Source organism: Crinia signifera, chromosome 4, assembly GCF_055691185.1.
Source record: "Crinia signifera chromosome 4, ASM5569118v1, whole genome shotgun sequence".
NCBI classification, from domain to species: Eukaryota; Metazoa; Chordata; class Amphibia; order Anura; family Myobatrachidae; genus Crinia; species Crinia signifera.
Window position 1 is genome coordinate 206,764,022 of NC_139220.1, and position 51,200 is coordinate 206,815,221.

At 45.9% G+C, this 51,200-nt stretch overlaps 1 protein-coding gene across 1 annotated transcript; it reads left to right on the forward strand.

The window, feature by feature from the left end:
- Window positions 1-10,630: 10,630 nt before the first annotated feature.
- LOXL1 (lysyl oxidase like 1) lies at window positions 10,631-22,298 on the forward strand. The gene is made up of 7 exons (XM_083183582.1): window positions 10,631-12,387; window positions 12,855-12,963; window positions 15,923-16,060; window positions 16,807-16,963; window positions 17,120-17,215; window positions 20,124-20,239; window positions 22,109-22,298. The coding sequence occupies exons 1-7, from the start codon at window positions 11,430-11,432 to the stop codon at window positions 22,113-22,115; spliced, it is 1,581 nt and encodes a 526-aa protein (XP_083039708.1). The 5' UTR covers window positions 10,631-11,429; the 3' UTR covers window positions 22,116-22,298.
- Window positions 22,299-51,200: the final 28,902 nt, after the last annotated feature.

A 51,200-nucleotide genomic window follows, 5' to 3' on the forward strand; every position in this document is an offset into this window, starting at 1 on the left:
CGGGCAGCAGCAGCTCTACAAGGGAACTAACAAGAGGATTCCTTCTCTTATCCCCCAAATCTCTGATAACGTGTGATTTCCCACAATTCCTCAGAAGCACACTCATCAACAGTGGAAGCTGGCAAGTTTTTGGGTGGCTTTCACAAATAAACAGGCAAGGGGTCTTCCCTGTGATACATCAAACAACCCACTCTTGACATAGGTATATAAAGTTGGACAGAAACCACTTATCTAGGACCAACCGGGAGACTTGAACCTATATCTTTATCTCTCTCCCAAACACTTTTGGGCGGGGGGGTTGCTGAGACACTAAAAAATAATGCTGATTCCATTTTGTCAGGATAATTTTGTCTGAATACGCCTGTACCCGTACCAAAAACGTACATAAATTTTATGTAAAAAACTTCTTTGAACATAATCTGCTGCAGATTAACAATGGCAAATTTAAAAAGCCATATATACTTATTCATAATTTAAGTGAAAAATGATACGTAATCTTTATACCTGCCTCATTAATCTCAAATAACTGGCCTGAATGTTATTACATATCAGACACATTGGGCAAAAAGTAATAGGGTGCGGGTTTTTTTTTGCGATTTTTTTTGTTGTTGTTGCAAAAACGTCAGTTTCCGCGCATTTTCCAAAAATCGCATATTTTATAGGGTGTGATTCGCGGCAAAAAAAATCGCACTTTTTGCCCCGAAATCGTGGCGATTTTTAGTCACACTTCAATTCGCATCCAGATGTTTTCCCATTGGAAACTCACATGTGTAATAGGGTACGACTTTTGGTAAAGGTTACCAAAAATCGCCAAAAAATTAGACCAGGTTCTGGCTGGCGAATTTGACAGTACCATGCACAGATCATTGTGCATGTGTCTGTAAAAAAAAAAAGGGTTAAAAAAAAACGGAAAAAAAACGGCATGAGGTCCCCCCTCCTGAGTTTAATCAGCCCCGGGCTCAAAGAGCCAGTCCTGGTTTCATAAAATCACAGGAACAAACAAGTTGGGGTTCCCTGGATTTTATAAAACCAGCACCAGGCTCAAGGGCCGGGGCTGGTTCCCAAAATACGGGGGACAAAATGACTAGGAGTCACCCGTATTTCAAGAACCAGCACCGGGCCCAACCAGCCAGCAGGGTAATGCCACAGCCAGGGGGGAGACTTTTTATACAAGTCCCCCTGGCCAAAGCATTCACCCCCTGACCAGTCAGCATGGGCAGGGGTCCTGGGGGAGTGGGGACCCCCCCAAAGAAGGCCCCCCCGTTCAGAACTTACCTGCCCTTGCTGAAGCCCAGGGCTGTCCTCGATGCTCCTGGGCGGTGGGCATCGAGCTGATACTTGTGTAAAAAATAGAAAAACTATTGTGTATTGCTGTGGCACTACAAGGCCCAGCAAGCCAGCACTGCATGCAGGGACTTGGAGAACCACAATCCCAGCATGCGGGGCAATAAAGGGCCCGCTGGGACTAGTAGTGACCCTATTACATTTCACCCATTGTTTCTTGCTTATAAACTTTGTGGAAGATGGTGTTTGAAACATTTGCCATATATATTCTGTGGAACCTGATTTATTGATACATTTGTTAAATATCTTATAGGCTTAACTATATACCTGACAAAAAAGTGGGTATTGACTGTCTGCGCAGATGGAGCAGCCTGTATTCAAATTGAGATTAGGGTACCACCTTGTATCCCTATATGAACGTAACCAAGAAAAGAAGATATCTCAATTCTAAGAATATGGGCGCTTAGGTAAAAGGAAAATAAGTACTCCCCCGTATAAGTCACTGTCCCTTGATGTCCTCCGTCTTCTCTCTCGAGGATAATTTATGAAAAGACAAGAGGGGAGATAGAGAGCATGTCTCCTCGTGTAATACAGTAACAATAAATGTGTTTTTTTTCCAAAATAAATTATTTTGTTTGCACAATTTGAGTGGTATTTTTTATGTATATCGGGGTATGTCCCCCTTTTTCATACACTCACAATGGTTATCAATCAAACAGGCATGTCACCCTTCTCTGGGGTAGTATGAAATCCTTGAATAACTGAAGTATGATGGGGTGGACCACCCCTAAACCAATTACTCACGTGGAGCTATACGGTCAAATCGTTATATAGCATATAAGACAAATCCTTTATCCTCCCGTCTTGTGCCAGGTTCCAAACGCTTATAAGTGTGGATGGGCAGAGGAAGGCAGGCGGATACTGTGTTTGATAAAAACAGATATCCTTTATTGAAACAAAAAATGAAGTCTAAAAGAAACAATTTGCTGGGACCTCATTCATGGAGTATGTCAGTTTTGAGGCTGAGATGGTTTCCTGAGACTCTATTTGGGGCCCCTTCTAGAGTCAAAGTTATGATGCAGCCTTTGCTGGCATTCCAGTCCTGTGGTCTCCCAGTCAAATTTGTAGAGAGAGCTCCCACCAACGCGTTTCGATCTCCTTTGGATCTTTTTCAAGGTGAACCTTGAAAAAGATCCAAAGGAGATCGAAACGCGTTGGTGCGATGGTGCTTTATCTCCTTTTACCTTTTCTCTGCTTTATCTCCAGTTTATCTCTTCTCCAAGCTTAATAAATCTGCCCCTATGTTACATAATATTCACAAAAGAGTGCCCCAACAAAAAAGAGAGTCTTTCCTTCTTTTGCTTCTAATACTTTAATCACTCTCAAGGGTTCACCTCCACCTTTCTAATTATCTGAGAAACTAAGCCTTCTCTCCAATAGAATATAATTGTGGAAACAAATATTTTGCTCAAACCATATCAAAACTCCAAACCTGTGCACTGGTCTACTTCCCCATTCCCCTTTCCCCACAAATCAAATCTATTTTCCCTACCACATGTACACACACACACATTCACTCTAGGGTTAAATTTGTTGGGAGCCAATTAACCTACCAGTATACTTTTGGATTGTGGGAGGAAACCGGAGTACCCAGAGAAACCCACACAAGTACTGGGAGAATATACAAACTCTGCACAGTTAGGACCATGGTGGGAATCAAAACCATGACCTCAGTGCTGTGAGGCAGTAATGCTAACCATTACACCGTTTGAGCTGCTCTTTGATGGAGTACAGTTGGAGGAAGAACATGCATTATCGGTGCACATTGCTCAGCAGCCATCACCAGCACTGCTGCCTTCTGCTTCCTCCACCCGCACTCCATCACATGGAAACTGCCTCCCCCCAATCTGGCACCCAGGAGTAGTTATATGGCGAAACACAGGACAAAACACATTGGCCTGAACAAGAAAAAACAAACCTGTTGGCCCCCATATAAAAAACAATCACACTGGTCCCCACAGGTAACAAAAATAAGATACATTGGCCCTTTACATGAAAAGAAGAGACCAGTAAATAACAGCTGAACTGGTGGTGGCTGTAAACTGGTTTGGGTATCTCTAGATCTGGGGGCACACTTGAGAACAGCTCAAAGCAGGGACAGATTGGGGACTAAAAGTGGCCCTGGAATATTTCTGTAAGTGGCCTCATGTGGGCAGCAACAAATCAATAATGGGCGGAGCCAGCATAAAAGTAGGCGGGATTACTACATTACTATACTTGACAGGCAAGACTAAAGCATCAATAGCGTCTGGAACTATACGTGACACATAACAGCAACCCTGAAATTATACAGTGCACATTGCAGCATCCCTGGACTGATTTGGCACACTTAAGGGCACACTTAACAGCACCCTTGCATTAAAATAAAAAATGGCCAGCTCCCCTGGACTGATGCGGTACACATGGGGCACCTCTGGAACTATATGGCACACATGGCAGCACCCCTGGACTGATACAGCACACATGGGACACCCCTGGAATTATACAGCACAAATGGGGCACTGCTGGAATTATACAGCACTCATGGCCAGCGCTGCAAGTATGGCGGTACGGGGTGGTACGGCGTACCATTAAAAGAAATACTGCCGGTACCCCGTACCGCCATAACAAATCTGCCCCAAAGTGTGTAATGCGCATGCGCGCATTTGTAAGTGGCGGGGGGCGTGGTTTTCGCCGCCCCGCCACAGCTGATCGGAGCGGAGGGGAGGGGAGCGCATTGCGCTTCTCTCCCTCCCCTCCCTGTGTCACTCAGACTAGGCTGTCAGGCGACAGCCAATCAGCGCTCGCGGGCTGGCAGCCAATCAGGAGCCAGCCCGCGAGATAGACAGAGCCAGGCAGAAGAAACGGGAGATGCGCTCCCTCCCCCTCCCCTCCCCAGGGAAGCAGAACAGCGGGGGACTATAGGGGGGAGAGGACCTGACTGCCCCGGACACAGCCAGCACTGGTGAGTTGTGCTGCTGTGGGGGCATTTATGTGTGGCACTGTGGGGGCATATTATATCTGGCACTGGGGGCATATCTGGCACTGGGGGCATATGTGTGGCACTGTGGGGGCATATATCTGGCACTGTGGGGGCATATATCTGGCACTGGGGGCATATGTGTCGTACTGTGGGGGCATATGTGTGGCACTGGAGGCATATGTGTGGCACTGTGGGGGCATATGTGGCACTGGGGGCATATGTGTGGCACTGTGGGGGCATATGTGGCACTGGAGGCATATGTGTGGCACAGTGGGGGCATATGTGGCACTGGGGGCATATGTGTGGCACTTTGGGGGCATATGTGGCACTGGGGGCATATGTGTGGCACTGGGGGCATATGTGTGGCACTGTGGGGGCATATCTGGCACTGGAGGCATATGGGTGGCACTGTGGGGGAATATCTGGCACTGGGGGCATATGTGTAGCACTGTGGGGGCATATCTGGCACTGGGGGCATATGTGTGGCATTGTGGGGGCATATATCTGGCACTGGGGCACTGTGTGGGCCTATTAGTAATGGGCATCAGTTGTGCGGTGTAATGAGCATTATGGTGTGGGGAATAATGTGTAACGGGCATTATGGTATGGGCCATATGTATTGGGTGTGTGACGCGTAACAGGCATTACTGTGTAAACTTTGGCCGTGTGCCTTTGGCGTGCAATATTCCAGCCACTCCCCCTAGTGTCATATGACCACGCCCCTGGTCACACCCCCTGACCACGCCCATTTTTCGGCGCGCGGCACAGTACCACTAAGACCTTTTTCCTACTTGCACCACTGCTCATGGCAGCTCCCTCATCCCCTACTACCCCTGGATTGAAACTGGCAGCCTGTCAGGGATTTGGAAAAGTAGGCAGTGGAGACAGGAGAGGGCACAAACTAATCTACAATACTTCTGCTTAGTCAGGGCTTATTACTTTATTTATTATTATTTATTAACAGTTTCTTATATAGCGCATACATATTCCGCAGCGCTGTACAGAGAATATTTTAACATTCACATCAGTCCCTGCCCCAGTGGAGCTTACAATCTATATTCCCTACCACATGTATATGCACACACAGACATTCTAGGGTTAATTTTGTTGGAAGCCAACTAACCTACCTGTATATTTTTGGATTGTGGGAGGAAACCAGAGTACCCGGAGGAAACCCATGCAAGCACAGGGAGAATATACAAACTCCACACAGTTAGAGACATGGTGGGGATCGAACCCATGACCTCAGTGCTGTGAGGCAGTAATGCTAACCATTACACCATCCGTGCTGCCCCTACTTACCACTGGTAGTGTTCTGCACAAGCACTGTACATAGTGTGCACAACTCTTTATATTTAGTTGCAGCTCGGGGGGAGCAGAAAGAGCAGTGACTCCAGCCGTAAGGCTCTAAGATATTTAGACAGCACAGTTTGCGCATGTGGTAATGTGTGCGGTGACGTCATGACGCCCCGTCACACATTACACATGCAGGAGAAGGAGGGGCAGCAGTCAGCTGCAGGGCACTTTGCGGCATTGATAGATGGGGAAGGGGAGGAGGTAGGCCACAAACGGGACCCTCTGTTTATGCAGGTCACACCCGCTATACAGTTGGAGAAGGCGACTGGGGACATGGGCTAGCAACTACCACTGAACAGCGGCTGAGCTATATAATGTGTAATGCGATGTCCGACCGAATTATGTGGGCGCCGTCAGTGCGCTACACCCGCCGCGCATTTTTCGGCCTCACTATCGTCGGCCTCCCAGGAAATGTCCCAGTGAATTTAATGGCCAATCTGCCCATAGCTCAAGGCACTCTACCACAGCACAGTGGTTGAAAAACACTGATCGTGGACAGCAGCTCCCAGGACCTCACTGACATTCTACCTGCCCCAACCAGTGCCTGATTCTAACTGCCCCCAGTGCCTGATTCTACCTGCCCCCACCAGTGCCTGATTCAGTCTGCCCCCACCAGAGCATTACTATATTAACATACCCATAAGCAGTGGTTAAGTGCTCATAATATTACTGCCCTACTGTGACAGCTCAAGAGCATGGGACTGGGTGACAGGATAGTGCAGCGCTGGTTTGCAAAAAGCAGGAAGAGCTACCTGGAGTTGTGGTATGCGAGCAGCTGAAAGGTTAGTAAAGGGGTGACAGTAGGAGGGAGCTGCCAGCAGAGCACATTCAGTTCAGCCCCACTGAGCTTGCTCTAGACCAGGGGTGGGCAACTATTTTGGCTGGGGGGCCGCTTAACACTTCACTAAATATTCGAGGGCCACACAAAATAAAATCACGAAAAATGCTCCCAAACGAGGGATAAGTAGTGAATAAAGGATTTTTCAACAGGTTATATGGGCACCGGGGTTGGAGACAAGACAGGGAGAGTGCCAGGCCGCAAGAATATATATATATATATATATATATACATACACACACGCACACACACACAGTATATGTGTGTGTGTGTGTGTGTGTATGTATATATATATATATATATATATAATTTTTTTATATATATTCTTGCGGCCTGGCACTCTCCCTGTCTTGTCTCCAACCCCGGTGCCCATATATAACCTGTTGAAAAATCCTTTATTCATTACCTGTGTGTGTATATATATATATATATATATATATATATATATATATATATATATATATATATACACACACGTGTAACACTGTGTGTGTGTGTGTGTATATATATATATATATATATATACACACACACATGTGTAACACTGTGTGTGTCTATATATATATATATATATATATATAAATAATGAATCGTGCATTCACAACGGCGGGTGAACAGGTCTGTTTATCCCTGCAAAGAAAAATTTGCTGGTTAAATGACAAGCGGCCGCTAAAGGTCTGTGCAGCGGGCCAGACATAAGTGTCTCGAGGGCCGCATCCGGCCCGCGGGCCGCTTGTTGCCCACCACTGCTCTAGACAGACATATTTTAAAGTTGTTATTAATCTACTATTACAGAACATTCAGATGTGTTTTCATACACTTACTGTAGAAGGAAATTTAGTAACATTTACGAATATGGCTGATGTCGGATACAAATGGATACGAACGGCATACAACTTGTAAATAGGGAAAAATACAACTTGGAAAGTTGGAAAATGTACTAATCTGCTATATTTACAGGTTTCATATTTTCGATGGCATAGACGGTGGTATTCATTTGTATTCGGGAGCCATATACGAATACGAATGGGCAGCTTGCATTGATCAGTCAGATCCGTGCAGGCTTTACTGTGTAAAACTAGAAAAAAAAAATAATTAAACCCTCCCCCGCCTGGCAATTACCAGGGTCCCTGCCTTGCTGAACAGTCAGGGGCTATAATGCTTTGGCCGGGGGGAACTAGTGCAAATAGTTTCCCTCGGCTGTTTCATACCAATGTTGGTGCTGGTTACCAACATACCAAAATACGGGGACTCCTCATTTTGTCCCGTGTATTTTGGGATACAGCGCAAAGGGCCAGGCGCGACTCAGCTACTCAGAGAGGGGGGTAGTACTACCTTTTTATTATTCATCTTATCTGTCTTGCACTACACAGGCTGTGGCTTTAACTACACAGGATTAGTTTTAAACACATATGTAGTTGCAGATTGAGCACAACAGAACTTGGCATGAGAGAATCCGTGGCCACTACATTGCAGCACTTTGTTTACAGATTCATTTGCATTTACACACAGATATATCCAAGTCTTGCACATTAAACTGATCAGCACAAGCTAGCAATGTACTTTTGTAAATTATTTTGTTTATGCGAATAAGATGCATATTTTGAGCGAAAAAGTCTCCTGGGACCTGGCACGCAAAGGTGGCCTGCTTATTATAATATTATTATTATTAATAATAATAATAATAATATTTGTATAGAACTTTTCTCCTAATAGGAATCAAAGGGTTGTGTTACTATTACTACAGCTAATGGATCCTCCAGGAACTATTCAATTAATCCTGTTATGCCGTGTTCACACTGCCAGTGTGAACAACACGGCTTTTATCATTTTAATGCCGGGGACTGCAGCGCCGGATCCCGTTCTCACTGCTAAGGCAAATTCCCAGGTGAAGCAGTTCTACCCGGAAATTTGCCTTTTAACAAGGGTTTCTTTTGCAGGGTGAACGGGTCAACCCACGCCTGCATATGCCCGGGAAAAAACAGGGTTGAAGACCCGGGAATTTAGGCACAGGTTGAACCGTTCACACTGAAAAAACCTGCATTAAAAGTAAAACTACTAGGTCCACATGCTAGACCTGGTAATTTGCCTAGCAGTGAGAACGGGGTATCAGGCAGCATTTATTGGGTATTCTGCTTTGTGTGTCTGAAACACGAGCAGAATCCCTGAAAAGCAGCCCCAGGAATCCCGCTTTTCATCCAATAATATGTGGGTCCGGGAACTTACCCCATGTATTATCCGTGGATAACAGGTTATTTACTGCATGGGGCTAAAAGCATGATTTTATCATGCAGTAAATTACCCCATGTAACAAAATACCCTTTCATGTGTTTTACATTTTACTTTAGAGCACAAAATACAAAACTAGCTTAGCACTGGATATTAGTGAAACGCTGAGTAGATAGGTAAGTCTATTTTTGAAGGATTCTGGAGTGGAGACTTGACGAACTGTGTAGGGAAGAGAGTGCCATAGCTAAATCCACAAAGCATAAAGCTTGACCCCTACATGAATTAAGGGAGATTCTAAGTACTGTTAATAGTCCTCCATCTACACATCACAGTAATCATGTGTTTAGTGGGACTAAAGCAATAGTGTATCTGTAGCTGTGTTTACAGTCAACCAGCACAAGTGATAAAATGTATTCTGAGCACAGAACAACCAATGGGAAACCCAGTACCATCCAAGGAGTTAATTAAGAACATGTTATTTCAAAATAAAAAGACCAATTTAATAATAAGGGGTGTATTCAATCTTGGATTCCAATTGGCGGGACATCCCAACAGTCGGAATCCGGGCCGTTTTTTCGTCCCTTCTGACAGGAACTCAACCGTCGGTATTCAATATACCGACTGTTGAGTGTCGGAAAGTCCGCAAATTGGCCACGGATTGGCAAAAAACAGACGTGAATTCGACAATCCGCGGCCGTTTCCAACAAAAAAGATCCAACACAGATCGTATCTGTTTTAAAATTGGGCCTGTCGGTAATGGCCGCATTGAATGGGGATGGACTCTATTTACCAAGGCGGAAATAGCGGCCGGGATTGAATACCACCCTAAATGTTAATACCAGCGACATATTTTATTTAATATCAGTGATACAAATAAATATGCTGTTGGTATTCAACATTACTTACCTCACTGCCAGTGTTCCCTGCTCTGCAGCTGGCAGACCAATGCTAGGTACACATTGAAGCAGTTCCCACGGCCGCACTATATCGGCGGTGCTACACGAGAATGCTATATAGTGCATACAGACTGACTGATATATTTCACGACATTGGTCAGTGACATCACCCACCCCGTGCTCCGTACATGCAGTCACTGACTGATAACATCAGATTGAGCTGCATGTACAGACAACAGGAGTGGTTGTTAATGACCCGCTGCCACTCACATCATTAACAATATTGACCATACACACTGGACCATATTCAGGCGATATCATTAATGATAATGATATCATCCACACCATTAATGATATATCGTCCAGTGTGTACCCAGCTTAACACTGTCTGCAATTGGCTGCTGCCATATGTGGTGGCCGGTCTGCGCAAGGGAGGGACAGTTTCACATGGCCGTGACCTTGCAGTGCCTAGAAAACTTTGCTGACGCTAGAAAGGCTGCAATGGGTCCCCATTGGCAACAATGGGGACAATATCGCTCTCACCATCTATACATGGCGAGAACGCTACAGAGGGATAAACAGTTGTAAACTTAGTTAACCGCTGTTTGTTGAATACTTAAAGGGGGGCATGACCTTTAGTGGGTGATAAAGGGATTATGGCCCCAAATTGTAATTCATCATTGTGATTCCATGCCTACACTTTAATGCTAAAATTATTATTTGCGAGAGTTACGTATGTAATAAGTGTAAAAAAACAGAGAACATTAAATCTAATAAACTACGAAAGATTATGAAACGTAAATGATCATATAGTTGCTGGAAGTCACATGCATGAACTTGGCTAAAAGACTGCATTCCATTATTACACGATTGCTGCCTGTAAATTATATAATGTGGAAAACATTAGAATCAGGGTTGGGTTACACAATATAATTTTGTCCTACATTAAAAAAAAAAAAAGTCATGCGTCAGTAAAGTCCCTCTACAGGGGGGGATCCATTACTGGCAGCACGTGAGGGAGAGCGGGGCTGGCTCTAGGACCAGATGCCTCAAGTCACACGGAACCACTGGCGAGTTCCACAGTAACTACACACGTCCTGTCATAGGCAGAGCGTGAGAATAGGGCACGGCAGCAGCCGGGTGATACCAGTGTCAGGGACCCGGATCGCTGTGTAGTGAAGATACAGCAAGTTTCTGGAGGGGCCAGGAAAGGAGGGCTCAGAAAAGGGGAAAGAGGGAGAGAGGCATAAACAGGAAGTGAGAGGGAGAATGGATAGAGAGAAAAAGGGATGGAGTGATAGAAGAAGCAGATAAGGACAACGAATAACGGGACTGGACGTGAGTGGACGGACTGCGAGCCTCAGAACGTTACAAAGATGCCCAGAATCACAGGACGGAGAGAACAAAGGATGTGACGTTAACCCCTCCTCTGCTGGAGTGCCTCATGAACAGCATCACTTTGTGCCTGAGATCTACACAGCCATCCTGCAGATCATTACTGACCCATTAGTCCTCTCCATGACAGAAAGCTGCAGCTGCTCTTCACTATTCTTTCATTTCCTTGACAACTCCATTGAGTTGCATCATTAACCCCCAGAGTTGTGCAGAGCATTTATTACTTCACCCCTCACCAACAGCGCTCTGCTGTGTTACACCAGCATTGGCCACTTTCCTTACTAAGCACCATGTGTGTAATGATTTGCAGAAAGAGTTAGTCAGTCCCCAATTACTATTCTGATTTCCCCACTGGTTGGGCACCTAACTGCCATAGTCCCTGAAGTGTCAGTGAAAAGGGTACACCAACATGGGTCTATTAGCACAGCTATTTATATGTTTGTCAGGGTTGTACCTGACTCTGGGGCAAGATGGGGCTGGCTGGGGACAAATGATCCAATGGGAAGAGAATGGCAGACGCTACCGACTGCTAAATTCAGGTTCTGAGTACCAGGCCGCAGGGGAGGGCACAGGAGGAAGTCGAGTTTTGTTGGATGGGAGCCGTGGAGGTGGTGCGGAACGTGGTGTGGATCTTCGGCGTCAGGCCCCCACTTTGCCCCGCACTGGATCACAGACAGTGAGAGGCAATACACGTCATCCCTTTGGTTTTGGACAAGTGCCTGACAGCTGGCGAGGTGGAGGCGAATCAGCTAGCACAGGTCGATTTGTTCCTTCCGCAGGGGCAGGTGGTGGTGGGAGAACACGCCAGTCTTCTTCCCAGAATTCAGTAGGACAGACTTTTTTCCCAAGACCACAACCTCCCTATGTACAACAACCTGAATTTTACCCTCAACCATATGATGAAAGTTATGGGTATGCTAGAGGAGGGGGTGGCTATGCTGCACAACCTCCTTATGGTGGAGGATATGAGGATTTTTATGAAGAGCCATCTCCTCCATTTGCACAGCCACCGTATTTTGCTGCTCCGCCTAATTTGCCCCCACAGCAGCCAGCTCCAGCCAACCCTGTTGTGCCACAAGATGGACTTGACAGACGTTTCGCCCACAGTCTCTTCCGGGGAGCTGACATTCCTGTAGAAAGTGATTCGGTGCGCCCAGGTTTAGGAGCTGGGGGTAGCGAAACAGGGTTCCCCCCATATGGAGGAGTGAGTCAGGGAGAAGGAGGGTATTATGGAGCACAAAGGCCAGATTTGGTTCAACCACAAAGCCGGGTGGCAAATCCCTCATCCAATGCAGATGAATCACAGGGTGCACAACAAGCAAGAGTCGCCGTTGGAAGTGTTTTCAGAAGTGGTCAGAATGGGAGAGGTGAGTTTGGGAATGGATGGGGGTCACTGTTAAATAGGCCAATTACACAAGGGATATAGGTACCACTTTAATGCTACGGGTAGGTACGTAGTCCTTGTTCAAAGGCTTGGCCAGATGATTTACCGGGGTGGATACTATTATGTACATTTAAAGAGTCCTTCAATTCCAATAATTATAGGCAAGTTGGCTACATGATAATATATCCAGTAGGTGCATAGTTTTGTGATGATCCTCTAATAGAATACTGTTTACAAAGAATTACATTATATCATGAAATTATGAAATGTTACTATTTTGTAAATGACTATGTATTTTTGGTACAAAGTATGTGTGCTACAGAAAATAAGTGTAATTGTTTATTGTAACTGGATTTACTAGTATAGTCCAACACTGGTAGCACAGAAGGAATACGTAAATTTTATGTTTCCTAGTTAGTGTTGCTAGAGTTAAACTTTCTTCTGTTCCAGGACTTCCTGATTTGGTACCTGATCCAAGCTATGTCCAAGCTGCAACTTATGTCCAGCGAGCTCATCTTTATTCCCTGCGCTGTGCCGCAGAGGAGAATTGTCTTTCTAGGTCTGCACATTTGCCTTAAAGCAGTAATTACTTTCTTACATATTTGTATATTCTCACATCTGCACAACTTATAATTACCTTAGTAGAGAAGAATTTGTCTGACAGCCTCACACACTTATAAATGGATGTGTTCATTACATTCTGTGCCCCAAAAGCTAATACTAACAGTCATAAATGAACACTAATACTGTCTTGAGAGTAAAATATAATATATATGAATATATTTGGCGGGATGTTTTTCATCCAATTTTGTGAATTGTCTGATTTTTCCGCAAAAATGCTGATATTTTACAAAATTGGCTAATGGAAACGTCGGAATCTTCCGGCTCCAAATATGATCTGCCGCTAAAAAGTCAGATCCAGATGTTTCACCATGTTGAACATACAACTCGGCCGATGTAATTGGACCCGAGTTTGAAAGTTGAACACAAAATAGCTCTATAAAGTTGGACATAATTAGAGCTGGTTTGTTTGGGTTAATTCTATTCAGCAATGTTTAAATTCAATTCAAGTACAAAACTAGAGCACATTTTTAACAAAAATATTAAAAACTATTACTAACCTTAAAAATGCAAAATGTACTAACTTCTGTGAGAATAGCTCATGCACTGTACATGTCATATTTTCATACCCCCAGAATGAAAATGCATCTTATCGCTATGCTAATCAGATGCATAAGCAGCTTCTGCTGATTCAAATGATATGCCTATATTCTGTATATAATTGTGACTGTATCTGCATAAAAAAAAAATATTTTCTTTCAGAGTCAGTGTAACATACTGTAATTTGGCATGCAACCTTACATATGCGTGCACATTTCACATCATAGGTTGGTCGCCGACCATCGAATGATGTGGGTGTTCCCCCGCAGCATGCAAATGGATGTTTATGTTAAACATCCATTCGCAGCCTGTGCCTGGGAACACACGCTGTGAGGGGGGGCAGGCAGCCCGGGCGGGGTTTGGTGGACTCGCAAGGCTGCGTATTCGCATCCTTGCGAATCAACCAGAATAACCCCCTTAGTTTGTAACAATTCTAGAATGACACCCTTACTCATTACATATAATGAACTGCTGACTTTTGGGGGTATTTAATTCCATGCCAGATTGCATCCCTTACTGCATGTCATTGCATATTTTTGGGAAGAGGGAGATTTGTATACAAGCCCTCAGCCAAGAGGCTTTTTTTTGTATGGCATAGAACTCACTAACTAATAATATCCATATAATCTACAGCATGAGTCACATTATATAATACACGTTATTTGTTTCAATAACAGTAAAGTGCAAGTTTGGCGATATCTAAGCAATGATATCAGACATAATCACGCAGACATTTTGAATAAATGTAATACATATATTGACATCCCTTGGGTATTATATATAATGGTTTATGGTAATTGCCTAGCCCTATACAGTTTTGCATATGCGAAATACTTGGGACAAGATTTTTCCATAATTTGGAATATTTGCATACTCTGATGAGATATCTTGGGGATGGGACCCAAGTCTAAATACAATATGCAGTTATCTTTTCATATACACCTTAAATACAAAGGCCGGTATCCAATTATCAGTGAAAAAACATCTAGATGTTTCACTGGTATTCTTTTATGGGCAATCCCATTCTCTTGCGAAAATCAAACCCTGTGTGTTTTCGCGTTTGTGTCCCTGAAAATCTGGCACTTATCGGGAAGGCAGGTGAAACAAAATCCCAGATAAGCCCTGTATAGACAATAGAGGCCTGGGGCAAATACATTAGCTGCTGCTAATTGGGCACCCCCCCCCCCCCCCCCAAAAAAAAAATCTCAAAGTAATTTTCTACAATATTCTGAATAAAGGTGTCACTATTTCAGTCTCGCTCTCAAACCTTTGGATTTTGGAATATTGTGGAGTAATTTTTTGATCGGGTCGGAAAAATCGGGTCGATCGCATCGTATGCAACCAAATCGCATGTGATCGACGCAATTTTTTCATAGGATTCAATGTTAAATGGTCCTGTTCATACCCCCACTATCCAAGTGGACATGGAGTTGATTTTATATAGTGTGGCGAGTGCAGTGAGCCACCAAGCCCGAAGCGTGGCGAGCGCAGCGAGCCCCGAGAGGGGATGTGGAATACATTTTAAGTAATCCGCGTCCCCTCGCGGGGCTCACTGCGCTTGCCACGCTGCGCTCGCCACGCTATATAAAACCAACTCCATGCCCACTTGGATAGTGGGGGTATGAACAGGACCATTTAACATTGAATCCTATGGAAAAATCGCGTCCATCGCATGCGATTTGGTTGCATGCGATGTGATCGACGCTTTTTTTCCGAAAAATCGCGTCCATCACATCTGATAAGTTGAGGCATACAATCAAACACATCGGGCGCCCAGATATTACACAAGTACTGAAAAAACAAATAATGACTGAAAGTCTGCACAGCTGCAGATCACTCACAATTCTAATGGACGTTTGTGCTGAACTGAATGGGCCTCATTGTATGTTACCTTATTCAAAGAGGCACCATAAAATTTGGATCTTCATAAACTCTAGGTTTTAATGTCTTCAAGTGGTATAAACAACGATGGACATCTATGAAAAACATAGGAAATGGTTAATGTTAGAACATATGATAGCACTATAGTGTTGAAATAACGTTCTCATGAGTAACCATGTTTAGTATGGATATGTTTTAAGTTGATTTACTAGACCCAGATATAGCCAATTTCCACATCTAATAATAAAGCAGTACAGAGTAGTGCTGGGAACTTTCTTCGAAAATTAAAGCACTATCGAAGTTTTCATAAATGTCCCTTAGTGTGTATTGTAGTTTCCAGATGTTACTCTGTGTATCTTGGCTTCTGGATGACATTCTTATTTTGCATTGGAAAGCTAACGGATGCCACATTTTTCATTATACTGTATAAGAGAATGACTGTTACCACCCTTGCTGTACTTCGTCTCTTTCCTCAGCTCTGCATATGGACCGGACTCTTCAGATTATGATGTTAGAGTTCTGCTCCGCTTCCCACAGAGAGTGAAAAACCAGGGTACTGCAGACTTCTTGCCCACTCGTCCACGGCAAGCATGGGAATGGCACAGCTGCCATCAGTGAGTACATGAGTATTAGGGATAGATTACCACTGTGTTTTAAGGTAGACATAAACCTCTGCGGGATCTCCACCATTGCCCTCTACTTACATGTTAATTTGGTACTTGTTTCCTAGAACGGCCACAATCGCGGGCATCGTGTACCTTAAAGTTAAGGTACACGATGCCCGCGATGGACCCGATTTCCTTTGAAATCAGGTCCATTTTGCAGGCAAAGGCAAAATCGGGGGCATTGCGTCGGTCGCAGCCATTAACATGTGGCGAGCGCAGCGAGCCACCGAGCCCGAAGCGCGGCGAGCTCAGCGAGCCCCGCGAGGGGACGCGTATACCTGTGAAGTTATACGTGTCCCCTCGCGGGGCTCGCCACACTTTATATTCTCAACTCCACGCCGACGTGGATAGTAGGGGTATGAAAAGGTCGGAGGACGCGCACCATCTCGCCACGCTTCGGGTTGGCGTCAATCGTGGGGTGGCGTTAAGGGGGTAAAATTGGGGGTCTGGGGAATATTTTACATTGAATCCAATGTAAAATCGGGTCGGTCGCGTCGGTCGCATCGCATGCGATTTGGTCGAATGCAATGCGACCGACGCGATTTTTCCGACACGACCACCCTGATACAAATCGGTGTGGCCGTGCTAGGAAACAAGTACCGTTGCTTTTTATTATAATTTATATGAATTCTGATAACTAAAAAAACAGACCGCATGTATGAGGACAGTGTTCACATTTGATCTATGAACTACAGGCACTATCACAGCATGGATGAGTTCAGTCACTATGATCTGCTGGATGCCACAACTGGAAGGAAAGTGGCAGAAGGACATAAGGCCAGCTTTTGTCTAGAGGATACCACCTGTGACTTTGGAAACCTCAAGAGATATGCATGTACCTCGCACACCCAGGTTAGTGAATATTCTTTTTTTTCTGTGCTTGGATGCTTCATTTTCTGCCTGTAGCTCCCTTTTGCTATTTCCTTTTCAAAAAGCCGTTTCCTCTTCCTCTCCGCACTCTCTCTCTCTCTACTTTGAACACAGTGACAATATGTGCCCCTTATTCAGGGTCTAAGTCCTGGCTGTTATGACACATACAATGCGGATATAGACTGTCAATGGATTGATATAACAGAAGTAAAGCCAGGAAATTACATACTGAAGGTAAGTTTATTTATTAATGTTTATATGTGCACTGCCTTTATGCAGTGTGCTTCCAGAGAATATTCAGTAATTCACATCAGACAGTATACATTCCTTACCATGAAAACATACACTAGGGTCCATTTCCATCAGAAGCCAAGTAACCTCCATGAGGAGGACTCTAGAACACCTCGAGAAAACCCAGAACATTCAAAATATATACTATGTCATAGTAATAATCCAGTACTTGTGTAGTTTCACGGCGGCAGTTTACGCTACGTTTAAAGCTACGCTAATAGCGTAGCCCAATGGCTGCCTTACTTGTGTACTTTCACGGCGGCAGCCTAAGCTATGTTATCAGCATAGCCCAATGGCTGCATTACTTGTGTAGTTTCAAGGTGGCAGCCTAAGCTACATTATCAGCGTAGGCTGCCGCCGTGAAACTACACAAGTAACTACCGTACTGTTGCCGGGAACTGCATCTCTGTCCCCGGTGTCCCTGGCAAACCTAGTCAGTGCCTCTCTTTGGCAATGAGGGGATCATGCTGGCACCGGCAGAGAGGCGCTCCATCTGTTTGAGACGCAGGAGCATCTCAGACGCTCCAGCAATGAGACGCTCCTGCCTCTGAGTAGCTATTTCGGCAGGGTACAGAGTGTATAGTGCTATGCGATGCGATGTCCATATAGGAATGCTTATACAATGAAATATCGCATGGAATCGCAGGGCACCAGGTGTGATGCGATATTTCACAGTAGAAGCACCCATGCGGTGAGATGTGATGGGGTGAGATGATGTGTGCTTAGTATGACAATTGATGGGTGCTTACAATTGAAAGCACCTATGCCATTGTTTAGCGTCACCTCCAGTATCAGCGCCACCCCGAAGCGTGGTGAGCCCCCACTATCCATGTCGGTGTGGAGTTGATTTTATAAAGTGTGGCGAGCGCAGCGAGCCACCGAGCCTGAAGCGTGGCGAGCCCCGCGAGGGGACGTGGAATACATGTAACGTAATCAGCGTCCCCTCGAGGGGCTCGCTGCGTTTGCCACGCTCCGGGCTCGGTGGCGAGCTGTGCTCGCCACACTTTATAAAATCAACTCCACGCCAACGTAGATAGTGGGGGTATGAAAAGCGCTCGCCACGCTTCGGGGTGGCATGGATAGTGGTGGTGTTTTAGGAACACATTCACACTTGCAAAATCATACAGCTGAAACAGTAATGACGACATGTGTTAACTAAGAACTGAAATTTACTTAAATAATTCAAAAAGCATAATGATAATAATAACAACTATTATTCAATTAAAAACAGTAAAACATTAATTAATAACAATGAATCACAGTAAAACATTCATTATTAACAAATCACTTAATCATCCTAAAGGTGCCCATACACGTCCCAATGTGGGCTGTGCGATCTGTGCTTTGAGGTGCGCACTCCTGCGGCACCTCATCGCACAGTACAAAAAGTATGTGCTGCACTTTTTGTACTTGCTTTTCATCGCATTGCATGAACAACGCATTCACAAGGCATGCAATGCGATGCGTGCTATTTATGCTCAAAACGCCCGCCTGCATCGGGACGTGTATGGGCACCTTTAGGAAGGAGGGTAAGTGCTCCCAGGATTCGCTCAAATGGGTTATCCCAAACCAATAGCTTTCTCCACATAAACTCCTGGAATGGAGCATGTGGTGTGCTTACCTCTTTGGCGCTTATTGCACCATTTGCACGTGCCCAACATTCTTTCCACATTCTGGGTATGCACCCCTGTATATGGGTCTATAAAATTGAACCTGTGATTGACTTGGGCGTGCTGATACCCTGCAAGTTCCAGCTGTTCAGTGCTGTACGCCCTCCAGCAGTCACTGTAAATTGTGGTGCCTGGCTCTACATTCTCCAGAATAACCGCCATCAAAGTGCTTGCATCGAGTCTTGGCACCTTGGTGAGAAAACACTGTCCCGTTTCTCTACAAATTCTCTTAAATAACCACTGCTGTAGGAACATACAGCCGACATTACTATTCCCTGGAAACCAGTGGGCCGCTCTGAGGCTCACCTTCAGCCAGCACACTTTAACATTGCAGCGCCACATGCATTCCTTCACAGAAAGGCGCATTACGTGGCCATTTGCGCAATTCTACGCCACTGGAAGCTCGTGTCCTTCAAAAAAGGTGATAACCTCCTCCTCCGTCTGAGGCAGCGTAAACATAGTCATAGATGCAGCCATCTCATTAACTTTCGATAAATCACCAGCAGCTCTGAGGGATGCTTCTACTCCTGTCAGAATATCACCTCAGAATGATTTCTGAGAGGATCTGACAGGGGGTAGGAATGACAGGGAAAATCGCATTGCATCGCATGCTACTATAACGTAATGCGATGCGATTTCACTACGTTCGCGTACGTAAGAAAACTGGGCGCCCTGCTAGGAAACAAGTACCGAAACACCCACTACCCACAGCAGCCCAAAGCATGGGAGGCATTTGCCAGTGTTCCATGTTACATACCGGCAAATTCCTCCTTTTCAAACCCCCACTATCCACGGCAGCCCGAAGGGTGGCGAGCGTACATCAAAGACAGTATTGACTGACTAAGCTAACTATGCTAATTGCCTACGCTGGATCTGACAGGTGCGCTTAAGCGGCTGCGGGAACACTACGCTACTTCTGACTGACTACGCTAACTACGCTGCCGCGGGAACACTACGCTGATTCTGACAGGGACGCTACCCTGACGGCGTAACTGCTGCCGTGAAAGTACACAAGTAACAATAATCCTATTGCAAATAGAACCGCTGACTGTGAGATAACAGTGCCATTCATTGTGACTTTATATGCTTGTGTAGTTGATCTCATTGATATGTATTTCTATGTTGCTTCTAGTCTTATCCAATAATGTACATGTCATTAATATACAGCATTTGTCTCTTAGGTTGTGGTGAATCCCAAATACACAGTTTTGGAGTCTGATTTCACCAATAATGTGGTGCGATGCAATATCCACTATACAGGACGATATGTGTCAGCCACAAACTGCCGTATCACACAGTGAGACTCTATTATATGATCCTTGTACTTGTCTTTCTCATTTCTTCTGTATGTGGCAGAATGATTGGCTCCTTATGTTATGCTTGTATGTTGCACTTCTTAGAGCTCAATTCAATAAAGTGCGATTTTAGAAAAGCAAAAGTAATGTGGCTCCAATCACAATTGGTCGTCACACGTCTCATGTAATTTAAAACATTTTTACGCTTTTTAGTGAAAATCACCTGAAAAATGACAGGACTGTATTGGCAAAATTATATTGTTGAAACCATGCAAGTGCATTATATTAATTTGGAGGGGTATCCTGACAATTTTTACCTTGAAATAAAGATTATGCCGACCTGTTTTTACCAACTCGTGATGATAAACTGACCCCCATCACTCTGAATTGAATTGGACCCTATGTGAAAATACTTATGCCGCTGCCTTCTTTATCAAGCTAATCTTTATATGTGCATTTTCTACCCATAACTGTTGTATGTTTCTTGTTCTATGTTAATTTGTTAAGCACTAGATAGGGCTTTTAATAGGTTGTCACTGCAATCCATAGCAGACAATGAAAAGCCTCTTTTCCGGTTACACTTTGGCAGCTGAGTTATTTTCCTGCAGCAGGGCTACAGCAATACCCACTGTACATTAAAGGAAAGAGAAAGGGAGTGTCTGGTTCTTTTACAGTGACATGCATTCAGGGAATGCAGGGGAGGCAAAGCCTCACCTGTCATACTTCAGTATACTCCAGAGTTTTTACAATTGATTAGAATAATACAAATAATATATTTATAGCTTAAAAATATAATCTGTATATATTTGTAATAATTTTTAGGGGTACATTTACTAAAGCTTCTAAATATTAAAAGAGGTGATGTTGCCCGCAGCAACCAATCAGATTCTGTCTCAGCGGCGTAACTACATTTTGGGCGCCCCCCCGCCGTTAAAGGGAGGGCGCCCAGCCACTCACCCACCCCGCCGCCCGCTGCCTGCCGCCCGCCGCACCAACCCCCGCAGTCTTACCTAGGTTCAGTATGCGCTGGTCCCGGCTCCCTTCTTATGCTATGAGGACCACCACAAAATGTCCGCCCCCATACAGCAGACAGTTTCAGAGAACTGTGTGCTATATGGGGGCGGCCATTTTGTGGTGGTCCTCAGCAGAAGAAGGGAGCCGGGACCAGCGCGTACTGAACACAGGTAAAGACTGGGGATGGGGGGGTTTGCGGGGTTGGTGCGGCGGGCGGCGGGGTTTAACTATAGCACTGCAGCCCCCGGCGCCCGCACATGAATAGCGCCCCCCCACGCGGTCACGGGGGCTGCGGTGCTATAGTTACGCCACTGTTCTGTCTATCATTTTGTAGGATGCAACAGAGAATTGATTCATAGATGATTCATATATGTGTGGGTAATTCTGTCTCTGACACTAGCATGTGCTTCCCCATCTATTGACCTTACCGCACGGTACTGTGCTATCGATACATTTTAGACCTTATTCTGGTCCACAGGCAATGCTGCTTTGTGTGTGGATTAAATGCCGCCCGCACAACCGTCTGCCTCTCCTCCCTCCTCACCAAGTTCTCCCGCACACATGCCAATGGATGTTTAGCGTAAACATCCATTTGCAGCCTTGGGTGCGGGGGTGAAATCATTCGATGGTCGGTGATCATCAGATGATTTCTACAGCGCTCGCAGATGTAAGATACCTCTCTGCTGTCTTTCATCTACGACCGCCCTGTGCAGGAAGCTGACATCTGCCGTTTTATAAAATATGCAGCATAGGCAATAGCCTTTCTCTGTGGCTAAACCATAATTTCCCCAGTTGTGTTTTAGTCTCTTGTGTGTTCATTTCTGTCTCATCCCCTCTCTTTTTTTTCCTTTTTAAAGGTTTTGAGCAATTTTCCCAAGGAGATCAGTACCCATGGGGCTTTCATTGAATCCTGCACCATATGAACAAAATCTGCATCCCCCTCACCAATTCCCTATCCTGATAAGCACACTAGCATTCCTATTAATACTTTGTAAAAAGCCTCACTTTTTTTGTACCAATAAAATAAATTCTATAATTTCGCTCAGATTCATGCATCAAGTAGAAATTTGTGATTTAATTTAATTGTTCCTCTCACATACTATTCCTGTGATGACTTTGTACTGACTATGGGGGGTATGCAATGTGCCGCCGCTATTTCCGACGTGGGAAATAGCGGCGGCTCCCTATTCAATGCTGTCATTAACAACAGCATTGATGCGGGATCACGGCAGAACGGGCCCGACTTCAGAAGCTGTCGGGCCCGTTCTGCCGATAACAGGCGTAGATTGTCGTTATCCAGGCTGCAGATCGACAATCCACGGCCGTTTTCACGGCCACACCCCCTTTGCATCCATCGGCAGGCGGGACATTGAATCCCGTCTGTTGTTATGCGGTCGATCTGACCGCAAACGGGCCAGGATTGCGGCTGTCGGCGGGGATCGACAGCCATTATCCCAGATTGCATATGTGGTCAGCTGGTGTCAATACAGTATAACCCAGAGGTGGTTGATACACTATTTTACAAAATGCTGTAATGGAATCTGTTACTGTGATATCACTTGAAATTATACATTAATGTTAAACATGCCAAATAGTAACAGTCATATATTATAACAAAATGGGTACTTGTGTATTATCACGGCGCCCCCAATTTCCATTGCAGGGCATTGAACAATGAAAAATCGCGTCGCATCGCATGCGATATGATGAGGCGCCGTGATAATACACAAGTACCACAAAATGTTATGACATCTTGCTATATATATATATATATATATATATATATATATATATATATATATATATATCTATCAATGTCAGTTTCCATTTTGTCATGTGGCCAAACTGGACAGATCCAGTGGTTCAGATTGTGAAATAATCATATGTGTCCTGTTGGCACAAATCCTTCACCAGTCATTTGCTAACTGGGAACACTGGCCACAAACAAAAATAATTGATGTCACTTAAGATTAAATCATTTTAGGGTGCCGATCAGGGGAGGCTGTAGCACAGTTCAAAATTCAAAAGGAAAGACAGCAACTGCCATTACAAACTGACTCACTGGCAGTGGGTGTGGCTCCTCTATTTGAATTTTAAACTGTGCTGCAGCCCCTCTGGAGTCCCCGTTGGTGCCGATCATGTTTTTAAAACACGTGCAGGGCTGTAGACTAATTTAGTCAATGCTATTTAATTGGTGGTTAAAGCTGCGTACAAACAATAGTGATATGTACCCAGCCAATATATCGGCCTAGCATATTGGCTGGGAACACATGTCTTTCCGATTAATCCATAAACAAAATATTGGGCCAATATTACTCAATATTACTTAACAATAGACTAAAGGGGATGCAGTTACAATCTAAAGGCTTATGAGAGTTACTGTGTAGATCAGGTGGATTGTTAGAACTGGAAGAGGTATTTTATTCCACACTGAGTGTTCCTTTTGCTCGGACCATATACAATTCCCTGCTGTTTCTTCTGTATTCTTCTGTATACAAACCCACGAGTGCACCCAAAACATCTCTAGCTTTCTCTTCTTTCGCCACGGATTGTTAGAACTGATCCGGATTAAAGGGTCGACAATCTCTATATAGATAGTCAATAGGTCTAAAAATGGTTGGTCTGCACAAGGTTGATAGTTACAAAACGCTGTTAAAACAAGATGATGAAAGCTGGAGTGTGAGCTGCTGATAGGCAGAGAAAAGAAGAGACACTACCAATAAGTAGGAGCCTGACCATGCAATGGGGGAACCCTTTACTGCATAACAGGAGTTTACATTATACCAGGGAAATGGAGATTTTTAAATGAGACATTTTATCAGAATACTATTCCTGAAATATACAATTAAATACATTTTAAAACATTTTTATTATGTTTATAATTTGATCTACTTCTACAGTATATGCTATAATTCAGCATAATCCACATACTGTATATCTTGTCAACTTTTTTATTTGCCTTCTAGCTCACAAGCTTTGGCTGCCGTCATCTTGTAAATGATATTGCTTCTATACACAGAATAATATATGCACATGCAATATCTTTGCTGCTGACTGTGATAGATAAAATAATGACGACATCAGTCATTAAAAAGGGATTGATACGAAATCCCAGCGGTCGTAATCCCGGCGTTCAAAATCCCGATGCCGGAATCCCGACCGACGAAATCCTGTGGATCGCCTCCCCTTGCGGGCTCGCCACGCAGCGGGCCCGGTGCCTCGCTACACTTGGCACACTAATTTATTCTCCCTCTATGGGTGACGTGTACACCCACAGAGGGAGAGTGTCGGGATTTTGGCGGTCGGGATTCTGGCGTTGAGATTTTGAACGCCAGGATTCCGACCGCTGGGATTATAACGGCATCCCATTAAAGGCACATGGAGTCCTTCCATCTGTCTCATACAAAGCAGAAGAAGTTATTTTTTTTTATTTAAAACATAAATACAATTTAGAGAGAAATCAGGTGAGACAATAAAGATTCAGATGACAACTTAATGGACAAATGGTGAATAATACATATAAAAAGCATAAAAGTATATGGAATAAATACATAATTTTTGGAGCTTGACATGTGAAGAGGGTGCTGATACCTGGACCCTGCTGCTTTCCTATGGGAAGCTATCCTGGGTAGCGAAGTGATATCTTTATTCATCCCACCACTACTGTTTGTCTTCCATAGTGCATTTGTGAATCCAATGATAGGGATCGCGGGGACCGCTAATCTTATAATAGGTGGTTTCTGTAAGTAAGTCATTCTTAATTACTTTTGTGATTTTTTTTTATTGACTACTGCTACTCGCATCCAGATGGATCCTTAATTATCAGAGGCCATTTTACTCCCTAGACTATGTAGTTATTAGGAAGCTAAATAAGTTACTTTCTTTATTAAAGACTCCTTGTGGAAACTCCAACATGCTAAAATTACACCAACCAGAGATGAAGTCGTCTGAAAGCTGGATGGTGGATTTTTCCCAAAAAGTATGCCAAGCACCTCCTTTGTGCTCTCTGTAAGATTGTAAAGTTCATTCTAATTATTCGGATTAGCAGTACTTGGAACTATGGAGAGCTCATCTGCATTTTCTTTCTTTATCTGAGGAGCTAGAAATCTCAGCATATTAGCACCTCTTAAAATGAGCAGTCCAGCCACACACACACACACACACACACACACACACACACACACCCTCCTCCATATACTATATATTTTGCTGAATAGGGTCCCTCGTCACATTAGGAAATTAATACATGACACCTACCTGGACACACCTGGCATCTCTGACTGGGCTGAAGACCCTGGGCAGACAGAGGTTAGACCCCACTGACAGTGCACCTTTGATGCTTGGAGATGACATTATATCTAAGTGCCATTGATCTGGCTCTCCCTATGCTTTGAGTCACCATTTTTTTTTTAACATTAATGGTGAGCCAGTGAGTGCAGGTGAGCGCAAATAGCACTTGATCATAGTGGGGCCAACACTCACCATCAGGAATCAGCCGTAAATGGTGAAACCACTCACTGTTGTCATCAGGCAGTTGATACCTACAGCCTAACCCCAACAATAAAATGAAGTTATGGCTTTTAACCAGTCAACCTGCAGGAAGAGGAGATGGTGACTCTCACCATAGCATTCTCTATAGAGGAGATACACAAAATGGTTTTCAATATCAAAACAAATCACCGGATCCAGATGGGATTTATCCTAGGGTTTTAATGGTACTAAGGTAGGAGATATTAAAGCCAATACCTTACATTTTTTCTAAATCAATTTCATCTGGCATGGTGCCAAGGGACGGGAGATTAGCAGAAGTAATACCAATATTCAAAAAGGGGAAAAGAGATGACCCAGCAAACTTTAGACCAGTGAGCTTAACATCAATCATGCTTTCATCAATAATTTGAAGGGGTTTTAAGAAATAAGATCCAGGACTTTTTGGAGAGGCATAGTATAATAAGTGGAAACCAGCATGGTTTTGTTAAAAATCGTTTGTGCCAAACCAACCTAATAACCTTTTATGAGGAAGTCAGCAAAAATGTAGATATTGGGAATGCATTAGACATACCTGGATTTTGCAAAAGCCTTCGATACTGTACCACACAAAAGCTTAATTAATAAAATGGTGGAGGTGGGACTAGGGGTAAAAATCTGTAGCTGGGTGAGGAGTTGGCTGCAGGATAGAGAACAGAGGGCCTTATTCTAGTTCACTCTTTCTGACAAAATCCTTCTTAGATGGACAAAACCATGTGCACTGCAGATGTTACTTGTGCAGAGAGAATTAGATTTGGGTGGGGGTTTTCTTCAAAGTGAGAGCTATATTGCAGTGTAAAAATAAAGCAGTCAGTATTTTAACTGCACAGAAACAAAATAACTCACCAAATATAATTCTATCTGCACATGTTATATCTGCCCCCCCTGCAGTGCACATGGTTTTGTCCAGCTAAGAAGGAATTTGCCTCTAAGAATGAACTAGAATAAGGCCCAGAGTGTGGTGGTTAACAGAGAATTTTCCAGGTGGATACCAGTACTAAGTGGCGTACCATAGGGATTCATTAATGATATAGAGGAGCAATACTCAGCAACTTATCCATCTTTGCCGATGACACAAAACTGTGTCGGGTGATTAGAATGGATAAGGGTGTCTTCAGGTTAAAAAGGGATCTAAATAAACTAGATGAGTGGGCACAAAATTGGAAAATGCGGTTCAATGGGGACAAATGTAAGGTTATGCATCTCGGGAGACATAACCAATGTGCTACGTATAACTTAAATGGTGTAGAATTGGGTAAATCAGATTCGGAAAAGGACCAAGGAGCCCAAATTGACAACTGCTCAGTGTCAGGTAGCAGCAAATAAGATACTAGCCTGTATAAAAAAGGGCATGGAATCTAGGGACTCCAGTGTAATCTTACCATTTTACAAGGCACTTGTTAGACCGCATCTAGAATTTGGAGTGCAATTCTTGGCTCCACACTACATCGTAGAACTTAAAAAAAAAATCCAGAGAAGGGAAGGGTAAACTGATAAAAGGGATGGAGACCTTAGGCTATGAGGAAAGACTAGCGCTATAAAGAAGAGACACCTAAGGGGTGAAACACTTAACATGTACAAATATATTAAGGGCATTTACAATGATCTGTCAGGCAGCATATTTACTTTGAAATCAATTACTAGGACACGAGGGCATGCACTTAGACTGGAGGAGAGAAGGTTTAGAACACTTAGAGGGAAGGGCTTTTTTACGGTCAGGGCAGTAAAATTATGTGAGGTGGTGTTGGAAGATACAATAACTTCATTTAAATTAAGGCTAGACAAACATTTATTAGATAAAAACATCCAGGGTTATAACTGGTAATCAAAGGTTGAACTTGATGGATGTAAGTCTTTTTTCAACCTAAACTACTATGTAACTATGGTGACTATGTAACTATGAGTGTAATGGATGCTGTTAATTGCGGTAAGCTCCTGCCACTCTAATGTCCAAAATATGAAGAAACGTTTTAGCAACGTCAAGCTGGGGCTGAAAGAGAAACTGCTGCAGGGGCTGTGTGATTCCTGCAGGACAGGGGTTGGATGAGCTATTACAGTCCGGTACTCCAGGTTCGAGAAGGAGCCACGCCCAGAAATTTTGCCCACATCAAGGACACTTATCTTCCACCAGCGCCAAGGTGGTGAGTAAACAAATGTCCCCCTTTTCACTGAACCAACCTAAACCTAAACAGTTTTTCAACCTCTTCGGGGACAAAATATGTTAATGATATGAGGCGAGCTGTAATAGGGTGCGATTTTGTAGACAGCTAAAAAATCGCATCATATTGCACATGTCAAATGTGCAATTTTTTCCCAAAATTCGCACATGTAATAGGGTGCAAATTTTTAGACAAATGTGAACGTGCGATTTTTCAGTAATGGGAGTGTGCAGATTTTTGTGTTTCTAAAAAAATAGCGTGTCCCCCCCCCCCCACAAGCATAACCAGCCCCCGACTTATTGTGCCAGTCCTGGTTCCCCAAATATGGGGGGAAAGATAGTGGGGGATCCCCGTATTAAGAAACTGGCACCGTGCTCTTGGACGGGTCCTGGTTCCAAAAAGACTGGGGGCTCCCAGCACCGGGCTCCAACAGCCACAGTGTCATGCCACAGCTGGGGGACACTTTTCATACAAAGTCACCAGGCCAAACCATGACTACTGTGGCTGGTCAGCCCTTGACTGGATACCTAGGGGAGTGGGAACCCCCCAATAAAGGGGTCCCCCCACAAGGCTTCACTTATCCAGGGCTGAAGCCCAGAGTTGTCCCTGCCACCCATGGGCTGTGGATGACAGACTGATTTGGTGTGAAAAAAAAAGAATAAAAAATACATTGGTTTTCACAGTAAAACTACAAGTCCCATAAGACCTCCCCCCAGTCCTGGTTCCCCAAATATGGGGGGAAAGATCGTGGGAGATCCCTGTATTAAGAAACTGGCACCGTGCTCTTGGACGGGTCCTAGTTCCAAAAAGACTGGGGGCTCCAACAGCCACAGTGTCATGCCACAGCTGGGGGACACTTTTCATACAAAGTCACCAGGCCAAACCATGACTACTGTGGCTGGTCAGCCCTTGACTGGATACCTAGGGGAGTGGGAACTCCCCAATAAAGGGGTCCCCCCACAAGGCTTCACCCATCCAGGGCTAAAGCCCAGAGTTGTCCCCGCCACCCATGGGCTGTGGATGACAGACTGTTTTGGTGTGAAAAAAAAAGAATAAAAAATACATTGGTAATACATATTCACATAAATAAGATACTGTTAATGTAACGATATAATTGATTATCATGTGATAGTCTTTTATATTATAATGTAATTAATTTTTTTTTTTTATGTTTTTTTTATTTATTTACTTATTTATCTATATTTTTCTAATTCAAGTTGTAGTTTATGTTTGATTTGTGAAAAAATAATAAAAAATGACTCAATTAAAAAAAAAAAAAAATACATTGGTTTTCACAGTAAAACTACAAGTCCCATAAGACCTCCCCCCATTCTGGGAGTTAGAGAACCACAAGTCCCAGCATGCGGTGCATTAATAGGCCAGCTTAGACTAGTAGTTGTTCTGTTAAAAAACATTGTAAAAAAAAAAAGACACAGGCGCAGAAAAGTACAAATTTAATACACACCCATACAGTACACACATACTTACCCTATCCACATCCTGTGATGTTAGTCACAGGTATTCTCACTGAACTCCATCATGGGGACTCCGCTCAGCCCTGATTAGCACTAAGGGTTTCCATGGAGATGCCTAAAATTAATCAGGGATGGCCTGAGCTGGATTATTAGCAGTGAAGCTCCCAAACCATAGATTTATTAAGCCTTAAAAAGAGATAAATGTGAGGATGATAAATGTCCAGCCAATCAGCCCCAACTGACATTATTCAAACAGCCTGTAACAGGGCCATTAGGAGCTGATTGGCTGGATGTTTATCACTCTTTATCATCACCCTCATGTTTATCTATTTTTAAGGCTTAATATATCTGCCCCAGTAAGTCAAACTTCTCTAGCCAACAGGATCAGACTATCCAGGGAACTGGAGCCTGTCATACAGCCCCCGGGATAGAAATGGAATTTACATTTAACTATTCTAAACCATAAAATGTATACACACGTTACCTATAATTGTATGTAGATGTAAAAGAGAGCGCCACACATCTGGAGAATTTATGAATACAAATACATGGATATATTTATTAGTTAGCTACAATTCATTTAAAAAAAAAAACTGAATAGTAAGATAAAATTAGTAGTGCAACATATCAGTTCCTTAATAAATTGATAGCAATTGATATTCTTATGCTGTATTAGCTCCGAAGTGGCGCCACCTTTTTAATTAATGAGTAAATGGAGTATCTGAATACTCAAAGGGCATAGTATTAGATGGCCAGTTCTTTAGGGATCCGTAAATTGAAAAAGCAGGTGAAATGGTGGTTTAGCCCGCCTGACGTGAGGTAGTAAGCAATCCTCAGCTTTTTAGGGAGATAAATGAATAGCGGTAATACCTCTTACTGAATGAATCCAATCCTCACGGCAGCCAAGAGATGCTAAACACGAGTGTCAGGTGCTTCTCAAGCTACACCCGCACAGCGGTTGGCATAGAGCCGGCTAGCCGCTGTAGATGTTTGAGCAGGGAGCGAGCGGCACGAACCTGTGATGGAATGCAGGTATACTGTGAACGGCTCCGGAGGTTGTTAGTGTTAGGCGCCGTGGGAGCGCTTCTGGAAGGACAGAGCGGCATGTTCGCTCAGCCGCCTGTCCTTCCGGCTCCGACGTCCGGTTGCTAAGCAACCAGGGACGCCGGAGGACGCAGCGTCAGAGCGTGACGCCCGTCCTCCATCCCTGCGTCTCCCAGCAACTAGGGACGCCGGAGGACGTGGCGTCAATACGTAACGCCCGTCCTCCGTCCCCGCGTCTCCCAGCACCAGGGACGCGGCAGACCAGGGGGGAGACTTCCTGCCTACGGCAGCGCCGTTGCTTAGCAACGGCAGACGCTGCCAGGCAGAAAAATAGGAGAGCCTCCAATAGGCTAAATAATAAACAGACCACAGGTGTCTGAGGGGGCTCATCAGGACAGGCGGGGCTCAGGCCTCTTTCTCATTGGCTCCCAGCCTCCTTATCTAGGGAGCCAGCCCAGCAGTCCTCGCCAGTGATAGCTCCTGTTTGGACCTATCTGTCTCCTGCTCTCCGGTCTGCTTCCCAGCCATTCCCAGTGACACCCTCGTGGACTCCGCTTCTTCAGGGTGCCCCCAGTGTCGTGAGTTGCCCCACTTGGGGTAGTTTCTTTTTGTCCTTGTTATCATTGTTACAGGACTTGTGCATATTTTTCCTGTCTGCCGGTTTGGCAGGTCCTTTACGTTGGGGCATCCTGTTTTGCTCCTACCCTTTTCCTCCTCTTGCTTCCCAGTTTATCTGGGGTTCCCTGTCCTTTCGGTTCCATTTATGCTTTTGTATTTTGCCTTGTATTCTGTTTGGTTCCCTGGGCAACGGTTGTCGCGTGTTGTGGCGACCAGGTCGCGGGCGCTTAGTCAGGGTTCGGCAAGTCACCGTTTGTTAAATTTTTAGTTAGGCCCCTCAGTCAGCTTTCCTCTTGGCCGTACCCTAGGGGGGTCCCCGGCTCCTTGTCCTTCCATAACTCCTGGCTGCACCGGAGCTTGGGCGGGCATAACTCGCCCATTCAAACGTGGCGGCTACAGGCGAAGCCTAGCAACATCTGCAGGAGTCGGTCACCCAGCCTGGGGGGTACAACAGAGGCAGTGTAGGGTTTTGCTGTGGCTGTCCTAAACAGCAGTCCCGGCTGTGGGGTACACCCGAAACCTAACATTATCACCGGCCAGAAAGTTTTCCTGGACAGATAGCATTCAGGGTGTGAATATTTTTTGTCTTTGGTGTGGATCCATTTTTAGGATGAACCCAACTCCTGAAGGTCAGGCTCAGGCATTTGCCAGTCAATTACAAGGTTTGATGCAGATGGTTCAAAATTTATCACTAAGGGTGAAAACCCAGGAGGATGGTGCACGAGGAAATCCTCAGGCCCCCGTAGAACCTAAGGTTAACCTTCCAGACCGGTTTTCAGGAAACCGGAAAGATTTCTTTAATTTTAGAGAGAGTTGTAAACTCTACTTCAAACTTCGACCCCGGTCGTCCGGCTCAGAACTGCAGCAAGTTGGTTTAATTATGTCTTTGCTTCAGGGGGATCCCCAGACTTGGGCTTTCGGGTTAAAGTCTGATGATCCCGCTTTAGCTTCGGTGGATGCTTTCTTTAAATCATTAGGACTTCTGTACGATGACCCCGATAGGGAGGCGTCTGCCGAGAGTCATCTGCGCTCTCTCAGACAGGGCCGGAACCCTGCAGAGGCGTATTGTACGGAATTCCGACGATGGTCGAATGACTGTGGCTGGAATGATCCAGCATTACGTAGCCAATTCAGGCTGGGACTTTCGGAAGCCATTAAGGATAGCCTTATCCAGTATCCTGCCCCGGGATCGCTTGACAAGCTCATGGAGTTATCTATTAAAATTGATCGGCGTCTCAGGGAACAGAGGTCCGAGAGAGGATCCAGTTTGAGGCCTACTTCCCTCGGCTTTGTACCCTCGGAGGACGAGGAGGAACCGATGCAAATCGGTGCTTAACGCATCACTCCAGATGAGAGAGCTCGCCGGATGAATGCTGGGCTATGCATTTATTGCTGGAGCAAAGGGCATTTCCTCCGTGCTTGTCCTAACAAGTCGGGAAATGCCAAAACCAAGTGAATACAGAGGGGATTCACTTTGGTTCTCTTCTTATTTCCCCTCACAATGCGTTACTAGTCCCTGCGGAGATTCGGGGTGAAGGGGTGAAGATGTCAGTTACTGCATTTATCGATAGCGGGGCAGCTGGTAATTTTTTAGATATTCAGCTTGCTGAAAGACTGGCCATCCCTCTGCTACCCCTGGAAAAATCTTTAATAATGCGAGGCCTGGACAGCAGTCCGTTGGCCAATGGAGTGGTCCTCCATCAGACCCCGCCAGTATCCCTGCGTGTGGGCATTTTTCACACAGAAAACATTTCTTTCTTTCTTATCTCATGTGCCACTGTGCCGATTGTTCTGGGTCACCCCTGGCTCCGGGTTCATAACCCACAGATTGATTGGCAGGCTGGGGAAATAACTCGCTGGAGTGATCATTGCTCCAGTCATTGTCTAGAGCAGCCAGTACTGGGGGCAGTGGTTTCCGTGGAGGGGATTCCAGCTGCCTACGCTGACTTCCGGGACGTCTTTTCCAAGGGCGAGGCTGATGTTTTACCACCTCATCGCCCATACGATTGTGCTATTGAGTTAATTCCCGAGGCACAATATCCCAAGGCCAGACTTTATTCTTTGTCTGGACCCGAGACGCAGGCCATGAATATCTATATTCAGGAAAATTTGGCTAAGGGGTTTATTCGACCCTCAAAGTCTCCCCTAAGTGCGGGGTTCTTTTTCGTTTCCAAAAAGGACGGTTCCTTAAGACCCTGTATAGATTACAGGGCACTCAACAAGATAACGGTAAAAAACACGTATCCGTTACCGTTAATATCCGTATTATTTGACCAGCTTCGCACCGCTAGGATCTTTTCCAAGATCGATCTGCGCGGTGCCTACAACCTTGTCCGCATAAAAGCGGGAGACGAATGGAAGACCGCCTTTAGTACCCAAACAGGGCACTACGAGTATCTCGTAATGCCATTCGGCTTGTCCAACGCGCCAGCGGTCTTCCAAGATTTCATCAATGACATTCTTAGAGACTTCTTGGGAGTCTTTGCTGTGGTCTATTTAGACAACATTTTGATCTACTCCAGCTCTTTGGAGGAACATCGCTATCAGGTCAGATTAATTCTTCAGAGGCTTAGAGAACATCGCCTCTTTGCTAAGCCCGAGAAGTGCGAATTTGAAGTTACTAAGGTATCCTTTTTAGGATACGTAATCTCCTCTGAAGGCTTTTATATGGAACCCAAGAAACTGCAAGCAGTTTTAGATTGGGCCAAGCCCACAACCCTTAAAGCCGTCCAAAGATTCTTAGGGTTTGCAAACTACTACAGGCGGTTTATCCGCTCTTTTTCTGACGTGGTAGCACCCATAGTGGCTCTCACTAAGAAAGAAGCAGATCCATACCAGTGGCCAGGGCCGGTGCAAGGCACCGGAGCGCCCCAGGCGAGTCGGGGTGGGGGCGCCCCGGTGCCGGGGTGGGGTGGGGGGTGGGGTGGTACCTGTGTAAAAAACTTGCGTCCCCGGCGTCCCTGCTGAGTGGAACCTGCGGCGCTGTTATTTTGTACAAGCTGGCCGCGGCCGGCGGGGTCCCTACAGTGAATAGAAAATAACTAGTGCTTCCCGCGCCGCCGCGCGCATAGGACACCCCTGCACGCACCAGCACTGCAGGGACGCCGGGGACGCAAGTTTTTTACACAGGTACCACAGTTCGCTAACCCTCCATGCTGGGGGTGAGGGGCGAACTGCCGCCCTCCAGGTGCCGGCGCCCTAGGCAAATGCCTAGAGCTGCCTAGTGGTGGCGCCGGCCCTGCCAGTGGCCTCCCCAGGCAGAGGAGGCATTTCTTGCCTTAAAACAAGCTTTCGTGTCCGCTCCCATTTTAAGACATCCCGATCCCCAACTACCGTTCATGGTTGAAGTCGACGCTTCAGAAGTAGGAGCAGGGGCAGTCCTGTCTCAACAGGATCCTGAGTCCTCATTTTTTTTTTCCTGCGCCTATATGTCTCGAAAATTCTCTACTGCTGAAATTAATTATGACGTTGGGAACCGGGAGTTGTTGGCCATAAAATGGGCGTTCGAGGAATGGAGGCATTGGTTGGAAGGGGCCAACCACCAGGTTCTGGTTATCACAGACCACAAAAATCTACAATACCTGGAATCAGCCAAGCGTCTGAATGCCCGACAAGCCCGGTGGGCATTATTCTTTACACGTTTTAACTTTATTATCTCTTACCGCCCCGGGTCCAAAAATGTAAGGGCAGACGCATTGTCCCGGAGCTTTTTACCCAAACAGGGTATGCGGGAACCTCCTCGGCCCATTCTTCCGGCATCCATTATTCATTTTGGCCTTACTCAGACCCTCAAAGACCTACTTCTGCAGGTCCAGGATCAGGCACCCAGGCAGATGCCTCTCGGTCGTTTATTCGTTCCACAGCCTTTGAGAAAGCGGGTCTTGGAGGAGTTCCATGACAGTCAAATTGCAGGTCATCCTGGCATCAAGAAAACACTTGATCTTCTCTCTCGATGCGTCTGGTGGCCGAGCATGGTTCCAGATACCAAGGAGTACATCCAGTCTTGTCCTGACTGTGCTAGACACAAAATTCCCAGAGTATCGCCCACAGGACAACTTATTCCCTTGGCCATTCCCTCCAGACCATGGTCACATATTGCCATGGACTTTGTGGTCGACCTGCCCCAATCATCAGGTTTCCGAGTAGTATGGGTGATTATCGACAGGTTCAGTAAGATGGCCCACTTTGTTCCTTTGCCCCAGTTGCCGTCAGCCAATAAGTTGGCCAAGTTGTTCCTAGTTCATGTTTTCAAACTTCATGGTCTACCGACCGATATAGTTTCTAATCGAGGTCCGCAGTTTATTGCCCGGTTTTGGAAACTTTTTTGCAAAGCACTAAAGATCAAGCTGAGTTTGACTTCCGCTTATCATCCCCAATCCAATGGGCAGACGGAACGCCTTAATCAATCCTTGAAGCAATATCTGCGCCTTTTTGTGTCCAAAACTCAAAATGACTGGTCGGAGTTCCTCCCCGTTGCCGAGTTCGCATATAACAACTCCCATCACTCGGCTACCCGAACTTCACCTTTTGTAGCCAATTATGGCTTTCACCCTAAAGCCACTGCCCTGGCTCCAGAGGGATCAGTAGTACTTTCTTCCACTACTGCCCGTTTAAGGTTTATTTGGAAGGAGGTACACCACGCTCTAAAAAAGGCTGCTCTTCAGGAGAAGGTTTTTTCTGACCGGTCAAGACGGCCATGCAACTTTAGAGTAGGCGATAAAGTCTGGTTATCGACTCGGAACATTAGATTGCGACAAGGAACTTCTAAATTTGGTCCAAAATTTATTGGTCCATTTGCCATTGTTAAGAGAGTCAATCCTGTAGCCTTTCGGTTACAAATCCCTAGGGCTTTAAAGATAGCCAATACATTCCATGCCTCTCTGCTCAAACCTGTTTTCACGTCTAAAAAATTTCCTTGAAAAGCAGACCTGGGTAAACCTCCTATTAATGTCCATGGACAGTCAGAATTTCTTGTAGAAAAAATCCTGGATTGCAGGGTATCTCGAGGTTCCTTATATTTCCTTGTCCATTGGAAGGGATATGGCCCGGAAGAGAGGTCATGGGTTTCCGACAGTGATCTGCACGCCCCTCGACTCAAAGCAAGCTTCTTTCGGGACTTCCCTCAGAAAGCAGGGCTTAGGGGTTCAATAACCCCTCCTCAAGGGGGGGGGGTACTGTTAGGCGCCGTGGGAGCGCTTCTGGAAGGACAGAGCGGCATGTTCGCTCAGCCGCCTGTCCTTTCGGCTCCGACGTCCGGTTGCTAAGCAACCAGGGACGCCGGAGGACGCAGCATCAGAGCGTGACGCCCGTCCTCCATCCCCGCGTCTCCCAGCAACTAGGGACGCCGGAGGACGTGGCGTCAATACGTAACGCCCGTCCTCCATCCCCGCGTCTCCCAGCACCAGGGACGCGGCAGACCAGGGGGGAGACTTCCTGCCTACGGCAGCGCCGTTGCTTAGCAACGGCAGACGCTGCCAGGCAGAAAAATAGGAGAGCCTCCAATAGGCTAAATAATAAACAGACCACAGGTGTCTGAGGGGGCTCATCAGGACAGGCGGGGCTCAGGCCTCTTTCTCATTGGCTCCCAGCCTCCTTATCTAAGGAGCCAGCCCAGCAGTCCTCGCCGGTGATAGCTCCTGTTTGGACCTATCTGTCTCCTGCTCTCCGGTCTGCTTCGCAGCCATTCCCAGTGACACCCTCGTGGACTCCGCTTCTTCAGGGTGCCCCCAGTGTCGTGAGTTGCCCCACTTGGGGTAGTTTCTTTTTGTCCTTGTTATCATTGTTACAGGACTTGTGCATATTTTTCCTGTCTGCCGGTTTGGCAGGTCCTTTACGTTGGGGCATCCTGTTTTGCTCCTACCCTTTTCCTCCTCTTGCTTCCCAGTTTATCTGGGGTTCCCTGTCCTTTCGGTTCCATTTATGCTTTTGTATTTTGCCTTGTATTCTGTTTGGTTCCCTGGGCGACGGTTGTCGCGGGTTGTGGCGACCAGGTCGCGGGCGCTTAGTTGCGTTAGTCAGGGTTCGGCAAGTCACCGTTTGTTAAATTTTTAGTTAGGCCCCTCAGTCAGCTTTCCTCTTGGCCGTACCCTAGGGGGGTCCCCGGCTCCTTGTCCTTCCATAACTCCTGGCTGCACCGGAGCTTGGGCGGGCATAACTCGCCCATTCAAACGTGGCGGCTACAGGCGAAGCCTAGCAACATCTGCAGGAGTCGGTCACCCAGCCTGGGGGGTACAACAGAGGCAGTGTAGGGTTTTGCCGTGGCTGTCCTAAACAGCAGTCCCGGCTGTGGGGTACACCCGAAACCTAACAGTTAGAATGGATAGTATCGGCAGAGTTCGGCAGTTGAGAAGAGATACCGGCTGTTGTTAAAGGTGCCCATACACTAGTAAGATTTATCTTCAGATCTGGCTGGTTGGAACAAAAACATGGTTATGGATGAGTGACAGTTTGTCAGTTTTCCAGCATTTCCAAGCAAATGGTCAACTGTCATTTTCTCTCATCCATAACCATGTTTTTGTTCCAACCAGCCAGATCTGAAGATAAATCTGTGTGTGTATGGCCACCTTTAGAAGCGGCAGGCAGTCCCAGTAGAAGATATACAGGAGCTATGTGCTGGAAAACCCCTGGATAGACTGATCCTGTTGGCTAGAGAAGCTTGATTTACCAGTTGCCGGCACTGTATCAAGTTGTTCATCCCTTGACCAAGGTCCTTGTTACAGGACAGAAACATTGAGGACGACCCTTAGGGGTTCAGAAAGACATTTTTCCTTTTTGCTACATGTGGATTTTTTTAATTAAACAAAGTGACTTTTAAAAAAAGTTTTTTTTTGGTTTGGGTTAGTGCTCTTTCCCCACTTTTGTGGGGTTTTAGACTTATTTGTGGACACAGCACCTAATGTGTACCTTTGGCAGGGCCGAAACTAGGGTTTCTGGTGCCCGGGGCAAGACATACATTTAGTGCCCCCCCCCCCCCCCAAAAAAATATATATATAAGCCATTTATGTGCTTACAGACAGCAGAAGGGTGACATTAAACCATTAAACAGGGACAGTGCGCGCCAAAGGCATTCTTTTTTTTTTGGGGGGGGGGGGGGGGTGTGGTCACATAGTAGTATCAATTCATATTATAGAACACACCCTAATGCCCAGTACACATTCCAGCACACACTTTAATGCCCAGAACACATTACACCACAAACCGTAATGCCCAGAGCACATTACACCACAAACCGTAATGCCCAGTACACATTATAGCACACACCATAATGCCCAGTACACATTATAGCACACACCGTTATGCCCAGTACACATTATAGCACACACCATAATGCCCAGTACACATTATACCAAACACTGTGATGCCCATTATACATAATGACACACACCGTAATGCTCATTACATATGCCACACACGCTAATGCCCATTACGCATAACTTTACACACTGCAATGCCCCTTACACATAATATCACATGCTGTAATGCCCATTACACATAATGCCACTGACCATAATGCCCACTACACATAATATCATATGCCGTAATGCCCATTACAATTTATACCACACACCGTAATGCCCATTACACATTTTTATTTGAGTAAAAGGTGTCACACACACACATAAGGGGAAGAGGGGATCAGACACCAGGGAAATTGGGGCAGATAGGGTCACAGACACAGAGGAAGAGGGTAACAGGGGACAAGGTGTCACACATGGGGGAAGGGAGCAATCTCCCAATAGGGGCAGAATACAGGCCTGAATAGTTCCCCTTAGTGTTAGGCAAGGTGGAATGGGGCTCCACAGTGGCAGCAGATACTCTAATGGCCCTCCAGGTCCTGGGCCTGTTCCCCTCTGGTCCCTCAGGTGGGGTATTAGCTGGTGTGCGGCCCAAGCGGGAGACACTCCGGGTGGGATGGTAGGTGTGGGATGGGTTCCTTGGAGGAAGTGTTAGGGCACTTTACTGGGGTATGGGGTGCAGCCTGGCTGTGTGTGGGGTGGCTGGTGCAGTCAATACCTGATGGCAGGATCACGTCGCAGGCTCCTGCCCGTCACATCTCTTCCCACACAGTCACTGGTCGGCTGTTCCTCCACGCCGTCTGGAGCTCCGTCCCTCGATCAGCAGGGTCCCCTCCGTCTTCGGCCAGAGGGCGTACTAGTGCGGGTGCCGCAACGTTGCCGCGCTCAGTCAACCCCCCCTGGCGGCTGGATGCCAGGCTGGACGCGTCTCCCTCTCTCTGTGCGGCGGGGCTAGAAGTTCCGGTCTCCTCCACGCCGCCGTCTCCTCCACGCCGTCCTCTTCTTCCCTTCTCCCCTCGTCAGGTCTCCGCGCCGTCCTCCTTCTTCTCCCTCCTCCTCACAAGCGTGGAGTCATGCCATCCCCCTCGAGCTGAACTCCGACCTACTCCTCACACACTGCGCGCCTCACTTCCTGCCGCCTCCCATTCGTCCTCCAGTGCTGTCAATCAGCCTGGGGACGCCTCCTTGTGCCCTGCAAAGGTCTGGGGTTCCACATATGTCTGCGGCGCTAGCTCCCTGCCGCTGCTCACCCTAGCGCCCCCCGCCTCCAGCGCCCGGTGCGCGTGACCCCCTAGCCCCCCCCCCTAGTTACGGCCCTGCCTTTGGGCATCTGTTGGCAGCAAGTGAAACTACATCTTTCTCTCTCACACATGCACAAACAGAGGCAATCACAAGGTAGCAGACTAGCTTTCATAGCATTAACTTGAAATGGGCTTACTAGTTACATTTATATTTGTGTATGGAATGTTTTCTGTTCAGCAAAGTGTTTCAAAGAATGTCTGTCTATTTTCAAAGTATGTGTGTCTAAATTGGGTTTAAAATTTGGCTGTTTTTTTTTTTAACGTATATGTGGGTACACTTTTTGGGGTACTTTTTTTGGTAAGCTCAGATATCTATCTAGTTACGTAAATGGGCTTTTACTGTGATTATTTTTTAATTTGTAGTATCACATTGACCGCAGGCGAGTATATAATTAAACTTGGTGAGTTGTATGTTAACTATGGAAAAACATCTGGATATGAGTTTGTCCATTGCGAGTTAGGGGTAACTCACACTCTATTACATCTAGTTCTTAGCACCCTATGGTCTTATCTGGTCTGTCTGTTCACATGTAGATGTGACCTTGTTTCTCTGCTTTTATGTTAGAAAAGATCCTAGGGAAGGGAAAGAAAAGAGAGATGTGCTGGAGGAGGTCACACACAGAATGGAATTTCAATAATGTGTTTAATTGGAGTTACAGAGCCAAGAGGTGGAGCTATACAGGGTCACAGATTGTCAGTGTCAGGGCTGAGGTACCAGGGGAAAGACATTCTGGCTATTGCTTATTAAATCACTCCAATGTTCATAGAAATGTGTAGATGTAAGAGTTTAAAGTCTCAGAATACGCATACGTGCCAGTTTACAGAAGGTACTTGGCAACAAGGCTCTAACACTGAAAATGAACAGATGGACAACTGTTTGCTTTATTGACTTTTTATCACACTAATTTGCTTTTTTGTAAAAATTATTTTTGTTGAAAATCTCAACTAAAGTAGGGAACATGTCAGACAAGAAAGTTGCAGTAATATTTGTATCATGAGCCAGGAGTTTAGCAATTGCATTTTTGCAGACATATGTCTCCTGTGGGGCCTTTCTGAGCAAATATCTCCAAGTTTCTTTCTATAGTTGTCCGAATTGTATTGCTGATGTTTACATGCAGGCACATGTCTTATCTATACCTGGGTACTCTGCCAGAACAGTCACACATGGCTCTCCTGGACGAAAAGTGGTAAGTCTCCCAATATGTAAAAAAATACATTGTATCCCTCAGCTCACTGAATGGCATTAGTAACTCTTGAACACTACATGATAATAGAATTCAGAGATATTGGTTACATATACCTGCGCCGGTGTATGATATGAAAGGCTTCTCTGTATATTGGGGGTCCCTAGCGCTATATCTAGGTGCAGGGTGCGGCACACCAAAAACTATCATAAGCTAGAAAGCCCAGTGCAGCACGCCAGTGAGATACTATAGTGATAATAAGTATTAGTGATAGGAAGCCGAAGCCATATACTGGACCGCGGTAATCACCACCTATGTGGCATCCCTGACAAATGCCTCTCTCTACTCTAATCTATCCTCTATGCTGCAGCCCTGCTCATCTAAGCACACTACATCCACCTCCCCTCTCCTAAAAGTTCTTCACTGACTTACCTTTCAGAATCCAATTAAAGCTTTTCACTTACAAAGCCCTCACCCACTCCTCTCCTACATATATCTCTGACCTTATCTCACTTTATGCTCCCACCATCCTCTTCCCTCCGCTAATGCATGTCACCCCTCCTGCCTACTGATTACTACCTCCAAGATTTTTCATGTGCTGCTACCTTTCTCTGGAATTCTCTACCTCTCTCTGTCAGACTTTCCACCTCTACAAAAGTTCAAAAGGGTTATTAAGACTCACTTCTTCACCAAACCCAGAAAAATCTTACTCTAACCCTCTGTTCTATGTCACCTTTGTCTACTTCACCTTTGTCACCTCTGTCTGTCTGTCTCTACCCTTTACAATGTAAGCTCTCATGGGCAAAGCCCTTTTCCTTCTCTTACTTAAACCATTATTAATGGTACAGAAATTATGAAGTCAAAGAAGTTTTGGAGAAAAAAAGGTGTCACAAAAAACAGCAAGGAAAGTGGTAAATCATTACAATGTCCAGGCAGGGAGTTCAGCAAGGAGTGTCAAGGTTATGGAGGAGACAGAAGGTGGTTGAGTTGATGAGTTAGGTGACTCATAGGGCGGTATTCAATGAGCCTGATTCGCCATGTTTTTATGGCGAATTTGTGCTGTTTGGCGAATTTTTGACAAAAACGGTGAATCACCCTATTCAATGACCACATGGCGAATACATTTGAAGGTTTTTTTCGCCATGATTCACCGAGTAGCAATCGCTATCTTTTTATGGTGAAGTGGAATGTGAACTTTTAAAATAAAGTGTTTTGTTTTTTTACATTTGGTGTAAAAAAATCAGGAATTTTATTCTGAGGAGGGGCATGCTATTTTTATTCATGTGCTGTAAGCACATGAATATATATTTAATTTTAAAAAAAAAATATATTTTTTTTTTTTTACACAGCAGCCAGCAGGGGGCTCCGGAGCCGAGCCGCTCATTACATATTCATATATTCACTGCACCCGATGTTACGTTCGGGTATAGTGAATATACGTGGCCCCCTGCTGGCACCCCCGGGGGGCAGCCTGTGCTGCCTGGCACCCGGGGAGCCCACCTGCCTCCCACAAACGTTCAGGGGCAGCAGGGCCGTTTCTAGACAATTTAGCTCCCAGGGCAAAGAAAGAAAAATGCGCCCCCCCCCCCCCCCCCCCAAATACATAACATGACATAGAAGAAATTGCACGCGCCGTCGAAGTAGGGGGTGTGGTTTATTTTAAAAGGGGTGTGGTTTAATATAAGGGTCGTGGTCTAGCAGGAAAACTATTACCTTACATCTCACTTTTGCAACCTGCATGTCCCGACATTGGTTACCGCAGGAATTGTCATTGTCCTCCCGCACTTAAGTTGGCGGGCTGAAGGCCACACAGTGACATAAAAATATAAAGGCCCATACAGTGACGTAGGGCGGGATGTATTAATATACATCGCCGCCCTTCGCCTGGCAGCCGCCGCGATGCTGCCGCATAGGTACACATATGCGGCTAACATCGGGTTGCGGTGACAGAGACCCCCGCGATACCTGTGATGTGGTCTGCGTGGGTCTCCGTCACATTCCGGCGGCTGCCAGTGTCCTCCCTGCGTCTCCTCCTCCCCCCTGCAGCCGGATGTCCTGACGGCTGTGACACCTGAGGGAGGAGATCAAAGGAGGACGGGAGGGGGGGGGGGGGGGGGGGCGCGCGGACGGCAGACGGCGGGCGGCGAAAGACACCAATAGGCTTCTATAGGGTATCGCCACCCAGAGGGTGGCGATACCGTGCCTAGCGAAAACGGGGCGGACGGGTATTGATACATAGGAAAATACGGTAAAACGGGTGTTTTACCGCATTTTCCCATTAGTACATCCCGCCCCTAGTACGCTTCACAGATCAAGACCAAACAATGACAGGCTACTTAAATCATTATACACTATTTATCCATGATGCCAATTACACATGACGCCGCATACCGTGTTGACAATTACACATTATGTCGCACACCGTGATGACAATTACAAATTATGTCGCACACCATGATGACAATTACACATTATGTCACACACACCGTGATGACAATTACACATTATGTCGCACACCATGATGCCCATTAGACCCCACACTGTGATGGCAATTAAACAATTACTCCCCACACCGTAATGCCTATTACACATTCTGACCCACGCGCCGCTGCCGCACAACAGATGCCGTTTACTAATATGCCCCAAGTGCCAGATATGCCCCCACAGTGCCATACATATATGCCCACACAGTGCCATACATATATGCCCCCACAGTGCCATACACATATGCCCCCACAGTGCCACACATATATGCCCCACAGTGCCAAATATGCCCCCACAGTGGCACACATATGCCCCCACAGTGGCACACATATGCCCCCACGGTGCCACAGATATGCCCCCACGGTGCCACGGATATGCCCCCACAGTGCCACGGATACGCCCCAACAGTGCCACACATATGCCCCCACAGTGCCACATATTCCCCCAAAGTGCCACACATATGCCCCCACAGTGTCACACATATGCCCCAAAGTGCTAGAAGCAGCACAACTCACTGACTGGGTCTCCCCCTCCGCTGCCATCGTTGTTGTTGCTGCTGCTGCTTTGCTTTCCTGGGGAGGGGAGGGGAGCGGAGCGCATCGCACGCCTCTCCTTCACTGTGTGTAGCTGAGCCGTCAGCCATTCATAGCTCGCGGGCTGGCTCCTGATTGGCTGCCGGCCCGCGAGCTCACTGATTGGCTGACAGCCCAGTGAGCGAGGGGAAGGAGAGGCGCGCGATGCGCTCCCCTTCCCTGGGAAATCAGCTGGGCGCTTGAGCGGCGCTTGTGGCGGCCGGGGAGAGGGGGAAGAAGGGAGGCAGCAGCGTTGGGGGGAGCTGACGGGCGCCCCGGCTGTTAACAGAGGCGGACAAGCCGTGCGGCGCCCCGGGCTGCTGCACGGCTTGTCCGCCTCTAGAAACGGCCCTGAGGGGCAGGCAGAGAGACTTCCATCTCTCTGCCTGGCACCCTCCTCAGGCTCCCTGCGGCATTCGCCGCAGGAGCTCATATTCGCCTGTCAGGGGCAGCGAGCCCCTGACACGTTGAATACCGGAGCCCGCTGGCTCCGGAACGTGGCGAATGTGCAGCGAATCCTAAAAAGGATTCGCTGCACCTCGCAGGTATTCACATTGAATACCGCCCATAGCATTTAGATGAAAGCAGGCCTCTGGGACAGGATGGCTGTCAGATTGTTCTCCTTCTGTTTTTCTCATGTTTAACTCCTGAATAACTCCAGCATTAATTTAACCTTTTGCAGTCCAATTTTTTTTTTTTTTGCAATTCAAACAGTCTGGTTTAAATGTTTAAATTAATTGTCATTTTTTTTAAATTAAAAAATGGTCTACATTAAATGATGAACAATATTAATGTTCTTATTTTAAAGTGGCTCACTATTAGATCTGCTACTTGTGCTAGGGCTGTTGAGCCTGATTAGATGTTGGGCTTGAAAGGGTTAAAGACTCTAGTAACACTTTGAACTGAGCACTTTTAATCTTGAGTTTAGCAGATGAGATGGAATCACTGAGAAAGCTATAGACTGGCAAATGTCAATGGTGTGAGCGAGGGTGTGCTGATGGTAGATTGTTGAAAACTCACTCACAGGGAAATATACTGTAAGATAGCCAGGATCTTGTATCTGCATCCTGACCACTGGGTCATGTCGGCATATCCCAAATGGTCCCAAATGGTCGCAGCATGGTTATTCCTCCACTGCATTCACTGCATTCCCATTCTCTCTCACACATGCACAAACACAGAGACAATCACAAGGTAGCATTTGCTTTGGATGGGCTTACTAGTAGGTATTATGTTAATTGGATTTTTTTAAATGCATTTTTTTCCGTAACAGCAACAATTCCCCAAACCAGATACTGTATATTTTGGTCGGAATCAGGTAATCAGGCATTTTTAACATGTTTATCATCGATCGGTGGATACATTTGGCAGATGGGTGGTGCTGATGGATTGTAGAATCTTGTCTGCTAAAGTATGGGGCTACTGGGGGTTTTAAGCTTTAAATAACAGTTCATAGACTCACCAGAGAAAAGTAACATTTGCGTGATTGCTAATTTGCAAACTCTCAGGGCAAATTCATTTTTACAGATTTATTTCCTCCCTTTTGTACATGTTTTCTTTTTTAGAACAAATGTATTTCAAACTAAAGTACTATGTAATAGATACCAAAAGTTCCTTTCTGTGTTATTTGGGAAATTGCCAGGAAAAACTTCAAAGGAAAATATTTAAACCATGAATTCATGGGAATGAGTAAAATACACTTAAAAAAGAATGCAAAGTCTATTCTCAGCCCCCATTTCAGTCACATTCCATTACACTGTACTAGAATAGCATTAGGCATTCCCTAACCAATATCACGCTAGTCTTACGCCCAAACATAAATGTTACAATGTACAGTAATCTCCTAACTGTTTCAGTAAGGGGCAAAACTGGGGCCCAAAATCAAGTTGTGGAGCATAACATCTAATATGCAATATTAACCACACTGCATATTGCAAATAACTGCTGTCACTAAAAACCACTTCTGCAGAGACCTGTACATACTGTAACTCCCATTTTATCGCTCCCAGAGATGCTCAGCTGCCCCAGAGACTGTCTCCAAATTATGTCGAAGCTGGCAGGAAAGAAAGTGAGAGAGAGAAAGTGTGTGTGAGTGAGAGAGAAAGTGTGTGTGTGTGTGTGTGCGTGTGTTTGTGTATTATTGGAGAAATTCAGTTGCTTACCACCAACTGTCTAAAATGACTGGAGGTCATGGGGCGATATTCAATTAGGGTGTGGTATGACCTCCCGATATTAAGTATTCCGATGGTCATTAGACCAACTTTGGAATCTCAACTGATGGGACTTTGACAGGGGGCGAGCGCATCAAAGCCCCTTGTGGGCTCGGTGGCTCGCCACAGGTTCTATTCTCCCTCTATGCAAGTTGTGGGCCCCCACAAAGGAGAATAGCCCCAGTAAGTTAGGATCCTGACTGTCAGGCTTTTAACAGTCAGGATTCCAACGTCGATCTAATGACTATCGGAATACCGACTGTAGGGAGGCCATCCTGCACCCATTCAATTGTTGCTTTTTATCGCTTTGATCGTGCTAATTATTGTCAGATATAGCTACACATATTTCTCTCCTATCCCTAACACTCTCCTGCCTAACCCTAACTCTAAAGGGTTAGCCTAAGCCTAACCCTAACATTTCTCCTAGCAGCCTAACCCTAACTCTCACAACCACATCTAACCCTAACCATCTACATTCTGAGAATGTTGACATTTCACAGGTTGATGATGTGATCATGTTGACATACTGATGATCATGTCCATATTCGAGTGTCAACATTGTGGTGTCAACAATGTAACTTGACCATGTGAACTATATGCTATCACATATGCTAATGTTGTAGAGCTGGATGCATCTTGACATGTGTGCAAGTAATAGCTATGCAGTATACACTGCATTGATGCCATCCTATTGAATTGAATAATGTGTTAAACTTTGTCTATTCTCTATTCAGCTGTCTAAAAAATTAAGGAAAAGAAACAGCTGGCCTTTCTATATCAGTGGCGTAACCATGGCATTGCAGCCCTAGCGATGGGGTGGTGGGGGAGGGTATAGGGTCACGGCGCAGTGGCATGCTGGGCCGGAGGCTTCATGAGCCGAAGACAGGATGAATGCCAGGCAGCCATCTCCTTGGCTCAGCGGGCATGACTGCCATTAGGCAGCTGCCTAAGGGTGCCAGGACCTGAAGGGGCATGCCACTGTGGCTTCCTGTGAGAAAAATAACAGCTCCACTGTCTCTTATTTGCAGCCTCTGCTCTATGAGATAGTGCCCCCTGTTGAGTACATATCAGCTTCTCTAGGCTGATCCTTCCCTGGGACCGGAGCTCTCTTACCTTTTCTTGGTACAATGACGCCAGAGGCGTAACTCTGGAGGTAATGGAGTCAACTGCAGCCAAGCTCCTGCTATTCACTGTATCTGTCCATCCTGATGAAAAGGCAATCTGACTTGAAACGTTGACAATAGGGACCACTTCATGCTTTATATTTAAATACACTCCATTGATTTCCGGAGAGTGCCGCCTTATTCTTCTCCACCTCCAGTGGGTACAGTTTGTATCTGTTTTTACATTAAATATAAGGAAGGCACCATGGCCAGGGCAGCCGAGAGGAATGCCGGGCCCCGGTAACATGTTGGGGCATGGCCTAAGTGTGGGAGGTGTGGCCACCTCCCTCACTTAGGCCACGCCCCCAAAATGTTTACAGGGGTGAAAGAAAACTCGAAAAACTCTAAACTCAGTAGCAGCACACACCTACAGCATGTGCTGTGCTGACAGCAGGCTCAGCATGAGATATCATGCTGTCAGTGTGACGCTCATGCTGAGCCTGCTATCAGCACAGCACATGCTGAAGGTGTGTGCTGCTGCTTCTGCCTGGAAGGGATGGAGGGGGAAGGGAGGGGCCGGGACCAGCAAGCCTGGGCCCGGGCAATTAGTACCTGCCCCCCCCCCCCCCCCTCAGCTGCTCTGACCATGGCAGCTGACTGCTCACCCAGAGTGCCAATCTACCCAGTCCATATATAGATTGTAAGCTTGCAGCAGGGCCCTCTTAGCTCCAAGTCTGACTGTTGTCACCCAGTTTGTCTCTGTTTACAATTGTAAAGCGCAACGGAATCTGCTGCGCTATATAAGAAACTGTTAATAAATAATAAATATATATATATATCATGACAAGGAATCACATGCACTGGATCAGATGAAGTCTGGTCTTTATTTTGTAGCAGGTAACAGCTACACCAGTATGTATTGGTGCGCTCAAGCTAATTTTTACACTGACTCTATCAGATCCATACCAATTTGCTCTGGCCCTTTGGCCAGAGCCCTGAACTCTGGCCAAGGGGCCATCTTCTGGAACCAGGACCAGCAGAGGCTGCAAAGCAGGGAGGAGCCAGGCTTTGTGGGTGTTCTCCCTGCTCTGTGACTCTACTGTGTGCAGTTACAAGTACAGTGCTGCCGGCTGCTGCTACGCCTTTCCTGGTCTGTGGTCTAAAGCATCGGTGCCTGCAGAGGCGAGGACTTACATTACAGAGAACAGCAGCAGCAGTGAAAGTCCTGGCATCTCCCAGGTTTACTGCGGTGCTGAGTCACTCCCCCCTGATCACAGCATTAGGGTCAGAACAGCATGTGCCAAGCTGTGACTGGAGGAGCTTGGCACATGCTGATTAAAGGAGCCCCTAATTGGAGGGCGGGGTCAAATGCTTGTCTGACCCCTGAAACACTTACTAAAGATTATCAACAGAATGGCCCCATCTGGGAGTTACAGTATGCATCCAGCACCCTGCCTACTCTGTCTCTGTAGCTCATGCTGCTCCCTCTCCTCTATCATTCTCTCTCTCCTGCATGTTTTATATTTGTTCTCTATATTCTGTGCCCAACTTCTGCCCCCCTTTCTCTACCCAGAATTTGCCCACCTTCTGCCCAGCATCTGCCCCCCTCCCTGTCCAGCATCTGCCCCCCCCCATCTGCCAAGCATCTGCCCCCTCTGCCCAGCATCTGTCTCCCCCTTTGTCTGCATAGCATTTGTCCCCCCTCTCTACCTCTCTGACCAGCATCTGTCCCAGCACTTTTGTGCTTGTATCTGTCCCTCTCTCTTGGCCCAGCATCTGCCCACCCTTGGACCAGAGCGTCTGTCAGGGAGCCCAGTGCTACCCAGAAGTGTGGATTCCGGTATCGATTGGTTCTGGGCTTTGGTATTGGCTTTGGTATTGGCACGTATCCTGACCTGGTCTTATCCAGCTTTCCCAGCATCAGGTGCCACTCAATCACCATTGCCAACTCCTCAAATATCTGGGGGTCAGTCTGAAGAGCCCACTGCTGCACCGATCGGTCTAACACCTGCATAGCCTGGTCTAGTGTGACTATCTCCACAATCCTCGCTGCAGAATTTTTATCTGGCTGCAACCAGGCCCCTGCCAGCTGGGCTAGTTTGGCCAGCTGAATTCTGAGAGGCTCAGAGCCCTCCAGCTGCCAGTCATGGAATTCCTGGGTCATGCTGGGCCCCATCACTTTAATCCTTTCCAGTATAGAAACATAGAAACATAGAATTTGACGGCAGATAAGAACCACTTGGCCCATCTAGTCTGCCCCTTTTTTTAAACATGTTACCTCAAACCATATTTGATCCTTATTTTTTTGTAAGGATATCAATATGCTTATCCCAAGCATGTTTAAATTGTACTACTGTATTTGCGTCTACCACCTCTGATGGTAGGCTATTCCACTTATCTACTACTCTTTCTGTGAAGTAATTTTTCCTCACATTTCCCCTGAATCTTCCTCCCTCTAGTTTCAGTGCATGTCCTCGTGTTCTGTTGCTCCTCTTCCTGTGAAGAATGTCTCCCACCTGTACCTTGATCAAACCCTTGATATATTTGAAAGTTTCTATCATGTCCCTCCTTAACCTTCTCTGCTCCAAAGTATACATATTAAGATCTTTTAGTCTTTCCTGGTATGTTTTGTGATGTACAGTAGGCCATGCACCATTTTAGTTGCTCTACTTTGTACAGTCTCTAATGTATTTATATCCTTCTGGAGATATGGCCTCCAGAACTGAACACAATACTCTAGGTGAGGTCGTACCAATGACCTATACAGTGGCATTATTACTTCTTTCTTTCTACTGCTGATACCTCTCCCTATGCAACCAAGCATCTGACTTTCCTTCTTCATTGCTTTGTTACATTGCCTACCTGCTTTTAAGTCCCCTGAAATAGTGACACCTACTGTAGATCCCTCTCTTCCTCAGTAGTTTCCATTATAGTGCCATTTATACTATATTTAGTCTAGCCAATTAGGTATAGCCAATTTCAGGCTAGGATAGGAGTGTGCCTCAGCCACAGTCATATCCACATATGCTCGCTGTGCCTCCCCTGTTAACAGGGAGCCAGCCTGTCAGACCATTCCTCCACAGGCGATCCCAACCGTGTGGCTGTGCGCTCAAACGTGCAAAGGAATTACTCTATATTATCAACTGGGGTGAGCTTTAGTAGCCTTTCCTGCTCTGGCTCACTTTTTTTTAAAGCTTTTAACTCATCACACAATATTTTTATTTGAGTCTGCTGGCTCTGGATCTGGGTTTTCCTGTCAGCCAGATGCTGCTGTCTGAACGGCAGGCATCTTCTGCTACCCCTCATATATCATCTGGATCTGGGCTTGCTGGCCAGCAGCCATGTCAGTTAACTTTTTAGTATTTCCTCCATATTGCCCTGCTCTTCCCCTTTAAGGACAAACCTAGGAGGTTTAATATAATGTGTCAGACTGTTCATACAGACTAAGGCGAAACCCCCCTGCTTTTGCTGGCTATTTAACACACAACAGCAAACAGTCTGCCTATAATGTGATGGCCCTTTAAGGCAAACACTTGCACAAAGGAAAAATAAAATTGCAGTTTAAACACAAGTGTGCTTACCAACAGTTGTTGCTGTACACAGTGTCCTGGCTCGCATTCTGCACCAATTGTGACAAGGATCACAAACGCAGGGACTCAGATGAAGACTTTTGGTGCTTATTTTGAACAGCAGGTCACAGCATAGCAGGTTAAATCCATATGCAGCCGATATTACAGGCAGTAGCATACAGGCAGGTTCAGCATAGCAGACTCTTGAAAGGCTACAATGGTCCCTATGATAAAACATCCTCAGCCTATCAGTTGAGTAGCTAATCCACCATCATGAGCAAGGTGACTCTGCCCTGGAAACCCTTATATCAGGAACCCCCTGGTGCTGCTGTTTAGACACCATCATATATTAATTAATATTTACCCCCCACCCCACCCCTGTTCCATTTGTATCTAAGTATGCCCCCA

What these genes read in the sequence shown, in the direction of transcription:
- LOXL1 (XM_083183582.1), top strand. Translation starts at nt 11,430, where the DNA reads ATGGGTCTATTAGCACAGCTATTTATATGTTTGTCAGGGTTGTACCTG. An exon ending in GAGGAGAATTGTCTTTCTAG is followed by an intron (nt 12,964 to 15,922) that starts GTCTGCACATTT and finishes CTCTTTCCTCAG; the next exon opens with CTCTGCATATGGACCGGACT. An exon ending in GAATGGCACAGCTGCCATCA is followed by an intron (nt 16,061 to 16,806) that starts GTGAGTACATGA and finishes TATGAACTACAG; the next exon opens with GCACTATCACAGCATGGATG.